This window comes from Sipha flava, unplaced genomic scaffold (assembly GCF_003268045.1).
Source record: "Sipha flava isolate LNK unplaced genomic scaffold, YSA_version1 88_pilon_pilon, whole genome shotgun sequence".
In the NCBI taxonomy this organism is placed as follows: domain Eukaryota; kingdom Metazoa; phylum Arthropoda; class Insecta; order Hemiptera; family Aphididae; genus Sipha; species Sipha flava.
Genome location: NW_020273630.1, coordinates 2,023,715 through 2,095,803, shown reverse-complemented (window position 1 = coordinate 2,095,803; position 72,089 = coordinate 2,023,715). Strand labels below are relative to the sequence as shown.

Genomic DNA, 72,089 nt, shown 5'->3' with positions numbered 1-72,089 from the left:
GACTGTGCCGGATTAGTTGGATACGATTGCTGGTTCGTATCGATTTTAATATTATTTGCCGGTAACGGACTGCCGTCAACGGGATACCTGACTATTGGTTGATTGGTTTGTGTTGAGTATACTGCACTGGAACCAGGAACAGAAGGTACTTTCGGTTGGGATGTTTGAGTTACAAATGTAAATGATATAGGATTTTTATTAGTTAGTTTTTGTCTATTATAATCGTTATTAATCCATTTCATGCGTTGTCCTAGATTGATCGAACTTAACGGTTGGCTCATATTGATTTTTTCAGTGGACAAAACACTGTCGTTGGTGGGGTTCGCAGTTATTGGTTGATTGGTTTGTTTCGAGTGTACAGAACCGGAGCTAGAATATACGGTTTTGAATGGTATTTTTGATCCGAGTGTTTGAGGAGCATATGGGGTTCTTGAGTTATAATAAATTGGTCTTTGGTAGTCGTAACCGTAATGATTCCATTGTTTGATTGGTCCTGAATTGGTCGGGCGCGCATCGATGTTAATGTGATTTATTACTTTTGTGTGTCCCAAGTTGACTTTCTGCTTTGGGTATTCCTGCACGATGTATGGCATACTACCGAGGGTCAAAGGTCTTGTAGCAAACGTGTGAGCTGGAATCGGATTCGAAGCATATTGCTGGTTCGAAGGAAAGCAATTTCTTCGGGTCAGACATTCGTTTAGCCAAAATTGATAGGGCAAAGGAGAATAATAGTAGCTTTGTGGTGGTAAAGATATTTGATATTGAGAAGGAATAGTAATAATTGGTTCTTCACAGGTGGTATTAATATCGACATTGAACGTGTTACTGTTAGGACCTTTAGTGTTGATAGATGTTACCGGAACAATAGGTTTTGGTGAGATTGTGGATGTTTTGGAAACGGATGGTGCCGCTGTAGTGGTGGACGTTATGGGAATTTCTGTGGTAGGGGATGTATCACAGATGACAGGTTCTTCTGATATGTAAGGTTCCGTGGTGATGATGGGTTCTACCGTAGTGGTTGTTTTTATTGTGATGATTGGTTTTTCCGTAGTTATGGGTTTTTGAGTGGTAGTTGGAATCGCTGTGGTAGATTTAGTTATACATGGTTTTTCTGTAGTGATGGGTTTCAGATCGGTGGATGGAATCGCTGTAGTAGATTTAGTTATACACGGTTGTTCTGTGGTAGTTGATAGTTTTGTTGTAGTAGATTTAGTTTCACAAGGATTTTCTGTGGAGGTCGATTGTTTTTCAGTAATTGAGTTATTTGTGCATGGTTCATTTCCTAATAAGAATGATGAATCTTCTGAAATTTCTTCTACCACTGGTTTGATTATTGGTTGATTTTTTAATTTTATGTTAGATTTAATTGAGTTGATTTTTTGAATAATAAGTTCTTTGAATAAAGGTACGTTATTCTTGACATCCACGATTTCTGGTTGTTTCTCACTCGTAGTCTCGCTCAATAACCATTCTGTGTTTTTATCCTTTACTAATGTTTGTTGAGGATTCGCTGCAGAATCGATTTCAGAATTTACCTCGAAATCAGTACCAGTATTAGCTTTGGAAATAATTCCAGGATTTGCTTCGTAAATTATTTCAGAATTTAAGAGAATTTTAGAATTCCCATCAGCATTTTCTTTCAAATTTGTTTTGGGGTTTTCTTCTATAACTGTTCCGAAATTTAAACCAGGGATGATATCAAGCTTATCAAACGATTGTTGATCGACAGGATTTCCATGTATTAAATACTCTTGTTTATTCCATTCAGCTACTGTATCATCTTCAACATCATCATCATCGTACACAGGTTGTAATTCGTATACAATTGATTGATCTGTAGTCGACGGTAAATGTTTTGATAACAATGACTTGAGATATTCTAAATGTTTTGTACCATGTGTGTTCTGCGCTTCATATAAAATGAACGTCAGAAGTATTAGATACCGCATTGAATTCATCCTAAAATAAAAAAAAAAACGATGTTAATAATAAATAACACATTTAATCTTCATATCGTCATATTTAAAATATTAAATCCATATTTTTATTATATTATAATACTAGTAATTTTTTTATACTATATACTAGCTAACTCATTAATGCTTTTATATTGTTGTATATTCGTCTATTATACATATATGTCCTGTTTATGAATACTTACATTAAATATAAAATATTAACTTATTTATTTAAATTAGTAAATGTAAGAACGGATGATATGTATGTAATCTAGAATCTATAAATTCAACGGAAAAAAGTGTAGAAAAATGAAAGATGGTTCATACTGACGAGATTCTGTTACTATTATTATTATTATATTTTCTTTAATTTGAATTTTATTTATGGAATAATCGAATATATTGTTGGTAACTGTACCACCAAAAAAACCATTTTTATGCTGGTTACAATACTGTCATATTAATTAATTAATTTTTACTAAAAAATTTAACCTCGTGGAATTCGATTTATGCCAAAAAAAAAGTTTAATTAATAATTAATATAATTTTTTTTTCATTCACTTTACCAAGGCACCAAAAGTACATAAAAACTGATTTTTGGTGATTGTAGCGGGTCTACCGAAAGATGGAATTTAAATATTTTCCTTACATGCGAACTATTATCCAAAAAGCTGTGTAAAAATTGGTCCAGTTATTTTTGGGTTTATTAATTGCATATATACCAACATCATTTTATATACATATACATTACACATTATATACTATGTATAATTTTTATTTTATTTTTATTTTTTTACACATTTTTATGTAGAGTATATAGATTATGAACGTAATAAATAGGATTCGAATTTGAAGGCTATATTAAAAAAAAAGCCAATTAAGGCATTTAATTTTTATAAAAAGCAATTAGAAAAATTACAACAAAATTAAATAAACTTACTAGTTTGTGTTAAAAAAAAATTCACTATCATGTACTTTGATAAGCTATCTTTAATAAAACGTTGACTGTTTGGGCTAAAATATTTTTGAACATAAAAAATGATGTTTTTACGTCCATCAAAGTTATTAGGGCGTACTTCATACATAAATAGTTATCTAAATTAAGATTGCTTATAATTTTAATCATAATATCGACAATGTACCGTCTTCAAAAGCTCTTATCGATGTGTACCGGCTAAACCTAAGCTATGTATAAAACTATGTATGAATTAGATAAATTGAAAATCAAACACAAAGAAGGTATTAATTAGTAAAAAAAGCAAAAAAAGGAAAAAAATACATCTATCGTCTTAGATATTAAATGAAATGCATTCTTATATAAAAATTGTTTTTCTATTATTATTATTAAAAAAAGGGTTTTATCCTTCGAATTCGAACTCTAGTAATAAGTATTTAAACTAAATATTATTTAATTGTATGCTAAAAACTGATCCACACGAAGACTCGAAGTAAATGTGGCCTATACATATATTATGATGATAAAAAAAGATAATAGGTTCATAGGAAATGCCGACTGAGGGTTATAGGAAATTCTAAAAACAACACACAAAAATAACACACAAGTACCGGATACTTTTAACAATGATTAAGATATATATATATATGGCAGATTATTTGTATTTTTATTTTTTATACTATTATACATGAATACTAAGAGAGGGCTGTATGAATTAAATTATTATAATTATATATTATTTTCATAATTATTTGGTTTTTTTTATTTTTATTTTTGAAATAATTAATTGTATAATAACAAAGTCCAAATATTTTATAAATGATAATATTTATAACCAATGCCCATAATGGTGTTTTATTGTTAATGTAGAGTTAAAAACATATCTATAATGGTATTTTTAAGTTATGTAATGATATTGGCAAATTAAAATAGGTATGAAGTTCACGGTCTGTAACAAATACACGAGTACACCGATTTAAACGTTTATTTATCCGTGTATTTTATTTACACGGACCTTAACACTATTTTGTTAAAAATACATATACCCGTGTTTATATATATATATATATATATATATATATATATATATATAAATGTTATAGGGATTTTTAGTATGAACTTTAGTCATTCAACTAAGATTGTATTTATTTTAGATTTCAACGCCAGCCATAGAGTGCAGTACCAATTATATACACATTATTTTTAAGGACAAAATTAGATGTTTCAAATTAAAAAAAAATTATTTAAGAAAGTATGTAGTAATTTACTAAGAAAATAAAGTTTAAATAAGTTCAAAAAAATGTCCATATTGTTTATTATTATTTAGTGTACGAAAAATGTCGAAGTAGTTTATTTATAACTTTTTTTTTAAATATATGAAAATTTATTTGTATATTTATTTATTTAAATGGAACGAGCCCAATAATAATTTGTATAGTTATTATATTTGCAACTTTTTGACTGAATTAAAGTAAAAAATAATCACATTGAGATGTAAAGCTAAATTGTATAATATTATTTTATTACAATTACAGAAAAAATGTTTTTTCATTATTTAATTGGTTAATGGAACCAAAATGAATTACTCATAGCAAGAATTATGCTATTTCTTTATTTCTAAATAACTAGATTTCACATATTTATTATTATATAACAGCATGTACTTAGTAATCTTTCAGAAACTCCTTTTAATTAAGAATTGCAGCGATAATTAACTTCATTAAACAATTTTTGTTTTTAAATTAACTGGGCGTTTCTTACGTACATATAAAATATAATGTTCGAAAGCCTGAACCATTAATAATAAAGAGTTAATGTAGTGAAAATCTTCATAAATGATTTAAAAAGTACCTTACTATTGTTAAACATTTGTTTTTTCCTGTTACGAAAACGGTAGTGAAAATTAAATCACATAATTCTATGGAACATTAAAAAGTGTGGTAAATAGCTGTAATCTATCTTATCTACAAAGGTCAAAATGTTAAAAAGTTGATCATAACAATAATAATGATTCTTATGAGATGATGTGATAATATTTGAATAATTTTTAAAATATCATAGCAAAAAAAAAAAAATTGCTTTGAATTTTAATTATTAACTGCGCTGGAGTAGATAATGTTTTAATAATTTAAAAGCATGGTATATTTTTTAAACTCTGAGCAAAAAATCAGGGTTAGGTATAGTTATGTGTATAGTATTATTTATTTTTGTAATATTTGGGAGAATTTTATTGTTTTATCAAAACATTTAAAATAATATTTTATTTTATTTTTATAAAAATGTATTTATAATGCTCAATAAAAACTTTATAATAACAACTTACAATTTATATTCAAGTTATCCATATACTATGTACCAAGTAACCCAGGTTTACGGTAAAAATATTATCTTTCAGAAAATTGTATACCTATAATAATAAATACCTATGTTAAGTGTTTCATAGATTGAAATAATGATAATATTTCCTTTTTCAGATATATTTATATCTTCATTGGTTGTAAAGTTTGAAGTTTGTTTAAGAAAATGGTTATCGATTCACAATAAAGAAATCTGTTCCCCATAAAATTTTTGTTTTTTTATTTTTTATTTTATGTTTAATATTTTATCAATCTGATTTTATGGATTATAAATTAATTTTCAAAAGATTTTTTTACCTAATCAGTTTTTATGTATTAGCTTAGTGTAAAAGTTTTATTTTTATTTCAAATTTGATTTAAAATTATTTAAATTAACTGTTCAATATGTATGAATAAAAACACATAGATATAACAGAAAAAGGAAGTATAATTTTCTTTTTAGTTAAAATGATTGTAAGATATAAGCGTGTATAATTATTACTACTTTTAAAACACAAACATCATTATTTCATGAAATAGGTAATGTGTGTACTACATTATTATCAAGCAATTCAAGACAAAATGTATTAAAAAATAGTATGATGGAATTTTATTTCAGTTCAACATCAAGCTATTCAACTAAACAGAAATAATATAATTTTTGTTCGGTCGTATAAAAACTTTCGCGTTTACTTACATTGACATGTTTCCAGTCTCATCGATTAATTAAAAATTAAAAAAAAAAAAAAAAAAAAAATGGCTATGAACAGTAAATCAATCACCTGATATTATTGTTAAACGATAACGATTCAATGGTCAGATAGCCGGGAAAATATACATTTACAATATTTCGTTTGTAAATATCCCATTTGGTGATTTAAAATATTAAATTAAAGTAGAAACTCGCAGTTGAATGTTAACGATTCTATCGTTAAATCAGTATATGATCATTGTGTAATTTTTATAATGAAATTAAAAATGTTACCATGCGTTATTAAAATATCGTATTAAGTAGATCAAGATTTTTCAATTTATCACAAGTTTAACAACACTGAAATAATAAAACATATTTTGCCATAAAAGAGTTGAGATCAATACCAAATAAAATTATTTAACTTCAAATCCACACATGTTACTGTTTCTTAATTGCTTGTATTGTAATTAATAGTAATTAATAGAATATATGTAATTTAATAAGCATAAAATATCAATTTTTACCCTATATATCTTGTTCGACATTTTTTTGTTCTATTTAAAAGTTTATAATAATTAAAACATTTATGCTTTGATGGGAAACATGCAAATATTGCACTGAAAAAACTAATATTTATTGCAATCTATTCGTCGTGGAATGCTTTAAGAAGTATTATAAACAAATATTTGATGTATTAGACATAAAATAAACATTTTATAAAATTGTAGTTTCAAACAGAATTTAATTTTAATAATATATGAGTATAATTTTTTCTAAGTAAAATTAAAATTATTATTTCATTAATACCAATATTTAAATACGCGCGTTTTCAAATAATTATAATTGCATTTGAAAATCGTAAATTGAAAATGATTGAATGAATTTATTATAAATGTCGCTTTTGCTGATTATATTGTTTCGAAAGTAAGCTTAATTTACGAAAAACAATGTTTATTTTTGATAGTGTTATAGATTAATTTTTGTCGTTCTTAAAAAAAAAAAACCAACAGTACTTTCGAGACTGTTGAAAGTACCCAATGTCATCATTCCACTTTGACTTATCGTAAGTTTAATATGTCTTTCTAATGTTAATTTATCGGTCTGTTTTAGGTGGTACTGAGATAACCGAGCGTAGTAACTCAATCAGGAGAAAAGTTTAAAACATGATTCAAAACTCCGAGTAAAACTGACTGTTCGGAAATTGACGGTCACATAAATCATAAATCATAAATCATAATGCACTCGGGTACGTGCAGTGTACGTTAGTTTAACGGATCACGTGATATCATTTTGAAAATGGGAATAAACAATATTTTGCTTACCTGAGTGACGAATTCCAAACGCGTCTGGACAGTATTACAATGTGCAGTAGTTATGTTCTGCGTATACGTCCTCGAATGTTGATCTGGAACCGTTCGACTTGATTTCACACTGGTCGTGAAACATTAACGTCGGGTATATTTATACACGAGCACAATGCGCGTCTAGGAAGAATACGGGGTGTCATACGTGTACACACGATTTTGGGTCGGAGAACCACTTAACGACAGTAATGTAATGACGTACGAACGATTAAAATCACATTTATAATTCGGCCAGACCTCAGACGCCATCGCCGTGTTTAATGGTCATCGGACATTCCTGCACCGAACAATGTCCAACACCGCGGCAATCGATCAGGTAGGTAATGGCAGCAAGGCCTATTGCTGCGCGTCTGAAAATAATGAATTTTTACCAATCGAACATATTGACGTAGTGCGATTGATCGACGAACAGTTCCAAGGATATTTATATATTTAATTTCGTTTGATTCGGATGGATTCCCACGACGGACTAATAATAATGATTTATTCCTGAGTTTCCGATCCTGAAAATTACTGTTCACACACCGGATCGCCGTAGTGATCGCATTAAACTTGCGAGTTGTTAACATCAAATTGCCTCTCGATTTGCATTCATAAATGAAAATATGAACGTTGCGACGTCTCTAAAAACCACCAATAACCATATATTGAAAATTGTTCGTGGGTATTCGGATATGATATCGTGCGTTCGTCTTGGTTTTATTTCAATTGACTTTTAGGCTGATTATATTGATTATTAATAGCCTATAAAATAATGTAAACGCGTTCGTGATAGTTGTACAGATATATTATATCGTTGCACTCAAGAATGATAATCTCTACGCGATACCATACTATTTTTTTTCACGAAAATTCTATAGTTTTCAGCAATCCCTCTGTGTACGAACTTGATGTTATTTAGCAAAACGACCAGTATTTTTTAGCTGTGGAATTGAAAAAATATTTTTGATTTCCGTCCGAAAAATTACTTTCCCGTTCGAGTAGTATTTTATGATATTACGAAGACGATAAATTTCTCTTGGAATCTGAGCATATGAAATCGATTTCTTACCGTCGTTCAAAGGTTTTATTTAATTTTTTTCATAGTTTTTCTCGGGGAGTATTTTAACTCTGTGGTTATGCATTGCAAATTTCTACAAAGCAATGACTTCGAAAAGTAAAAATAATTATGAGAAATATGTCTAATGCTTGTTTCGAAAATACAAAATTTACATCATTAGATTCTAAAGGTGTTGAAAATAGTTATAAATATTACATCTGTGTATTTCTAAATTATGGTGGCGTTAAAATACATTTTAAATCATGTATACGTCATATTAATGTGATGTACTCGTACCTATAAATTATGTTTTTCGCTATATGAACCGCAATTAAGAGTACATATTGTTACATAATACATAACACTTGTGGCTTATCATACCCATAGCACGAAATTGTATATTTCAAAAACTATATTTTAATCACCGACCAGCAAAATGATTACCGCCTTAGAGATAAACACTCCACATTGGCACATGACTCGAATAAAAGACAATTATTATTTTATACCAGAGAGTTTACATAATTGTATAGAGAAGAAAGATAAGCGACGGGAACTTTTGAAATTTATAAAATATTCACCGTGAAGTATAGATTTAAACATAATAAGTACAACAAAAATATAGAATTTATAAATGTATAAACCAAGAGGAATAAAAGTTGATAAATAGTATGCAAAATACATAAATAGAACATTATTTTATATGTTCTAAAGTTAATTATTCAATCACAGCAAATTAAATATGAAATTAATAAACATGGAAATGCACAAGTACATTAAAATTGTAGTAAAATGTCGATTAATGCAATAACTCGAACTGAGAAAAAACAATTTTATTGGTCGATATTCATATATATTTTTTAAGACGCAAAGTATGAAGAAAAATAACCATAGTACAACGTAAAGTAACATAATTATTTTGAATCTCAAAAATCTAACTTTCTATAGTCAATATATAAATATATATATATATATATATATATATATATATCAGTTTATCAAGTATTGTCATCTGTTTGAATTCTTGTGCCGAATAATACAACACAATGGTCGTTCGGGTAGGTAATAGCAGGAAGGCGTGCGTGTGAAAATAATAAATTAGCAGCAATTAAGCATATGGATGGTATACTTACATAGTGTAATTAATCGACCAACAGCCTCGTGTCTATCTATTTTTAATTTCGTTTGATTCGGATAGATTCCCACGATGGATTAATAATAACGTTTTATTTCTGTATTTCAGATTCTTTTTTTCCCCTATCGTGAACCGGGAGGAATCGCATTCGACACTAAATCCTTCAATAAGTAAATAATTAAAGTAATAGCCCGAACATCACTGTTTATACACCAAATCAGCGATCAATCAAACTCCGGAACACGAACGTATGGATAACTTGAAGCGATTGAAATTCTTGGCAGATATTTTCAAGCATAATATATTTAATTTAGATAACATTCGTACTCGTTCGGCTGCCATTTCTGCAGATAATTAATATTTCTGTAGATTCGTTGAATGAAAACGAGTACAATAGTTTATGTTTTTAATTTTTTTCGATTTATTCACTCATCGTATTGTTACACTGTTATCATACCACAAGAACGCCGTGTTTCATGATTAATTACCTAGCTATTTGTTTTCGTGTGATTGATGTGAATGATATTCAATGGCTGTGTGAAACGCTGAGATAGTATCTAGACCGGTAAGATACTGGCAGTATAGGTAGACGAAGAGACGACTCGAGTTATGCGGTAACCCGGCCAGCGGTTTTACATTTCTTTATTTTTTCGATATTAATATTTAAGATTTGTTTACTCCATATCTACAATCTTAATTTTATTTCTCTTGAACTAAATCTCGAGCTTTGTTTTCACCTATTCAAACGAGATAAAATTACATATTTAATATGCGTAAATAAATTTTATTTCGCGTTGCACCGCTCGCGGGTATTCCGAGATACTCTACAACGGTCTTCTCGTCCTGGCTGAGATGAATATATTTTATGTAAAAATCAATGGCTGCATCCAAATTTAAAATTACTACACTGGTTGGGTCTCGAATTATTTTAGGTACTACAGTAATTGGGTCTCGAATTATTTTAGGTTTACAACACTAGTTCCTGAATATTTTTTGGTAAGTACTACATTATACTAACATTTTCCTTCCCATTTTAATAGACTTAGGACTGTCTATGATCTATTTAGACCACAGAACCACATTTTTTGAAAATTATATAATTTATATAATAATATAAAGTATTATTAAGTAATAAAATTATTATACAATAATATTAATACAATTTTAATATTTTTAATATTTTTACCAATACAATTCTAATAATTTATATTTTAATGGAAAAGAAACTATAAAAACATTTTTAATCATACCTGTGGTCTAAATAGATCTTAGACTGTTATAAATCTGTTAAAATGGGAAGAAAAATGTTAGTATAATGTAGTACTTATCAAAAAATATTCAGGAACTAGTGTAATGTCTAAAATGATTCAGGACCCAACTAGTATAGTACCTCTAAAATCCGTGACCCAACTAGTGTAATACCTATAAAAATCCGGGACCCAACTAGAATATTATCTGCGATTAGCCCCTAGTACTCGGGACCCAACTAGGATACTCCGAAATCAACCACGGTAGTTTTATCTTTCGTACACCATGCTTAAGTATAAAAAATATGACACGGTGAAAATAGCAGAAGTTGAACGTTCCATAGACACAAGTCACAGATTTTTTCCGTTTCGGGTTTTTTTTTTTTGTCATACAGTTAAAAAATTGTTTAAATTACAAAATTGTTGCAAAGTGTCACACAAGTCAATCAATAGTCTAACGTTCGTACTTAAGTCGCATTATATTGTAAATATACGATTCGTTCAGAATATACTTTCATGTAGTAAACACTTCAAATTCAATAATATTGTACTTGAATAAAGAAATGATGAGGGGAAATATAAAATTCGATAACCTAAAACAAATTTAGAAAAATACATTTTTATTTATTGATACCAATGATTAACACAGCAGTATATCTATATCGTAGCAATGCTGTGCTGTATTTAGAGGGAGACTACATGGGTGATTTATCCGGGCGGCATTTTGTTAGGGGTGGCATTATATTATTATCATCTGTTTAAATAATAATTTAAAATGAATAATTTTCCTTCATAAGAAAGAAGAATATACGAAAAACTTTTAAATACTTTTCAACATTTTTTGTCAAACTAAAATTATTCCATAAAAAAAAATAGTTATGTCATGAACAATTTAAATAACCTTAAATGGTATAAGAAATGTTTTAAAAACCAACTCCAGAGAGGAATCAGTAGTATAAATATTTATTAAAAATTACAAATTTCTAAAGTTTAATTTTTTTATTTCTAAAAAATAATTAGATTTTTATTTTAACCGATGTTACGTTATATTTTACGGTTCTTTTATACATTTTTATTAGATTTTGTCAATTATTTTGAAAACTTGAACAGTATTTTTCTTTTAAACTTAATAGTATATCGAATAGATGAGTATTTCTTAAACTGTTAGGCGCAAGAGAAGTATTTATACTGTACATTACACTACCATATATTTATTTTTAGGTCGACAATAATTTGCTTATATTTAAATATGTAACAAAAAATGCTTTTTATTTTTTTATGGGACACTTGGTTTTTTTTTTGTTTTGAGAATGCGAGGTCCAAAAAATTATGGCAACCGCTAAATTTCGTTTAAATTAGATTACAACAGATTTTGTAACGTTGTAAATATGTATACAAATATTTCTGTTAATTTTATCGTGAACAACCTGTTGATTGTTTTTATGTCACACATTTTATTTTCTGATTATTTCTATTATTCTCATAATAATGCATACAGTTGTTTTAGTTATTCAATTGGTAATTTATTTAATATACTTCAATATGATAAATAGTTTTCATTGATATTAGTTGTATGTTTTCATGACTTCGATTGAATTGTAGTCAGCTTTTTATAACTATATACCATCTTTAAGCTAAAAACCATAAGTTTTTACCTTATGTATTGTTTTAATCGTGAATGATATTTTTCACGAACAGTCGGGATCAACTATCGTTTTAATTTTTGAAACTTAGTTATGGTTGAGAAAACGTAAATAATATAAACAACTATAATATTCATTTTTTTCTTAGATATTTTGAATTAAATACGAACAAATAAAATTCTTTGATTATCTAATTTATTTGGGCAATTGCGTGTTTTCAAATTTTTTGTAGAGGGAGTTAAAAATGTTCCTAAAAAGTAAGTAATTTTATAATATTATAAAAAATATATATAAGGTAAGAATTAATAACTATATTACTATTATATATTGTATACAAATATTTGTATACAAGCATTACAATCACATGACATAAATTGATACCTATAATTTTATACTATATTTCTTTGTACCTTCGTAGAAAGTCATTTATTTAACCCGAAACCACCTCTAAAAATACACCACTATCTCTAAATAGTTTTTGTGTATAATACGATATTCAATACGTTATATTTAATTCCGAATTTTAATTGGTGTTACTACCTTTTTGATATATATATATTTCAATTATTTCAAATGTATACAAATATCTAATACGACTAACGTGGTAAAATTCGTTAACGTTTTTCTGGTAATCTAATATTGTATTTTCGAAAAGCACTAAAGGCGTAATAATATAAGACCAATATTTTAAAATTGAATACGATTTATAAGCCTACTCATAAAGAATAGATTGCATGACGGAGTTATAAATAATCAATTTATTTGAACGTCATAGCTATTATACATTTATATAAGACGAGAAAAAGCGCTTAGGAAAAATAATAATAATACTGTGAAACATTATTTTAATTTTTAATGTAATTAATTTTTCTTAGCTATAATAATTTACTATTGTGTGTATTACATACATAATACATAAATACATTATGTTGTTTTAATTTTTTACAGGCAATAGTTTCAATTAGTTTAATTAATATTTTAAATTGAATGATACAACTATACCACAGTAATATTAACTTGAAATAAATACATATTATTTATTGTGATTCAAATTGTAAACTAAATATTCATGTGGGCATATCAGGTAACAAAATAATCAATGCAATGGTCTTCCTATCAAGGTATAATAATATGTTATAAAACCTTCATGTGCAGCTTTTCCGTCTGGTAACCACGTTTATTCCATTATTACTATAAATAGTATACAACAGTTATATAACTCATCGTTATTTTCAAATAATCCTAAAAAATGAATTTATCTTTGTTTCCTTTTAAATTATATTTTCTCGTAACAAAATCATTTATATTATCAATACTACACTGTTCATTAGATTATTATATACAATTATAATCAAAAATGTATTATATAAAATCTAAATTTCTAATATTTTTGAGTACATCATTTTAAATTTTAAAAATTATAGCTCGATCAATTTTTCTTCAAATACCATAGTATGTCACTATAAGTTTCGCATTGATATTGATCCGACAGCTTTGAATCATAAGAATAGTTACTGGCGTCGCAAAATTTACTTGCGTAGATTGTGCACATACATGAATTTGACGTTTTGTACTTTCCGTATAATCAGATCTCGACCATTAGCCAGTTTTACGTCATTTCTGAACGTTACGCCTTGACCCTCCGCATTCTCTTGTGCCCAACCCTAATCCATTGTATAATACAATATTAACATCAAAAATATCTTTTGTTAAACTCGACGTACCGGAGATCAACATCATTTTTATTTCCTCTTGAACATAACCATCAATTTTCAACATACCTTGTATTGATATTTACCTATTTACCTAATATTTGTAATGATTCTTCTCACCAACACAATCATGTTCAGTAGAGCTCATTATCTTTTATGAAGAATGAAAAATAACACCTATCTTAATCTAAGTCTTTTTATACACGTACAACTGATTTTCACACTTTGCATCGGAAATATACTTATAATATGTTTACACACACACACACACACACACATACACACATTATGTATAAATATATATATATATATATATATATATATATATATAAAGTTTAATTTCTAGCAGAAAAGCTTCATTAAAAAAAAAAAAAAAAAAAAATAATTTTCAAATTATTATACATAATTGTTCGACTTTAATGAAATTAGTTACATTAAAATAAATTCACGTGACATTAATATCATGATATATCGAGAAGAAGCTATAATTATATTTATACTAATTTGTATCAATAGATATAAAATGTTCTAAGTATATAACTAAGCTTAGGGACTTCTAGAATTTCCATACTTTTTTTAATTATTGTTAAATATAGTAGAGTGCGAAATAAGTTCGTTTCTCGATGCCATGATATCAGATCTAAAATTTGAATGTGCATATTTTTGCATATTTGATACATTTTGCAGGAGAGTGCATATTTTAAAATTTTTATGCTTATTTTGCATATTTTGACAATTTTTTTAAATTTAAAATTAAAAACTATAGATACATATAACTATATATACATGTTTCAAACGATCGTAAAAAAATGTACTTTATACTTCCAGTAATATGCTATCTGCATACTACCTCACATATCTCGTTATAATTTTTGTGTAAGTATAAACAATACTATAAATCCGTACCGATCGTATCTGGATATCGACCGGATGTTGATAAAGATAATAGTTGATATAGAATAACAGATAATTTATTTAGTGTTCAGTTCAGTCGATTATTATCCGACGTCATTTTTGCGTCTCACAACCACGCAACGTCGAATCATACCTAAAACGTTGTACGTATTTTGTAACATTGTGTAAAGCCGAAAGTACAACAGTCTACGAGTAGCCGACTATAAAGTTTTGTTTCGGAGTTTAAAGATACATTTACATCCGGTGGACACGTTTTATTTTGTGTATTATGTGGTCATTTTTTTTTTTTAATGCATATAAATGCATATTATAATGCATATTTTAATGATTTTAAAAGCATATTTGCATGCATATTTGTGTATTTTTTAGAGTTATAACTCCCTAAGCCTATATATAACGTATACACGCCCCGAGACAGAGTTTATTTATTTTGACGTAATATCAATCAGCAGTATTCGATAAAACATTTTTAAACACAGAGATTTCCGAGTTGAATAAATTAGAGCTCATCATACGTATATTACATACCATAAAAACAAACGAGTTCTAATTGAAATCGCTTATAAATTACAGTTAGTGGCCACTTGTCACACGTAAAACGGATATCGGATAAACAAACAATTATCCAGTAACTTAAATTTTAAGACTTGACAATCTGAAATCTTATCAAAATGTATGGCCCTGGCTTTATTTCAGTTTAAAATGTCGCGTTATTCTTGTATTTTTATCTTTTTTCCTTTCTGATAATACTCATAGTCGTCAATCACTGGATAGATTATGTACCTTTATAAACTCGTATATTTGTTACAGTTCAATAATTATCACCAAGCACTATCGTCTTTTAGGCAGTGTTTATTCGAACAAAATGACTTAACGAAATTGAATACGTTTCAATTTATAGCAGTACTTATTTATCACATTGTAAGTTACAGTTTTACTATAAAAGAAAATCATCGATCCGGAAAGTTAAGTGATTATTCAATTAATATTAAAATTATTTAAACGCTATTCTTTGAAAATTTAGTGTTAGTATACGCAAGTAAAATAATTATGATGACATTTTTGCATATTATACAAATATTTGCTGAACTTGCATTATAAACGAGAAAATGTATATAAAAGAATATTTTAGACACAAATAATTTCGTGTTTTTAGGAAACCGGAGCAAATATATGAGTAATTTTTTTGATTTTATAGATTTGATTTATAATTGGATTATAGTTCGTAAACGAAGAAAAATTAAATAATATTATGATCGATTTGGTTAGTGACAAAAAATAATTTAATTTTAAATATCTGGTAATAAATAAATATTTTGTACCATCAAATGTTGAATATATCTAGGTATAATAAATGAGTTTATGTGGTATAAAGATAATTTTGTTCGATGTTAAAATGTTTGAGTTATTCAGTTACATTTTATCAAATGTGATAAGTTGAAAATATTTTAAATAATGTATTAGTGTAGATTGAAGTTTTATAAAAATATCTTAGTTAAAAAATTGAAGTTATAGAAAATCTCTTAAAATATATTAACTATTATTTTTATTTATTAGAGAATTATACAAAACAAATCGAATAATAATGAATTCATTTAAATTATTTAAAATTTAGTTTTAATGATAATCAATATGTGTCTCTGTTTACATAATATAAAAATGAGTATACGTTTTCAGAGCAATGATTCTTACTTGTTTAAAAATAGAATACATTTTCCAAAAAGAAATTCCGGAAAGAGAACCTAAAATTTTTGGAGGAAATATGCTGGAGCGTTAACGGACCATATTCACAGGATTTGATTTTCAAACGTTACTTAATCGACGGCCATTTCGAACATAAAAATACATAATCCAAATGTATATATCACAATCCAATCGTTTAAAACCATTGTTGTATTATTTTCGTGAAAGCAGACCTGACGGACGAAATGGTGGTAACTGCCATTCTAACAGAGAACGGATGTTAAAATTATATGTTTTCAGCATTTTGATCTGTTTATTTCTCGCTTTCTATTTATTTTGTCGGGTGTGAAATTAACGGGGAAATCCGCAGTGATTGAATAATAATGTAATAATGCCCATGTATGGTTTCTGGGATATGAAAAATCTTCTGAACTTTACACCGGGAGAAGATTGTACAGAGCTTTCGAATGGTTACTATCATTATATAATGACATTCAGACAGCTTTTCACCATGTTGCTGTGACGATTAGTGGGCAATGAATTATCTAAATAGCATAATTTTGTGTTCAAAAATGTATTTTAATTGTTCACAAGACGTAGTAGTAGGTATTGATAGTCGTGAGCTCTTAAAAAATTACTTAACACCATTATTTTAGCGAACGTTTATTTATTTGTCATTAACACGTAATGGAACAGTTCAAACATATATGTATTTTAAGATTTTAAGTAAACACATTTTGACACTTTGAAGAGAAAAATAGATTGTTCGCACAATAATCAAGTAAACCTACGGACTACGCAAAATTATTAATTAGTGACGAAAAACGTTGTGATGTAATACTCGTATAATTATTATTATTATTATTTATTCGGCTTTGAAAAGCGAGAAAAATCTCAAATCGAAAAAAACAAACGGACTCAAACGACATTTTGTTATTAATATATATATTTATATATAATGTATTGTAATTTAATTAACTTTAAAATTAAAATTCACGTTTCGCGCGTGATCTTAAGACCTAGGCCTCTGATGGTGCTGCGCTGTTGGGTTGAATAGTTCCATTATTGACTTCTCGGGTATGCTGTACTCCCGTGGTCTTAGCCGGTTATAGTCACCAACCGAATCCACGTACGGTCTTTCCATCTCTAAGTTGGGCTGTACGCCAGAGTCCAATAACTGGAAAAAATAAAAATAAAAAATAAAATGTATTTTATTCGTACGAATTTGTTTTATTATCATATACTGGGATGGTATTTTAATTTCACACAGGTGGACAACAAGTATAAAATGTACCAACTTAGGAGAATCATATAATACCATAAAATGAACTGTATCATAAGAATTAAAATTAGCAAATGTTTGTCTTATAGCGATTTAAACGGTAACTATATACATAAGCCATCATAATTAATAATAATTAATCATAATTAACATAAATGTTACATAAACAATTGATAAATAAAATTATGAAAAATAAAAATATAATATCGAGTATACGAGTTTATAAAATATAAATAAGAAAACGAATAAAAATTATTAGCATGAATTTTTGAATCTTATGTGTCGATTTACCGACAAATGTGTTTATTTTAAGCTGTGCACCTAATGTTTGAATAAAATAAACGAAATTAAGTTACGTACTTTAAACTACAGTATACTCGTATATTCATAACTGAAAAGGATGATTACTGAAATAGTATTACCGTGAAATGGATAAATGTATTTCGGAATTTAGTTTCAGTTATTTTTATATTTAAACATTTATGCATAATATTTTATAATCCGTTTAGTTATAATTTATTTATTTAGTTTTTCATCGAACTATATAAATATTGTTATTTATAATGGCATATCGAAATCATTGTTAGCAACAGGTACTTTTTTATGTTTACATTATTTAAAGAATGATTTTTTAATTTTTTTGTTCATAAAATAAGACGAAGAAATCGTGTTCTATAGACGAGGAAGTCTTGTGTTATCATGAAATGTAAAGGTAAAATTTGATACGAAATAATCGAACCGAACCAAATCGAAGAACACATTTTCTATTTCTCTAGCTGGATGAAAAGTAAAATACTTATCAGAATAATGATTTTACGTATGTAAATTTCAATGTTTCGATTTCTCTTTGCAAACAGACTCTTAAATACTTTATCGATAATATTCAAATCAAATCCTTACTATGAATTGGATATAAACATGTAATATGGTTAACTATTTGCTGATGATACGATTTTTTACGCACTACTTCCGATATCATAACGACAACAGATAAGTCATTTTTTTGTTGCATTGTCCACAGTGGTAATGCATACTACATATCGTTTGCGTAACTTAATTATAATGTCGTTTGTCACACCCAGAACATAAAACGATACGATAATAATAATCTCAGTTATTATTATTTTTGAGATTTCTTTAATGATTTCTTCAATAATTATCTTTCACTGTGGATTTAAATTAAGAACTTGTAAATATTGTTTAATTTCTAAGATACGTATATACGTACGCATGTATGTTAATAAAATAACTGGTGTTAACTTTTACTCAATTAAAAATTAGAAAATTTTTTTTAGGTTTTGTTAAACAGTTATGAAATTGAGTATTTCGTAAAAATGAGATATGATATAAAGTATAAATGCTATTTAAAAGAAACTTTTGTTTTTTATGTAAAATAGTTAATACAGTATAAATTCTCTAATTCCTTTGCTTATGTCATGCGAACACTTAGAATTGAACGTGTTTATGTAAACAAAATAAATTACTTGCCTAATGTTCAACGTGTAATAAAAATAAAAAATAGTTTTATACTACCAGATGTACTTTTACTATACAAATTATGATTTAACATAACAACGGTTGTAAAAAAAACTTGAAAGTTTGAAATTGGTATTATAATTAATTTTGAAGTTTCATATTATTACACAACAATAGAAGGAAATAAATAATTTTATTTATATTCGTATGTATTATAACAATTAACATTGCTGATAAATTACATAATATTCAAATGCCATGTTATTTTTATTATTGGTTATAATTGCAACGTTCGTTACACATACATTTTCATAAATAATAACCGTAAGTAGTAACAGTGACTTTTTTTTTTTATATTTAGCTTTGCAATAATAATAATGATTTATAACCGATTGTGTGCTCACTATACAGAACATACTTTATACCCTATGCTATTCTTTTTACGTTTATATATTTAATTTATTAAAAATATTCGATGAAGTAAAACTGTTCGAAAACCCATTTGTACTCGGATATTAATTTTATTAAAATATAGGCCTCAATATATATAATTTATTAAATAAGAAAATATGAGAAAATTCCTAATAATAAATGTATATGTTTGCCCTTTCAATGTTATTTGAGTGTATCTTTTGTTTTTTTTTTCACTTTGAAATCAACGACGGCCTCGGAACTGTTTTTCACAATGCTTCGAGGCATATCTTATGTATTATGTAAAATTGTTTACAAGTGCTGTGATATTATAACGCATGTAAATCTTAATTAAGATTAGGGTAGTTTTCGTATTGTAAAAAATAAATTGAATGAAAAATATTTTTGCACGGTGAGTACTCGAAATTAAAAAAGGGATTTTAACTAATTGTGCACAACATTTGTGAAACAATAGGTTATAATATTTTTTAAATATTTCCTAGCACTGCGAATTGTTTTCTTTAGTATACAATGAGTGGCTAAATTACTCCATATAATATATAGCTCAAATTAATGATAGAAAAAAAAAGAATTAACAATGTTTTTAAAATTAAAACTGCCCTATCAAAATAATTGATTCTGTCACATATACCGTTAGATAGTACGGTGCGAGTACTTCGTTTTGAGGTATATGCTAATCAACTGGTCACGAATATTCGAAGGGCGCGAAAAAACTAAACGTCGCTTCACGGTAAAAAAAAAAAAAGTGTACCAATAATCTGATCAATAAATCCTAGCAGTTCTTGTCTATTGGCTCATAAATATTATCTCGATTTTAATACTGTTATTAGGCGTAGTAGCGGTCGTTAAGTTGTAATAAAAACATCTCCCGATTTGACTGTAGACAAATACGAAATTGTATGACTTCATTGCGTTAATAAACGTATTTAAGGGGAAACAAATTATAATTTTATTTAATTAATTAATTTAATTTTACTATTCTCGTGGGAATTTCGCACAAAGAATTTCACTCGGTTACAAGTGTGTGTATGGCATGCGATGGCCAATCGGATAAAGGTAAATGGAGAGCAACGGGGAGGTCCACCAGGTTCCTTAATTATTTACATATTTTCTCTAATCTATATGACGCCAATGATCTCCTCGTTTGGACTGGATTGCACATCCGTCGGGACGATGATGAATAAATTGCACTAATGCAATTCCAGTTGAGCGTTTGCGTGTCCACGAGTGTATACAGCGTATTATATTGTATTGTAATGCGAAAAGAGAAAACTCGTGTGGAACGCATTACGTAAATCGTGTCGACGAAAAGCGTGCGGTAATACAATATACGAATAGATGACCGCCGTCGCTCGGGAATACATCGGTCATATCCATCCGTTTGGTGTTCGCGATAGCTTTTGAATTCGTCGTGTACGGGGACGAAGAAAGGCTGTTGCGAAGACCGAGAGTGCCTATCATATTATATAATAATATTTCTATGTGACGAAACGGTTTAGGCCAGCGGTGTTTAATCTTCCGTGGCTTCATGTGGATCCTTCTAAAAATAATAATTCAAGTCCAAAACCCCCCTCACCCGAGTTTATCAACAATACAATTAGTTGTTTCGACAGCTAATTTTATTGTGTACACTTCGATACCAGTCGCGCATAATGTTACTGATATAGGCTGTACGTAAGGGAAGCGTCATGTCAATGCTAATGGAGTGTGAAAGGTGGAAATATTGAATAAACGAGGTCCGGAGAAAAATGATTCTGTTATATTATGTTTTCTAGTTATTATTTTTGATGAAGCGTTACTACATTTTTCCAAACCTTGTGCAGTTCGATCATCGCATGTTTTCCGTGCGATCGTTGCCTTTTTATTTTAATTCAAATGTAATTATACTGTTATATTATTAGTATTAGGTACGTATCCGCACTGCTGTATGTGTATCCGAGACGGAATCGCGTGTACTCAGGGCCGAGAAAAATTAATGTTTTTCGTCTTGTGCGGATTTCACCGTTTGTTAAAAAATATTATTATTTCCAGACCGTTCCCCGACGCGCAACAATCGCAATATCAGCCTACTCCTTAACAGCCTACTCTGTTAACCATCGTTATTCACCGTGCTATTATTATTAAAATATTTTTTTTATAATTACAATAATTATCGTTATCATCGCGATGCACCCGCGTTGCCTTCTCATTAGTTCGGCCACAAAAATGTGCCGTAGCAGCACGGGTGAAAAGGTACGGTAAAAACGAAATAATGGCCGAATTTCCCGTAGCAATCGCATTCGGCCATCGCATCCGTTATGGTGTTATATTTTTTAATAATAATACTGCGATCACAGTAATCTCAAAATTCATCTCCGACACCATGCGTCGGTTACATAGAAAATAACTTAGTATAATAAACGATTTTTATGATAAAATCCTGTAAACGTCGTCTCGCGCGATATGTACAATGTTCATCTCATTCTTGTACTATCGTTATGATGTTGTTGTTATGCAACCCACACGCGACTAGTGCTTACTCCGTCACACAAGCGTATACATAACTAAATATATATATGTTACGAGCAAAGTAGACTATCGGGCAATGGTTTACGGCCCATATGAAGTAATGTTTGATTGTAGTGCAAAAATTGGATTAAAATCATTGGTACTTCTAATATCAATAATTAATAGATTAAAAACCGAAGAAGATTTAGAAGCTACATCCATGAATACTGGAAATCGATGTGAAGTTGATAAAACATTGATTAATGAAAAAATTTAAGAAGTAAAAATAGATTATAGAATAAATAAATAAAGAACTACCGTAAGAACAGTCAGGTGCAAATTTAAAAATGTAAGCGAATCAAATGAAAGAAGCATCTTAAAAGATCAAAAAGCATAAAAAAAAAAAAAATTTGTAAGGAAAAAGTTGGTGAAACCGTCAAAATCAAAATATCTGATGTAGATAGATCTTTGCAGTGACCGTCGTTGTATTTTCGGAACTATCCAATAAGGTAAAAACGAATTTTACTATACATTTATGTACAATACATATCATTTTAATATTTTTATCTATTATTTTATTTAGCGAACCACTGAAGAAAAGCTGGAACACACATATAGCCGTAACCGGTTTACTAAGTGTAAAAAAAAATTAGTTATTGTAAAGGATGTACGTGATCTAACAGTTACATTAAGAGAAGCAGCAAGAAAATATTGAAATTTTGGAGGACAGGGTTACAATAATTGTAATTGTATTAAAAAATTTTCAAATAACAAATTTTAATGTAAGGTGGTCAGGAATAAATATAACTCAAAATGTTATTGTTAAAGTAAAATAATGTTCAACTAATAAAATGTTTAACAAGATTAGTAATGTTTATAATTGCATAAAAAAAAAAACTTTTCATTTACATTGCTCGACCTAGACTGAGCAATTCTATACAGCCCGAGGCAAAGTATAGTTTTGTCTACATTGTCCATCATAATCCGGCAGTACCATAATGCTTGGGCAATGTTAACATTGCCCGATAATCCGTAACGTATTTGACGACGTCATATTATGAAGTAAATGAGATTCGCGTTCTATAGCATTCACACGTTCGATTCCCACGACTTAGGACACGCGTAAACGCAATGTTTTGTTTGATTTCAATTTTGTTTCAATTTATCGCGTACCGCGTAATATTATCGTACTGGAGTATGTACATATACTCTGTATACTCTGTTAATAAATCTGTAACAGCTTAACTTTGTTATAGTATTCGAGTAATAGGCGAAATCCGGGTGTCCCCGAGTCCGAGACGGTGTAATCTGATAATATAATTTCACGCAAATCCTATTTCGCACATCGCCGGATTTTTCGGTGAACGATAAACGGATCGCGAGATCATCTCACATTCATCTGCACGAGTGGCGAACTGATGTGTATCGTTTTTGTTTCCCGGTCATCGTCACTAGCCGCTATCCACTGGTAGGCCGCCCGGACGACCTGCTCATTATTTTTATTTTACTATTTCATATTATTATCCGAGTTGTGCGATACGAGTGTTTCCATTTTTATTCGACGGGTAAATTTTACATTTCGATCGATAGTGCATTTTTGAAAAATCTAAAATTGTGTATGCACGTATAATATAATGAGGTATTCTGTTTACTCTCAGTTCGAAAACAATGTTTTAATGTTAAAACTACACATCGGTAATCCTTTTCAAAATATGCCAACTACGCTACTACAGGTTTCGCAGGATTGCTCGAACTTGAAAGAAATATATTATAACACGCTGTGCAACGTATATTTATTATTAATGTACGATGACCGCGAAATCGTTATGTCTTACACTATTGATTTTCGTATCGGTACCGTCTGAATTGCGTCGTTGTTTGTTTGCAGCATTCAAATGTCGCATCTCGAGAACCTATCTAGTGGTCAAGCAGTATAATAATGTGTAGGAGTAGACAGAGAAAATGATATATCGGTGTACAATATCGTTCCGCTTGATATTAGGATATGTTCCGGTCTACGATTGTTCAGATTAAAAGGACCTCCGACTGACACGATATCGCTGTACCGTCGATTGTGTCCCGTTCTCTATCCGTAGTGTACAGGAAGTACGCAGATCCAGAGAGACCGAGATGGAGGGTTTGCAGAAAAACGGAAACGATTAGTTTTTTCGAATAATACTATATGTTCTTCTATCGTACGTAATTCGGTTTCGAGTTTATTGTTTGTACGACGTGTAATATTCAACAGTTTTTGTTTAATGGCAAAATCGGTAATTGTATTACGGTTCAAATGGCACCTCTTTTTTGTCTCGACCACGGTAACAACTACGAACCGTATTGTTGTAGCTACAACATATGCGGGGAATGGATTAATACCGACCGAAAATCTCAAAATGTCCTCTCTTAAAAATACTTTAATAAAAAGTAATATTCCTAATTAAAAAAAAATAATCTTATAAGATATTATTTTTAGGCCCATAAAAATCTTAATTGTTTTATAAAAAAATATATTTCTTGTTGTTATTTTTAATAGTATCTATTAAAGTAGTAATTAATATTCTTAATTTTTATTAATAGTTTGAGTCAATCTAAAAAAGACTCATCCAATTTTGAAAAAATTAAAATAAAAATATTTTATTCGTCATCTGTAGCATATTTATCAATTTATTTTATTGCGCTGTTTGACTGGTATATTATTTTAATAAATGTATGAATTTACATGAATATATATAAGTTTCTTCGTTAAAACTTAATAGTACCAAGAGTGAATATCACGATACAACCGTATAAGGATACCGCCACACACAATTCGAAATGTCTATGGCACACGGTATAATAACAAATTTTATTAGATACTCGTAATTTATTTGATAAGTTTAGGGAAAATTTCTACATTTTGAAAAATTTGTAATAATATTTGTATTATACACTACAAGAATATCATTTAGTGTTTTATGTAACGTAATAAATATTGTTATATAATGATTATATATTTAAAGATTCGATACCACGTGCGAGCTAAACAAATCATAGCCAAAAGCAATATTTGGCTGAATAATAAAGAACTATATTATTTATGATAATTATATTTTTTAATTTTCGTTGTGGAATGATTTACGACATATACCGAACGTTGTAATAATAATACATATTTTCTAATGTGTCACAACGTATTTCGCCGGTAGACTGCAGTTAACATTAATTGCGTTGCACCAGCGAAATATCTAATATAAAATTATTGTATTGACATATTATTGTACTGAATTTGAGATGGTTTTTACGTGCCTTTCATAAATATTGCGATGTGACGCATTCGATACGAGTGTATGGCGTGGCGCGTACGTATTGCTGCGGTATTTTCGAAAGTCCTAGTGCAAAAACCGATTGATTAATAGCGGACGATAACAAAGCACCTAATGTCGTTTTAATTTATAATTTTGGTATCCGCGTTACACGAACAAACCGAATTACAACAACTACGTTATACCGGTGTGATCGGTTTTATTTATTATTTAAAATATGCTATGTTTGCCGAGAAGAAAGATATTGCGTTTTAAATGTACGTACTAGCTACGTTGTCGTAACGTGGCAGATGGTTAAGCAACTCAAAAAAAAAAAGGTCGCTCGTACGGAAACGAATAAGTCTTATATACGGCTTTACCTTGCACCATTGATTCAAAGAGGACACAGTTGCGAATACAATACGTCGTAAATGCGCTTTTCATGTGCTCCGAGACAACAGGAAGTACTTATAATATAGTCGTATGTATTATTATGCATATATAGTTAAACGATTAAAAAGAAACATTGTAGTTCGCACTTTTTGCTCGGCTTTGAACTCGATACGCAATCAACAAAGCGATATTCGATTATTCACCGCTCATTGAACTTCAACACGGTAATTAATTCTCAGGAGTTCAATTATATTCAGTGAATTAAATATTATTACACAATCGACAAACCTACGAGTGAAAAATCCCTTTGAAAAAAAAATAATAATAATAATTAAAATACGACAGTAAGTCGGACATGTTGCAAAATCATATAATTTTATAATTAAAAAAACTGTAATAATTTCATGTACAAAACATATTTTACTACGATATATCTATTATGTACTACGCTCCCGTGGATTTTTGTAAGTTACCGAAATTTCTGCAAAAATAACAATTATTTAATTAATGAGTATTTCAAATGAACACTTTATTGCGTAGTATGGATTGTTTTCAAAGTACGCGGAGAACGAGTACAAAACAATCGCGCACATGTTACATAATATTCGCAACATAATTGTAATAGTTTTTGTCCACTTATTGAGTGCAAATGGATCATAATGTCAAATTATAAATTACGCCATTGCCGTGTTAATTGTCCATTCCCGTTGCGTTTAGTTCACACATTATGTAAACCAGAAAATGTACGGTCTTGCAATAATCATATGGATATTGAACGAAACACATATTGTATCTGATCTGAAATGTGTACGATTGCCTGTAAAATATCGCGTTATCCATGTTTTCTGGTCAACGGTTTCTATTTTCTACATTTTCGACAATGTACACTTTGTTATGCTGATAAAAAATATTTGTTTAATTGTGTCACGGTACAAAAATAAGACATCGGAAAAATCCCACCGGCACGAGCTTTTGTTATATTTTTATTTTCGTTAGATTGATATCATTGTAATGGCCGTCTGGGTTTCTCGGCAAAATTAATTTTCCACCTTAGATGCGTGTGGCACGGAGAAGACAACGTCGCTCTTTCTCTCTCTCTCTGATTAGCGTCTAGTGTATGAACCGTCAAATTTAAATGGTTATTAAACAAGGCAATCGTGGCAGCTCGGAGGATCGTGTTATCACTTAATCTTTTTTTTCATCTTTTATCACTATCTACCTGATAACTCATCATTCGATACAAATATATGTACAACGAACACTATAAAAAAAATATTAAAAAAATATATATATATATAATATTATTCAGCATAAAGCAAATATTAACATTCTATAAACTATAACATTTTCAAAGTTTATTGACTTATTTTGACTATATTTGTTGGGTAAAAAAGCTTGAATATTTCTTACTAAGCTTCTGTTATATTGTTACAATATCAGTTGAAAAATATTAAAAATACATGGGCACGATTTTTTTTTTATAAGCCTTTAAAATTTGAATTTTAACAAAATTTATCAAAATTTCGAAAATTATCAACCATTGTACTTAAAAAATTATTAAATGTTCAGTTCTTATAATCAAAGATTGAAAATTTAAAACAAAGATTCTCATAAGTAGTTCATACTGTAACCAAAAAATCTAAAAATATATGAACACAGTTATTCTTTACAGACATTTTAAATTCAAATTTGGTCAAAATTGCATATTAAAACCAAGAATAATGATTTTAGTTATTTTATTCTCCTATCCTTTTCAACATCTTCATAGCCGATCAACCCACTTCTCCCTACACGTTCGTTGCTGAATACGCCGATGATAAAGCTATCCTTTCAACTCACGAAAATCCTATCATTGCCTCTATGCAACTTCAATCTCATCTCTCTCGTTTGGAATCCTGGTGTCAAAATTGGAAAGTCAAAATAAACGAAACCAAATCCTGCCACATCACTTTTACCCTTAAACATCAAATTTGCCCCCAAATTTCTTTCAACAACATCACAATTCCAACCTCTCCAAACACAAAATACCTTGGTATATATTTTGACCAAAAACTAAACTGGGCCCATCATACTAATAACATCAAAATTAAACTAAACTCTCGTCTTCGTTCTCTTATTTTTTTTTTTTTAACGCTAAATCAAAACTTACACTTCACACTAAACTAAACATATACAAAACTCTCCTTAAACCCATATGGATGTACGGTATCCAAATATGGGGCTCTGCAAAAAAGTCACATATAAACAAAATTCAAATAACCCAAAATAAATTGTTTCGTTTAATAACAAAGGCTCCTTTCTATGTATCCAACCAAACCTTACACTCAGACCTTAAAATGAACACTGTTTTCGAAACCGCTACCAAATCATACACTCGTTACCACAACTCTCTTTTCGACCATCCTAACATCCTAGCTAAAAATCTAACCAATCCAATGCCTGGTAACCCTCCCAAAAGATTGAAAAGAAAATGGTGCCGCGACCTACTTCAATAATTTAACCTTATGACTCTGACCTGGAGTGTCGCCAGTGGGCGGCTTCTCCTTTCATGTTTTCTGACTGTAACCTTAATTGTTAACACTTAAGCTTATTATACACAATTTGTATAGATTGTTTAAATTCAAATAAAGAACAAAAAAAAAAAAAAAGTTATTTTATTGTAATTTAAAAATATTATTCATGGATATATGAAACTTTTAGAGTATATTGTTATATTTTAAACACACAATGACTTTTTCAAATGTTATTTTTTTTGGCAACTACCTGCTGTAGTAGTTACTAATGCTTAATACCAAAATTAATTACTTTAGTCACAATAATATCATAAAATATGCCTACCTATAGTAATATTATAGGTTGACATATAGTCTTCGCTCAGAATCATTTTTTGTGTACAATGATATTAAATCATTGAATTCAAATTTAATATCATCCATTACAATAACCCACTTGTAACCTATTGTACAGCAAAGTGACATCCACTTGCCCACCTTTATAATTTTTCTATTTTATATAAAACCTGTATTTTTTGTAAAATCATTATTTATTTTACCTACTAGATATTTCATCTTTTAAATTAACTACTGCATGGGGGGCAGTTCGCTTAATACAGTTGTTATATATATGTCAAACACTATATTCAAACTAAATCATAATATATTTTAAAGATGTTAAAAAAATATATAAATTTAATACAATAAGAATAAACTATCCATAATAAAACTAACTTTTTTGAATGAATGTGAACTATAAAAAAATATTGGCTTACCAATTTACCATTGGCAAACATTAAAAGTTTGTGAAAATTGGAGATGTTGAAATGTTATTAATAATATACATAACAAATGTAATAAATTATAAAACAATACTTGAAAACTTGTCTAAATGAGTGATTTTTATTGTGTACTTCAGTAGTCAGTTATATAGTGATAAGAGATGAAAAAAGATTTAGTGATAACACGATCCTCCGAGCTGCCGCGATTGCCTTGTGTTATTAACGTTTTGTTTTCTATAGATTCGTCAACAATCGCAACACGTATTACTTTAATCTGATTATTTCGCCCGAAATAGTTGCGTAAAATCCATTTAAACGCGAATCGATTACGTTAAGTCTTGAAACCCCGTAAACACGATCTCTCGAAATGTTTGAAAACCGCCACTGGGGTTCTCGATGTACATCAACGTGGAACTGCGGAAAAATCGAATTATATATCATCGGTTGGGCGGGACGCAATTTCGTCTTGTGCTCGACGTCGACAAAGCGCAATTAATATATTAGTGTTTCGGAATCGTTAGCGTTTCGACGAGGTGTTAACGTGTAATCAACTGCACGCGAAATCTTTAATCGTTTTTCCGCTTCGCGGGACAATCGCAACCGAGAAAACGTCGTTGAAATATATACGCAATATTCCTTACCCCGGTGCAAGTGTTCCTGGTGCAATAAACGCGTTGACGTACAGAGAGACCTAGCGCCAAATCTTTCGGCGTGTCCGGGTGTGTTGTTTCGAGGGTTTTTTTCACCGAGCTAGGGGACCGCGGAGGGCGTTCGACTACTTTGTTGGAACTGTCCCGACGATATTTTAGATAGACAGTTTTTCGCAGTCGATGTAGCCCACTCGGACGGTAATAAATTGTGACAAAAGGAAACACGAAAGAGCACAACTGCGAGACATTCCGAGTACGTGTAATGTAGAGAACAGGGAAGTATGACTACGTAGTATTGTAACGGTTTCGATTGCGGACCATTTACAATACTTCATCGATTACATAAACACAAGCGTATTAATATATGCACTGGAAATCGGTTGTAACAATGTCGGCTTAAAGTGTTATGACAACATTTCGCTTATGACAGTTAACTGCGAATTTAATGAATAGTCCTGGCGGAATCTCTATGTTTTACTCTCATCACGCCATAATCGCGAGTTGGAATAAAATATTGCATTGTAAAAACGAGTTTCAAGATTCTGCCGTAAATTTATTATCGGTCATAAAACTTATAGTACTAATTTTATAGATACAGTTTGATTTCAGTTATTAGAGACATACAGTAGTATATTACGTACATTATTCAGTTTAGTAATTGATGTGCGATTAGTATTGTATAATTTCATAATGTATATGAATAAATTATAAATATATATAAGTCGTTCGGTTCTAGGACATTTCGGCAACAAACCATTTCGTATACATGTAATAATATACATAAAATTTAGAATTTTATCTCGAAATCATCTACATTCATCCATATACGAATTGAATACTTCTTTTTATGTCGGCATTGTCAAAATCATCTAATACCGTCAACACTAATATTATCCAAGACATACATGAGACCATTATATGAAAAAATTTCTTTATTTTTATTTGTCTTAAGACTTATTTTACAGAACATTTTGAAATAAAAAGTTTAAAAATAAAAAGTTCGAATGATAATCATGATGTAATAATAGATAATATTCGATGGTTCAAGATTTATTTTAATACAATTTTATAAACGACCGTTTATAAGACACATCATACATGTTTACAGCCAATAATAGATAAATATCGGTACATAGTTGTATCTTATTATTTACCTGGTAAAATTTTACCTCTCGTTTTCAAATTATTCGCCATACTCGATGTAGACGGCTGCACATTTAACCACGGTCCTCTGATTGTGATATAGTTGGTATATAGTGTTTGAGGAAGGGGATGAGATGGTTAAGAATTAACGATTCAAAGGGTCAATGTTAAGGACTTGGTGGCGCCGAAATCTGGGACAAAGTACCCGTAAGACAACTGAAAATATATGACAACAGCCTTTGTCTTCCGGCCATTATTAACTGTTATAACTGTTGCGTATTGTGACCCGGTATGTTTTTTCAAAAGAGTGGTCTGAACTCGGAATACGGTTCAGTGACATTGAATTCAGCGTGGTTGTTTCAGAAGAGGGCACTGATTTCAACGATTTGGCATCGATTAGGCACTGCGTCAATTAAGTTATTTTGTTATTGTTATTAGACCGCACTTATTCTTCGTATAAATCTTATATGAGAGTGAGAAATAGAGTAAAATAGAGTGACTATTCGGCATATGGGTTGTCGTCAAATGAAACAAATTTTTGATGCGTCAAATTGTTTGTTCTAGAGCGAATATCATGTACATTTTAAACCGTTACATTATTGTTTATTACGTTTTGAGAGTTATCAAACTTTCTTTAACCCAATGATTTTGCACGTACACATTTGAACATACCTATATATATATCATCATCGTAACCAATGCATTCAAAAAAGCAAATTTTTTTTTTACCTAAAATACATTATTGCCTAAAAGTGCTCATTAATAATAAATTATAAAATACAGTACTGTATGTATAATAGTAAAATTAAATAGTAAATATCTAAATTAGTTTTAAAAAATAAAAAATCATGTAATAATACACTTATGGGTATTAACACGTTGATTGAGAAACTATACAACTACAATTACACCTTCATGCTTTTTTAAACTATTATTTTAAAAGGAAATACAATTTATTAAAGAGGCATTTTTTGATCTATTTCGGGTAACGGTCTTTGTAATGCGATCGTTATTATTTTGCTCATGTTAACATGATAATATTGATAATTTTTACTGCATTATTCGTAGTTGTTGAAAAATGCACAAACACATTTAAACGTATTTCTAACGTCGTTAATTATTATTATACTACTTTTCGCGTCGTTTATGTAACACTTAAATATACTTATTAATTACAAGTAATATAAGTTACGCAACCAAGTGGAATGTTTTGGTATGTAAACATATCATAATATGTTACGTTTCCTTTTCTCACCCCTTTTCTGGTGATCGTCAATTGCTGTTTTTCTCCTATTTTTTTAACCGCAACATGCACCTCCTCTAAAATATCCTGTAGTCGCAGAGCGGTCGATCGTACAGACACTATTACGGTCGGCTAAATATGTTCGCTTTTGCAGGAACTGCGTAACATTTAAGATCCGGGACCTTAGATAAAACGGAAATTGCATTTGGTTTTGTTACGATTAAATTATTCTACTCGACAAGCCTATAAGTCTGAAACGGAATATACTTCTGGTCTCGTGTGACCCCGTCCTTAACCATTTTCGACGATATAAGAAAATCACGACCTATTTTTTTTTCGGAAAACTCATCAAACATATTATATTGTATTTGGATACGCGTCGTTAGGCCAATGGGTTGAATTCTTCGTAGATCTCGTACAGTAGTATAATACAGATTAGAAATAACACAAACCATGCATTCATTTGGTTATATTATATTTCCTACACAATTCAACATAGATATAAACATGTACAAAAACTTATGTCCATTTGTTAAATTATTATATTGTAAAGATACAATAACCGCAAAGACTTGAGGAGAACTATAAAAGACTAGCTTGTTGATTTATTACCAGTAAGAAATGTATTTGTATAGTTTTGTTATAATGATATTGTAAAATAACAGTTTATAATAGTTTTATAATCGACAATGTGTGTGTGCGCGTGTATAATAATATGTGTCATAATGGATGATTGTAATAAAATGGACGTTCGTGGGAATTGAATTGCACACAATAATATAATAATACAAATTATTTTAATACGTAGCTGCTACCGTAATAATAATAAATATATGTGCAGTACATCGTTCTATATAATCGTCGAGTTTGTAACACTTTTAATTTTTTCGAACGTCCAAAGAACTGTTAACAAATCCAAAGAAGACGATTAAAAGCGAAACATGTAAACAAACGCGTTATATTATATTTATCAGTTGTACATACACATACATATGCATGTAAATAATAATGTGTCCGTTCCAGTTCTTGTCGATTTTTCGACGTGTATTCTTATTTTTCTCTCTTAAAATCGCGTCATGGTCGGCCTGCTGTGTTTGAGACAATACTTTATCAAACGTAACAACAAGTTTCGTGTTCGTTTTTCCTTTCACTAGGATCTTCAAAAATTATGTGTCTCCTATTGTTCGACGGGCGAACATACGCACGTCAGACTAAAAGGAAATTGCATGATATTACACGGATTTTCTTCTATTCATTTTATTTATCTTGAATGTGTATGTGCGTGTATATATTTATAATATTATATCGATAGTCAAATAAAAATCACATGTGTTTCTTCGATTTTTATTTTTACGTAAGAGACTGATACATTTTTTGTACTAATCGATTTTGTGTAACTCGGCATTACTACAGAAATTTCAACTAGTACGGGAAACGGTCAAATAATGCGAGGTTTTGATTTTCAATATTGATTTGTATTTTTATTATTTAGAACTATCATCTTTGACCGAAAGTCAGAAATTGAATTAAATAATGTAATAATATAACTGTCTGGATGTAACTAATCAGTATTTAGTGCTTACACACGATAAGACTAGCAGCGGTCTAAAAGATAAAAAAAAATGAAGCATTGTTTCTAGATGATTAAAAATACTTTCTCGGGGAATGATAAATTCTGAAAATATTTACGAATCCTTTTAGCGTAACGAGTCTTGCACACGTTTCGTAATATTTCTTAATAAATGCTATTTCAAAAATTTATTTTTATGTTCAGTACAATACGTACATTTAAATATTTTTATCTTGATAGATATATATATATTTTTTTAGGAATTTCCATGACTCTATTACAATCTACAGGGTGATTAAACGTTCAGTCATATACAGAAAGTTCGTGTTGGTACCTTTACATCACGCAATACAGACACCATATTGTTTATATGTGTTTATATAAAAACTGTTTTGTGGCTCTATTTATTCAAACCATGCTGAAAAAAGCTCTGTTTTGTCCCACCTAACATCACACATATCATTTTTCGTCAATTTCTGTGAGAGAAACTTAATCGTTTGCCAAATGCAAGCGAATAATAATGTATTAAAATTCTATACGACTTGATACAAATGTATTACGAATATTAAAAGGAAATTTTATATGTACATAATATATTTTAAGTAGAAATTATAGAAATTTTCTGAATAATTTACGTTTTTGCATAGTGACGTTTGTATTATAAAAATTGTTTTCCAAATCAAACCTTCAAAAAAAAATTAATGTTTTTTAAATCGTTCTTTAACGATTATTATAATATACATGGATGAAAGATATTTCTATAATGTGAATAATCCATCCTAGTGTCTGAAAAAAAAAAGATTTACTAGTTTATTTTCTCTTTCCTAATTGTTTTGAACTTTTGACGTATGTTTCAACGTTCAATAGCTAACTTAATAGAAACTCATAGAGTTCTACGATTGTTTAATGAGCTAAATTAATATTAAGATTATTCACGGTTTTAAAACGAATTTTATAAATTATTAAATATACTAAAATATACTATAACACAATATTTTATAAATATAAATTTCATTTTCCACTCACTCATACACTGATCGCCTTATAGCCAAAGCTACCTAAACAATCCATTTGCCATTTTGAGGAATAGTTCTTATTTGTTACTACTGTGTATAGTAGTGAATGATTCTTTACCTTTTTAAGGGTAGAAACAGTTTTGGGCTCCACGCTAGATGTAAAACATTTTTAAATTTCTTGTTGCCTTGAAAATATTTTATTTTGTTTAATATGTTGATTTTAATAATTACCTATAAAGGTGTTTGTAACCTAATATAAATAAAAAGAAATATCATTAGAATATATGAAAATTGTACACTTTTTTCTACCTATTTTTTTTTTTTTTTTTAATCGGAATATTACTTGCTGTATTCTAAAATAGTAAAATATTTCCTCAGTGAGAAAGACAATTCAGTTAGTATAGAATATAATATATAACGCAGTACCTTGATACATGTATATTATGTAACGCAAATCGATGTACCTATTGTATATTAATTTAATAGTATTAATATTTAAATATTCTTATAAAGTTAATTAACATAATTTTATAATAATTATAGCACTACAAAAAACATAATTATACGATTTAACATAAATTATTAGCTTTTTGTTGCCAATACATGTAGGTTGAAAAATATTAATATTTTAATTTTACAATACCAATATTTTGTGTGTAGGATTTTATTATGTTTATAAGTAATTTATATTTATAAAATAATTATGTTTACGTTACATTATAATTTTATATAGTGTTTTTTGTGATTTAAAAAATGGATTAGCAATATTATTTTTAGCTTAAAACTAAATAATATGTCTGCTTTCTCTTTTATTTAATCATTTTTGACATTTTAATAAAATACATTTTCAAACATAGTTACTAGAAGAAATTATTTCATCATTATTATTTGTATACTTATCTAATGTTTAATTTAAAAATAATTTAATATATTTATAATACATTTATATATCGCGACCGAGTGTTTGTTTTTCATCGTAGAACTTGTATAATCTTTATATACATTTTGTACACATATATTGAATACCTATATTTTATAGTTATGTAATTTTTTCATCACGTAATAAATATATTTTTTTTACTTTTTTTATTAAAACATGAAATTAGATTAAAAAATAAATACAAACGCTTACTTAATGCATTTTTAAGTTATTTACAATATTTTTAAAATTTTTATTTAATACAAAAAAAAAATACTGAAAGATCTAAAAGCGTTATCAACAAAGCACCACGTATTTAATTTTTGATATCAGTCCAGTAGTAGGGTTTAAAGATAATCATTTTATCGGAGGTATAGTATGTAAAAATTCGGAATAGAAAATTAACAATAATTTCATCACAAAACCATTGGCTTCAAACCTAACCTTGCGAACAAAAAATAAAAATAAAAAATACAAAAAAATTGAGTATAACTGATATTAAAATATTTGGTTTTTTATTGAAATATACAGTGAATATTATAAGACAAATAATTGGTCATACTTATTTCATATAAATATAATTTTTTGTATCTATTCAATTTTAATTCAGTTATTGTTATGGACCATAAAAATATTAAATCAATAAATCAATACGTATATTCTAAGAATGAACTACGTGTTTGAATAAAAAAAGAAAAATAGAAATTTATAAATTCGAAGAATTTTTTTGTATTGTGTTTTAATATAATTTTCAATGCTATCAAGAACATTCAATGTTTTCGAAAACATAGACCCACTGAATATGTATAAGCTGCGTGACTTGTAATTTTAGATATACTATTTATAGAAATGGAAATAAAAAATTATAATAATGTGGAAAAATTCAGAAATATTTCTTCGCGTGCAAATCGGAACGTAATTTTTTACGGTTTACGATCGGTTTCAGTGTTATATTTTGTCATCGTAAATCATCAGTATCATGGTGACTGTATGATTTATCATAATTTAACTAAACCCATCCCGGTGTCGATGTCGATTTCTACGTATATTTCATAGGCCTATAAACAATAGGTATGTGTCAACATTGTGTTTGTGTTATTATATTGTTTCAGGAGAAATGTATGTATGCGTGAATGCAAATAATAACATTTAAAAACAGTTACTGATAATGTTAATTTAAACGTGCTTAGATTTGATATGCTTGATAGAATATTGCAATTTGCTTTGTAAGTTTGCGACTTATAAAATACTTCTTCGATACTCATTGTAATAGTGTGCGATGGATCTCTGAGAAGACAATGCTGAATAATTATACTGTCCATCTAATTTTTGCTCACAATAAATCTAGATGATACTAGCAGATTATTGACACGGTAAAAGTGATTGACTAGAAAGTATCATAATCTTATCAAGACTATTGATCCGAAATTGAATATTACCCTTAATACATTATTGACGATTTGGAAATTCGAAATGTCATTTCCTACATTGGTACACGTGTAAGTATTTGTAAATATTATCAAATAATTATTAAACGATTCAGTGTTGTATACCATTTTATGTTACTACTACTACTACTACTACTATTGCTCATACTGATATTACTAATACAGCTATCACTGTACACACAAAGCCGAAACACAATAATCAAATTCAATTATAATTGCGATACTGCAAAAAAAAAAAAAAACGAATGAAAATAAAGCGCAATATTGCTTGTTGTTACAAGAGAAATTTTGCTGTTATATTCAACTGTCGGCGATATACCGTATCAAGGCGAACATGACAGGCGAGGAAACTTATTTATACTATGTAATGTATGTATATAACAATGTGTTATAGTCCGCAGATTTGATAGTTCGTACACTGAATGTTATATACATTTATATATATTTAATACAACACTTTTGTAATCTATCATTACAGATGTGAACTCATATACTTCTACGATTTATTGAGATTTATTGTTACTTGACATTATTATATCACATACGTATATAAACAACACGTTTTTGCGCTTACTGCGTATATCAATATACAATGCACATGCGATCGTACAGAGTGAAAACTCTGTATACAATATAAAAGCCTGCATGTACATATTATTCTAATAGGCAACGAAGCAACTGTTCGCGTCGTGGCGGGAGAATTTCAACGAATCAGCTATGCATTTTGTATGGATGTTGATTTTTAAACGTTTAACGTGTGTGCATCACTCGTCTGCAGTGGCGAATGCTGACTCTGATGTATGATCATGCTCATTTATCATAATGTTTTATAATTATATTTAATTAATAATTAATAAATAATACAAACATTTGTATTAATTTATTAATAAGACTTTAATTTAATATATATATATATATATATATATATATATGTACAACAACATTTACTTAAATAATATTTAACCAACTAAACAATATTAAAAAATAGTACAATAAAACAAAATGAAGAAAAATTGTCATATACTCGTACATGTAAATTTTATAAATTACGACATTGACGAAGCGCAACAGAATGAGCATGCCCTGGGTATTCTTAAGCATGCCTGGAGAATTCGCCACTGCTCATCTCGTTTTTCCATATCCCTCTGAACCAAATAATATTATTGTATTATTAAAATTTTAAATTCAGTATTGTCTTATTGTACCTACTTCTTTATAAAGTTATTTGCTGGGCTAACCAGGCTATTGATTTATTTTATCATATGTATTTATTTATTTGGTTTTTTTTTTTTTTAGTTATTTTAATTATATATTTATTGTACCACTATGGACAACTAAAATTAGTATTTATCAATTTTATTATATTCTTGTTGTAATTAAAAAAAAAAAAAATACATTTATGTCACTACTGCGACTGGTCCCTCAGTGCCATCGTTGTCGCCCAAACAGCACTCTTAAAAATTGTGTTCTGTAAGATATGTCACATGTACATATACTATTCTAAAGTATTTATCGCATTGTAGGTGTGAATAAGTGGCTAGAGCGAGCTAGAAATCTAGCTAAAATCAAAGATTTCCTTGTTGTAACACATAATATCAGATTAATTATGTTTAATAATAAAATAATTTATAAATTAACTCGATGCTTTTAATCCTTTAGGTTTATTTTTTTTTTTATAAAATTTTTGCTCTAATCGCTCTCTTGAGCTGGTCCTTTGAAGAGCGTTTTAATGGAGTTTCATTATAGTTGCGGGGTAGAGAAGTGTCTGTTAACAAAACAGTACTACAATAACACGCGGATGTATGTTTTATAAACGGCACATCGAAACCCTTGTTATACGTCGGTGTACAAGTAACGATATCGCCCGAATCGAAATTTCGAAAAACGGAACCGACTCGGCCCACGGTTTTCTTACGACTCGACGAATCGCCCGTGTCTCGAAGCGGCCTGTCCGAAGACAGGATGCCGGACATACGTGCGCTTGGGTGGGCGCACCCGGGCAACATCCGACGTCGACCGTTTGTGTCGCTCGTACAATATATAACAAACGGTCATATCGTGCTTATGTTGCGAAAACCGCGGCGTGAGAACTTTTATTGTTTACGCGCGAACAGACGAACAGAACAACAGTAACAGTAACGATAATTACATTACGGACATCTCCGGGCCAACGCACGGGTATAAAAATGATATGTTCGTTTTCTGCGATTGGGCAACATTTTCGTACGGACGCGTCTCGGTCATGGCTCGGTCGACGCTCGCTGTGACATAATGACGCGTGTGCTACACGTATAATGATAATACGCAAAGAAGATGGACGGGGGGAAAAAAATGTAAAGCGGTCCTTATAAAACGTCGCACACGTAATGTTTGTAACGATAACGTCCCGTGGACGCGCGCGTGTTCGACGCGCTGTAAAATATTACGCGTACACTGCCGCGCGCGCTCGTTCGGAAAACGAAAGAAAAAACCGACCCATTGTGTTTGTCCGACGAACCGCGGCCGTGCGAAATCGCGTGTGCCCCGTCGCTGCCGACTGTCGGTGCGCGCCCAAAACGTACCGGATTATCGCACGCACAGGATTAGCGTGAAACTTTTCGCGTTCTCCGTCCGAACGTGTTCTCGATAACTGTTAAACGATATCGCTGACGGTTGTTTGACCGTCGGCATTTTCGTGCGTCGAATGCACCCCGTACACACACACACACACACATGTTTATTCGTTCAAATCGCACGGGGTGTGAACCTCAGGGGTTAAAATCGTAACGGTATCATCATTTCGACCGAACCACGTGTTGTATTTGCGTCTAAACCGCATCTTAAACGTTTTCATCGTAAGAATCGAAAACGCGATATTATGCGCTCGTCGCAGGCACGTTAACCTGAGTGACCAAGCTTTTCTCCCGAATCGAATGCGCGTTTACAACCGATAGTAATTATTTACTTCGTTTCCGGATGGATGCGATTTTGCAACGATGACCTAATACGAACAATGCTCACCAGAGATATACCGCGGTTAGGTTTTGTCAGCGAACGTAACGCGCTATTATGCGACAAAAGAACTCGCCGACGTAACACTATATTATAGTGTATATACCATGTATACAGTGTAATATGATACCACGTGTGTGTGTGCTCATAGGCTGTAGAGACGACCGAGTGGTTAGAGAGTGGATCTAATGGCGTCTGCGTTTGTTTGGCCGACGACGCCACCCGGTTAGTTGCTCGGCGAGTTTAAACGACGGGAAATCCTGTCGATTGTTATCAGTGAACGTCACGCACGTCTCTACGGTCCTTCGCCGAGTCGCACTCCTTTGTATCAATCGACTTTTCTCCCTTAATCTTTAACCATGCCCCTTTGCCGACCACATACACAAATATGCCACTCTGTCCTTCCGGATACTAGTTAACTAGGGCGCGCGTGTACGTCTACAATATTACCATCGGATGTCTAGTCAGTGGTGTGAAGGATTTGGATTTTTTTTTTGGTCGGTCTTTAGTTTATACATTTCAAACCGTTCTTTCAAAGTCCGAAACGTGATAAAACGTATGCATAATCATATAAGAATATCGGTTTTATAATTATTATAAGTTTCTATTTTATTTTTATTGTTTGTTTTATCAACGTTTAAGTATCGATCGGAATTGATAAAAAAAAAAAAAAAAAAAAAAAATGCCACCTTATCATGTGATATTAATAAATTCAAATTGAATAAGTTATTTAAGTAAATTACGTTTTAAAATATTATCAAACATTGACTGAATTTCATACATATATTATATTCATATTTATATATTTTTTAGTGTGATATAAATGATAAATAACATTCATTTAAAGAAAAAAAGGCCAGGGGTAACTGCCCCATTCCCCCTTCCACTGAAGAAACCCCTAGTGTGGCCGCTCTATCTTGTGCACCTATTACATAGGTTACATACTTTGTTTAATATATTACATGTACGCACTGCAAATGATACTGTTATGAGAAATTCGAAAAATAGTCTTTTTAAGCCATCCATTAAATTAGTCATCTAAAAAGTTGATATTTAAGTATATTGTTGGAACGAATTATTGTTTTTTAAGAAGTATGTATTTTTAGTAAAAATACAATATTTAATACATCAACGTGTCCATATCACCCAGAGAAAAGTAATTATAATCAAAGAAATATTTCAGTTTATTTAAATTCCAAATAAAACGGTTGACTTTCTATTGATCCATTCACGAGCATTTCCTACTGTAATGTAATAAGATGAAATTACACAACACTATTCATCCTTTATAAATTAAAACACAAAACTTTCGTTTTGAAACAATGTAAATTTGTTGGTTTCCGGATACAGAGATCAAGAAATCATGATATTTAGTATTGTCGCTCTTTGCATCTGAATTCAATAATCGTATAATATATTACATCATTGTAATAGTTTTTTATGTGTGCTTAATATGTAATAAAGTACGGTAAAATATTTTAATTGTGTCAAACCAATCGACTTTTGTCTTAGCGCATCTATTAAGCATTTTTTTCGTTACTGTTTTTCACGTACCCGGATTGCCACGTAGCATTTAGCTACAATTACAATGTAGCTACATTTTACTAAACATCATTGTACCCGTCTCGGGTAAAAGACGAATGATCGAAGTGGCTGTCGACGGTAACGCGTGAGCCACGTGTATGTTAATATTCGTAATACTTACGTAGATTACACGCTGTTGGACTGTATCATAAGTCGAATATTATTACGACGAATATTATTATGCAGTGTCGTAACATTTTGGCGAAATGGTCGGTTGCTAAGAGCAAAAAAAAGTGAGGAGGAGCATTTGATTTGAGTTGAAATCGGGGGTTTTTCATATGTATATAAAATAAGTGTCAAATAAAAAATTCACCAAGGGCGCCACGGATGTTGGTGTGACATTGCTCGAACGTCGGTTAACGACTTGTTTACTCGAAATCGCTGAAATTCAGAAATATTATTTATACGGTCGGATGGATTGAAACGTCCGTGTTTAACCGTTTGTTCGCGTTGCGTCAAGTCACCAATGCACCGGAACATGGGGGCGACTAGTAAACAAAAACTATTTGAAAACGTTCGGTAAAATAATTCAACTGTTCACAAACGTTCAATGTAGTTATTTTTTATTAAATTATTGTATGTGTTACAAAAGTTCATATTTATTTCGTACGCAGACGGTATCATAACAGTATTATAAATATTCGTCGGATTTATATAAAAAGCACCGAAAACGAATAACCAAATACAGTATGATTTTGTATAAAGCCTTTTCGAAAATATAAAACGTTTTCAATTGTCACGCCAAAACGTATTGAAAATAATTTAACGTTTTTACGACCCCGTACTTCAATTAAGTTAGATTCATTTTAATCAGTTAGTAGCGGGCAATTTAAAATGTCAATGATTTAAATATTATTATTATGTCACGCAAAATTCATATTTATTCATTAGTATAAAAAAAAAAATGTGCAAGCAACCCCATCATTTAAAAAAATTAATTCAGTATTGTCAAAAATTAACTAAAAGTTTAAAGTATTACAGCTTAATAGAAGCACTGAAGGTAAATGCACTAATTGTAATTGGAAATGTCTGAATACTATATGTGATTGTTCTTTTGAGTTTTATTTGTCCAGACACTAATTAAATATAATTGTTAAAAGTTCTCGCTGGGAATTTGTATCGTCTGAACATGTATAAAGGAACGTTTTATTAATGTTGCTATAGATTAATATATTTGTTCAGTGGCGTAGCCAGAATTTTTAAATGGGGGGGGGGGGCTAACCACTTTTTTTGGATAAGTAAGGTAAGAGAGGATATGAGAATTCACTCTTAACCCCCCCCCCCCACCATCTACAACCAAGTTTCTAAACGTGATTCAAGCATTTTAGTATAGTTTTAAAAATATTTATTAATATATAATTTATAATAATAATAATAATTTTGGTTTCAGTGTTCAGTCACTTGATCCATTCTGACAGCTGCATTCTCTTAGGCGAATTTCTGGCAAATTCAGTTATTATTTCACTTTCATCGAATTGCTCTTTTTTATTTATATTAGCCATAGCTAACCCATTCAGTCTGTTTTCCGACATGGTGCTTCTTAAAAAAAAATTTAAGCGATTAAGTGCTGAAAACGTTCTTTCCGGAGTGAAAGAGGTAATTGGTAACGTGGTGAATAATTGTAAAAGTATTTTAATGTTAGGTCGAAGATTGGTGTGATGAGAGAGTGAATCAAGAGCAGAATTCGGTTTTGGAATAGTATTTTGACTCCATTGTTGCCCCCATATGAACAGGTCAGCTCTGATTGTAGATGAGGTATCATCATGGAGATCTTGGATATATATTTTAGCAGCTTTTATAATATTTTTATCGTCATACATATTTAAATTTGAATAAATCCTTCAAGTGGCATAACATCAATAAGCCTTTGATTAAAACGAGCATTGATTCTATTAAATAGTCAAGATACATTATACATTTAAACACGGCCCATGGGGGAGGCTATAGCCACCTTAGCCCCCCCCCCCTTGGCTACGCCACTGTATTTGTTCAACGCGATTGCTTTAATTGTGCGATAAAGAAAATAAAATAAATACATTTTAGTAGGTTCAGTGTTAACATGTGTTTTATAAAAGGTTTACACGATATATTGCAATATTTTAGAGCTATAAATAAATAAATAAAATAGTACAATATCGTTTAATATTAAATATATTATAGTATTCATAAGTACAAATGAATGTTTCAATGTAAACGTCAAGCATTGCGAAACTCGATGTCTGAATCTTGTTGTGTACGTAATACAGTTATCAAACACATAACGTGTGAGCGTGGGATTAAGTAGGCACATTATGTTAGAACTTATATTTTATTAACTGCTGGAAAAAAGAATGAAACATTGTTATTTATCGGCTATTGAAATATTTGAAAAACTCTTTTGGCTGTCGAGCCAAGTACACAATAGGTAAGGCAAAGACATGTATTTTTTTCATACAACAATATTTTGAATGTCATTGGCCCGGTTAAATCATCAAACGAACATTATTTTCATTCTCGTTTTCCGTACGTACACTTTCTTTGATATTGTTCGCCATACACATACTATTACGTTACGTTTACGATATAGATAATTCATCTCTCTACTGTCAAACTATCTACTTCCGCTGTAGTTCATCCTACATTTTCGAGTTGCTTATTCACAAGGGTGTGCCTATGTCCCAATAGTGGAAAAAATAAAAATCACATACTCCCATGTTATTTTGTGTGCTAGCACATATATTTTTTGAAGTGCACTTGAGAAATCACTTCGAAAAATCGCTTCTAATTTAAAACGTGAACATCTCATTCGGTGTTAAAATAATTGGTAGAACTACGTTACGAACTAAGAAAAGTTTTTTGTTTGTATTCTGTTATTCGTTGATAAAACTTGTACTTTATTAGTGTAATTTCTTAAATATTTTAATTTCTAATGATACACTTACATACAATTATTGTATTATTCGTCTGTGCGTGTTTATTTGGTTCCAAATGTCTATGCATAGTTATTTATTTTAACGGTATTAGATAGTTAACAATATACATAATCGAAGACATAGTTAAAGTTGCAAATATTATAGATCTCATGGTCTTTAACTATTCATGTAGTATTATAACTATATAGTTATTATAATTTACAAATTATAATTATGATAAATTAATTTTACCTATTTGATTCTTTAAATGTAATAGAATTTAACTTTTCAAACCGTTCAGATAATATCAATCAAACACTTCGACCGTTGGTTGTGAATTTATGATACTTTTGAATAATTTGTTCGAGTTGAATTATAATTATAACTTATAAGTTAAGTTATACTTTAATGGTAATCTTAGTTTGAAATAATAGAAATTAACTTTTGTGTAATTTTTAGGGTTAAGTTTTAGTCACGTTTTCAAGAAAATGTTCCAAACTATTTTTAGTTTCAAAATTGTATAATATTTAAGGTCTGCATGGTTAACTCATAATGTTAATAATTATACATTTAATATTTTATATTATATTTAATTGTGACAGATTTGATGTAAATTATTGTTATGGATTTACAGAAATTGCCTATAATTAATCTCTAATTTTCATTCATTAGAAATAGATTATATTTTATAAGAATTATTTGGCATTTTTTATTTTTTACCTTTCATAGTTTAGAATTTGCATCGCATTATTATATGATATAATTTCGAAATTTAAATCACATTATTAGTTTATTATTTTGTTTTATCAAAATTAAACAAAAGTAAAAACTGAATTAAAAATTATGTTATTACATAAAATAATTAAAATAATTACATAAAATAGAATACATTGATATTAAGCAATTGTATTTATATAGAAAGTTTTTTTCATATATTTTCTGTTCAAGTCTCCGGCTAATGTTTCCTAGAAACATTGCAATATTTATTATTATCTTAAAAGTTATTCACAATTTGATTGAAATTATTTTCAAGCTCATAGAATCATGTAAAAAAGTGTTTGTGACAGTGAAGATGGATCCAGAAATTTTTCTTTGAGAGGGATGCATAGCCATTTGTATAGAAAAAAGGTATATGTATGGTAAGCTTTAGGAACAAAGTTAAATTGTATACAATTAAAGGAATAAAATAAAATAATATTATGATATTACAAATTAGTAGTAAACTTTATTTTATAATCAAAGTCCAAATTCAAATTTTCGTTGTTTTTCTTTAGAAAATCTGTTAATAATATTTTTATATTATTTTCACAGTCAATAATTATATTATAATGGAAATTACATTAGAGTTAACCTTGACAATCTTTCTTCTCACATTTTTGTCTTTAATCAAGTTTTAAGCAACCTTAAAAGCAGAAAAACTTATTTCTGTTGTTTGGACAGAAATTGACAATGTAACTAAAATGTTAAGAAACTATGTATGTACTGGATAGTAATTTTAATTTAAATGATCTAGTTAAATTAGCAACATTTACATATTTAAACTCAGTATTTTTTAACAAAATACTATTGTTTTATTTTTTACGGAAATGACCGAGACGACGTTTGATGCCCGATAGTCGACTGCATACTAGTTGTGTTCTAAAGATATTAACGAAAAAAGGTCTAATCCGAATTGCGGCCCGAATTTATTTTGGGTACAGACGAGTTGTGGACCGGGTTTTCTAATTCTAGATAATTTAATCTTGACTGATAAAATATTTTGTGAGGCTTTTCATTCGAAATTCAACGCTTTGTTCTACAGTGCACATACTAATATTTTTGTATTCATCGATGTTCTGAAAAATGTACAGAAAGAAACCTATATAAAATTAAGAAGTATTCACTTAAATACTCGCAGAACAATTATAATTGAAAAAGAAACATTTATTAGAAATGCTATTAAATGGTTAGAAGAAAACCAAATTGACAAATTTAAATGTATACATCATACAAGTTTTTACCAGTACAATAATACCTAAGAATTTTACTAAATTATACTAACATTTTTAACTTCAATAAATATCATAAACATTTTTACCAGTGCTGATTTTTTAAATAAAAACAAAACATTTTAATATCAAATTTTAATGCCAAAAAAACTTTTTAACCTTAAAAAATATCATATACGTATGTTAGTTTTCGTATGTTTTTACCAGTGCCAAAATGTCTAAATAAAAATAATTTTTAATCTACCTACAGTATCTAATAAATGCAAAGGAAAATTAAGCTTTTTAAATTTAAATTTACATACTTTAATTAATTTAATTTTAAATTTAGGGCCGCAATTCGTATATAATCAAAAAAAACTCGGACCGCAATTCGGAAGAAATTTTAACCGCGGGACGCAACTAGTAGCCACCCCGACAGTCAACGCTTTTTTGCCGTAACGAAGATAACGTTTCAATAATTTTTATTACAGTACACTGCATAATATTATCGATTGATAAAAGATGATACAACGCGATAAAAAAGATACAATATAATTAATAGTATGTGACTTTTATGTACAAATAATTATATGTAAATTGTTCATATTATTCTATTGGTAGACGAAAAGTTTTGAATTCTTAAATGATTAATATAAAATTATAGAGCAGATTTTTTACCATGTATGAAATATATGTAAAAAAATACATTTTTGGAAGATTTGAGGGCATCCCATCCCCTCCATCTTGGATACAAGCCTATATGACATCCACATTAAAAAAATTAATTATTAATAAACACAACCTGCATGAAATTGATATATATTATAAAAATTTATAAAACATTCATTTCAAATCATTTGAAAAGCAAATAAAAATATAACTCAACAATTGATACCAAGACGTAATTTTCTGATAAAAAAAAATAATTATCAAATTACCTACCTATTCCGTGATAATTTTGTGTTGGACATATTTATTGAAAAAATGTATATTTTGCACTGGTAAAATCTGTATTGCTTTATGAGAATTGTACAAGAGTCGAAAGTTGATACAATTACTTAACGACAGATTTCTTATTACTGTTATTGCATCGCATTTTAAAAGTGGGATTCAGATCGATAATATTACCCAAAGTTTTTATAAAATCTAATCATCTTTCCAATGGAACGATAATTATGAAAGCTTTTACGCTACAAATAAATGTTTAAATTCTGATAATTTTTCGTCATGAGAAACTTTAAGAAATAATTAAACTTTTGAACTGATTTTTTTTTAATGGTATGGTTTTTATTATTGGATCACCTGAACTTTTTTAATTAGTTGAGAAAGACAAAAGCTTAATGATCTACACACATTTATATTTATTTATTTAAAATATATCACACTTGATGTATTTGTATAATAAATATTCATTGTACATAAATAAAACCAACATTAATAAAATATTTCAAATGATAATAATAATATTTATTTAATTAGATTTCTTTTAAGAATATTGGATCCATCATTAAAAAGACTTGTGTGGAGGCCCAGGGAAAATAATATTTTATTGCCTTATTTGTTGAATTTTGAAATAGTTTTTAATATACATCATAGATCTAGCGTTTTATACAATCAATTGATAATTATTTTATAGATTTAGATGATCGTATTATATTCATTAGCATATTATTAGTTATTTAGTTATTAACATATTATCAGGTATTTAATGTATTATACTCTATTTATATTATTATTCACAGTGATTATAAATTCATTTTTATTATTACGAACAACAACCGTAAACATTGAACGGTAAATATCCAAATACGCGTGTGCAAGTTGTTAAAAATTCAACACACGGATAGCATAAAAGTAAGTTTTCGAAATTCCTTAAATAGTTTTTATTGAAACCTGTTGAGCACGGTCGGTATGAATACTAATGAACGACAATTTGGTAAAAATTGTTTTCTTTAATTTCAAACAAACCATACACATTTTAACGTGTATGTGTATTTATACCAAGAAGATGTCATGAACGTAAAAACGTAAAATGCTGATTTGGATTTGTAAAGCGTTTGGTGAAAGTAAAAACGTGCTACACATAGTCCATCGGTCAGTCGTTTTATTAAGTGTCTAGTATAAGCATGTATGTATAACGCCAACGAAGAAAATAATATAATGTAATTATATTAGCGTAGCTACACAGCGGTAGACACTTAATTTATTTAAACGCACATGAGTTATTTTTGAGTTTATCACGAACACACAGATTTCTAAACGCTTACAGTTTATGTCTGACAGTAGTTACTCAGGGATATAAGAATAAATCACTATTGGTACACTGTAAAAAACCCAAGCTGTAAACATTGTGACATTGATCATCAATAAAATTTCGATTTCCACTCTGGTTACTAATAAAATAAATCAAATCAATATCAGTTGCATATGTGTTATACAAGAACTAATTTTTTCTGCTTTTCAGTAAATTATAATCAATAATTGTAATATAACACAGTTGTTAATCAATAGGATAAGTAATTATTTTTATGTCGGTTCGTCTCAAAACTAAATTATCACCGCGATGACATGCACTTTTTAAAAATAGTTTAAATTAATCATGTAAATTCATTATTTCATTAAATTCATTCTCAATAATAGTTAATTTTCTCGTAGGTTTGTAAAAACTCTTTTAACAGAAGTAAACGATTAATAGTTTTAGAAAAGGAACCGGTAGGAGGTATTAAGCAATTTCCAAATTTGTTTTCTAATTTAAATTACCATATAATTTAACTCGAAAGATTCCGAAGAAGTTCTAAAAGCGAAAAGATCACTCAGAAAACCTTAAATGTATTTTTTTAAAGATGTATAATTGTTGAATTATTGTTATCAAAGTAAAAGCAATTGTGGTATTAGAATAACTTTATGGAATACTCAATAACCCTAATATATTTAAATATTAGTAAGTACTCAATTAATGATTTACAATATATTACTTAGTATTAAACCAAACTATCGTGTTGTTTGATATTAAAACATATTGTTCAAGGATGACGTGTTTGTAACTTAGTACATTTATAAAATAATATAGTACATAATATTCATTGATGTCGACGAATTTCGAGAAATGTTTCATAAATATTACGCATTGTTAATCGATAAAATAATCACGTCCTATTATGTATATATCTATGTATTATTATTGGTATGTGTATTATTTAATTTTTATGGCACACAAGGGAGACAATGGTATGTGGACGGACGGAAGGGCGGTGGAGAAAAGAATCTAAATCACATTCTCTTCGTAGACTTTGAACACAGCGAAGGTGACAGCTACCGTAATATCATTATATTATTATGGAGTGTTGTCGAAATCGATTTATTGGGTTTCTCTCTCTCTCTCTCACTCTATTTCTCTTTATCTTGTTTTGTTGTGATTGAAATAATCAATTCGCTATTAAAAAGGATATGTTATAAGATTATTTCATAGTAGTATAGCGTGAAGTATTGTGATTTTTGAGTACTCGACTAATAATATGATAATAATATATATGTGCGTGGTTTTAATCAATTGTTTATTCGCTCTTGTTCACGATCGAACCCCGTCATGGCGATCCGATCCAGATACATTCCGAAAATTTAATGGAAACACGGTGCATTTCGGTTTAAATATATTTATAATATAATTATTATATATTACTATCCTGTATTTGGGGTAAACACGTTATTTTTTTTTTTAGAAATTATCAGAAATAACGAAAATCTCAAAATTTGAATTTCGGAAAAAATTATCGAAAATTATTGTCCTTTTTTTGAATACTATTTTTGTGTGTAAATTATTTCAAGTCTTATCGTTATTTTATAATAATTACTAAACCTACCCAATACAATACATATAGAGAGTTATTATGACCATAGACAATTTCACAATACAATGTTGATATTTTATATTATATAAATGTATTAATTTTAGTTTGCCAAATTATGTACAAATTATGGAAAGTCATTGAATTGGTACAGTTACCACAGAAAACTAACACAAAAACAAAATATAAGTTTAAAAGTGGCAACAATAGGAGCTTAAAGAAACCCGCATGAAAACACTATTTTGAGAAAACTAAAAAAAAACTGTCTAGAATATTGAAAAGTTAATTATTAATTTATTAATTACACGCAGGGATATCACGTTAATTGTTACCATCTATTACAGGTAAACAGCGACGAAAAGTTATCTACTCGATTCGACATTGGAAATAACCCGAAGACGGACGAGTCAAGTTGGTGAAAAAAAAACATTACCAATACTGATTTACATTTATACACGTAGTAAATTCATACATACGTGTTTGTTGGGAGTCGAGTATATCTTCGGGCCGCAGTTGAAAAATACACGTACCAGGTATACCCAGTTATACTCAAACTGCCGAATTGTTCCTGGATAAAAAAAAAAAGTTTACCCGTTTCTCAACACTTGGGGATCGCCGATACAGTGCGTGTGCACATACAGGAAATATTATTTTTTTGCCGCCGAAAAATATACTATACAGTCGTATGTGGTTCTGTATTGTACATGTACGTATTACATTATATATTCTAATTGTAAAGAAATAATAACAACTGCGATATCATATCGTTGGCACAAGCGTGTAACATAAGAGTACAAATCGCACATGGATGTGTTGCATAATATTAACATCAACGTTATAGGATGTGACGCAGGGCCGTTTAGATCGAACGTGTTACGAACGCGATGGTGGTGGAGATTTTAATTACCGTTAACAGGAATGGATCTAGGGGGATTCAGGGGTCAGCTGACCCACCATTATATTTTTTGACAAAATTTGTTAACATTTTACGCGGACCCCTTTTACACCGTACATCCGGTCCGAGCAGAGATTTGACTAATTCGAATACAAACGTTTTTTAGCATTTCGCCATAAAGAGTACTCGACTTGTAAAAATATGTATCGATATGTAATAATATATCGCATAAAACCGTATTAGTCTTACATTATTTCACTGTTATATCTCGGCAATACGGACCTTTTATTCGTCTTATGTATGCGTAAAATGTAAATTAGTGTACGCGTGTTAAAATTATAAGATTATTGTGTTAGAACCGTTGCGTATTAACAAACATTACAATACTATTAGCATAATTTCATCAACATACTAAATCGGCCTTATCTCGTTTGTAATTGAAAACGGAATAATTATAAATTAATATCAGTGGTGCTGAACGATGGTAATAGTGGTCTTGACGAGTGAAAATCCAACGTGCACATCATAAGATGGTTTTCCGGCGTCTATAGATCCATAGATTGTATCCACGGATTGTATAATGTTATTCAATTCTGTACACAATCTCGGTGCATTGATCAACAGTGTGTGGCCACATATACATCATAATTACTACATTTTCGCATTGCGAATTCTGATCATTACGGTTGGCACGAACAACAACCCATAACTAATGCGTCATAATAACATACTTTTGCAAGTCGTATTATTATCATCGCTCGGAACAATATACTTATAAAACAACATATATATATATATATTTAAATAATTCGTACTGGACCAGTTAACGATGTCAACAACACATTTATAATACTTGTAATTGTGGCTTTGAAAATATTATTTTTTTTTACACCGCGCAAATATTGTTTTAAAACAAATTATTTGTGATTACGTATCATTATACTATTATTCCGTCCGATTATTGAAATTTGTCTAGGTTAAATGACAAATAAAAAAATTTAATAAAATTATTTTTCATAGTATTCTGAGAACAAATTTACTAGTAAATATTAAAAATGCTCATTTCACGTATACGCTATGTATAATAATTCGCATAATTCTGGCTGGCAAGTAATAATTGATTACCTGTTACATGTGTACGAACAGTTTCAAAACGTTACGTTTAACTATTAAATTATAATATGATTAACACCTAATATTGTGTAACTATGTAAGTTATTATATAAAAATTTAATATTTCATATTATACAATCGGTTGTTTTTCAATAACTTATAGTTTGCATTATTTATTTAAACAAAACAGGTACCATCGTAGTTTTTAAAAAGTACGCGCAAAACATGCCTCCGTATCTGTATTCGTATTTAATCGATAAATTAATAACTTTTTATTGAACTTTTCTGACAACATTTTTTATATTGCATCATGCTCATATTTATAAAAGTTAATAAATCATGCTCACTAAATCTACATAATTTCAAATTTCGTTTACTTGAGTTCGAACAATAATACTAGTTTACATAACACGTTGGGCAGTCTAATTATTAAAACAGAACGTCTACAGTGAACTTCCTGTAGACGCATTTACGAGCTATATACGCTTATAAGCGTGAGAAATCAAATCTAGCGTGTAAGGTTTAATTGTTGCGTGGATCACAGTGCGCGCATAGGTTATGAATAATAGTTATGAACGGAAGTATAAAGTGAAAACGTTGCACTGGACACATTACTACACGCCTAGCGGTTTAAGAAGATTTCTGCAATAAATATATATTAGACATCGTGCGATGTTGTGTCCACCAGCAGCTGTGTTTTGAATGGCGACATCAACTCAGCATCTCGCATTACTTGTTTGACTCTCATAATACCACGTCTCACTCGTATTCAAAACATACGGGATTGACAATCTGTTTCTCGCGTCCACGTGTCCCAGCATGTGTTCAATGTACACAAATGCATGTTATTTGTACATTTTGACCGCGTATTAATAATTATTAATGTCTCGTCTTGGTAAGTATTTTCGATGTACATCATCACGCTAACAATAAAAAATGAATTCACGTTTTACGTGAGACAATCACGTTGCGTGTAATTGTATAAGATTAAACAGAAAATATTTCACTAACAAAAATATATTCAAATATAATTTTTTTTTTATGAAAAATATAAAAAATGAGCTTCTTGTGAACTGTATATCCAAGATGTCTGCGAAAAAAAACAAAAAAAAAAAACTGTATAAGAACAGTTTTATTTCTGTTACTGAGAATTGTTTTCTGATAAAGTGAGATGTGATGATTATGATACGATGAACAATATTTACTATTCTCGAGTGTTTACATCTTTTGATGTTACAAAACGTTTCGAGTTTTCAAACAAATACAAAAAAAGCGTTTTGTTTTATTTTTGAAATAATAATAATTTGAAACGTTTCACCCAAGAATTTGAAAATGCGACAAGACCGAGGGACACGAATAAATGTATATTTTCTTTACGGCACGCGCACAATTGGATTTTTGGCTGTCTGTAGCCCTAGGATTTCTGACCAGTGTGTGAGACAGTTTTCTCATTATCTTCTACCGTAGTTTTGTGTACTTTTTGATGAAAATTATTACTCTATTATTATTACACAACGTAACGCGTGTGTCGTGAATAAATTAGTACATTTATTATCAACATTAACCTCGATGTCATCTATAAACGTTCTATTTAGTCCAAGTACAATAAAATAAAACGAAAAATACATAATACTACTATGTTTAAATACCTAAATACAATATAATATGTCTGATGGATGAATTAAAACAGACTCAAAGTTTATCATTTTCTTTCTTTTTTAATTACACAATCATAACATAACGCCATGTATATTTATTGCGTTCATAATATTTAGATAAATCAATTATTGTCCACCGTTCAAATATTTCTGGTCCTTTCGATTTTTATGAAAGACTTCATGAATCAATTATAATAGTGTCATTGATATAAAAGTAATCCCGATAAATGTAATTTTTTAGAATTTATCGTTCAAATTCAGTGAGATGTATATCACTTACAGTTTTAAAATAAAGACTTGATTGACTTTTTATCTCATAAGTTAAATATGTGTAAGTATGTAACGTATTTAAATCAATATTAAAAAATAAATCGGGTCACATGTATTTTCTAAAGTTCTTTGTTATAAACAGGGCTCGGAAGTTGTAGTATTAAAAATGTTACTTTTTAGCTCTTAAATATGTGCTATAAATAGAACGAAAAATAAAAAAATATGCATTTAACTTGAAAAAATTACAAATTTTTGAGCTCATAGACACAGTCTGAACTGATTGAATTATAAACTGTTAGCAAAAATGTTAAATTATTTAAATATATTAGTAAAAATGTACACATTATTAAATTATTTAATATATTTATCTTGGAAATCATCCCGGATTATTAAAATGTTTGATAATCTAATGCAATAATATAATGAGGGAATAACAACGACTAACTAACTATTATTACATCAAATTATCGATGAAAACATAAAATAATACTCTATGAGGTCTATTTATTTCCAATAATTTAAATATTTTTAAAAATATAATCAAGTAAATACAATTATTATCAACAAAATTTGATGATTTCCTGTAATAAGTGAAAATATACCCGAAAATTGCACTATAAACCCTAAATTAGCAAATTACCATTAAAACCCGTAATTATGCAAAAAATAGCAAAATTAAATTTTGTGTTTGATATACGATTAGTGTGAAACATATTTTTATCTTACTTTGGATATTCTAGGATGAACCAAGAAAAATATGCATTTGCTAGAACTTCCGAGCCCTGGTTATAACATTTGTAGATTTTTATTTTATCAACTTATTGAATGAAAAAGAAAAATATATAATTTTAGGATACAAGGAATTTTATATGACAATATACCTAATCTTGTATACGTCCGTTTTATGAGTCATTAAATAAAAATGATATGGTCACACACTCGAGTTTTCTATCCGATTCATGGTTTAACTAATAATAATTTATTTTATCACTATTAAAATCAGTGGGTCCCATTTGCAAAGTTGTTTTTGTTTTCTGTGATCAAAAAAAAGTACACGATTTAATTTTTTTTTTAATTGTCTTGTGTAAGGTGTTGTCCCATTAACAATTGTTTACTCACGTGGCCGTGTAACCTCACAACGTAATTTTTACTCGGATATCGTTTGCCCAATTACCCGAGTATTTAACTGAAGAAATTTAATTAAACGATTTGAATAAAACGGATACAACTTTCTCATAAAACAGGCTACTAAATTAAAGAGAGAAAATTAACTTTATTTTAATTTTGTTTATTTTGTTGGTATTGTGAATAATGCATTATCAAAAACCATTACAATGCTATAATATGAATTTTAAGAACTCAATTATGGTGTTTTTCCTACTCGATATTACATGGAAGCAAAATCGCATGCGATATTTTATAAAAATACGGCTTATTAAGTATTATTATTGCATTAGAGATCGTATGTGTGGTATTATCAAATTCTATGCATTTCGTTTGACATTTCTAAAAAAAGTTCTTATTATAATAGTTATAGCCGCAAACGCATCAGTTCTTATGTCGTACACGGCCAATGGTCCATATAAAACGTATTATATATGTGTTGTGTTCATGGTTCCACAAATAATTCTATATGCAAATCATGAAAGTGCATGTTTAAATGTTATAAAAAAGTAAAACCGTTAGAATATAATATTGTACATATATTCGAGTACTAAGTTTGTTAAAGAGAAATATAGGCACATATATTATATATTTAACTGCATCACAGCGTAAAAAAAAGAAACGAATGTATGCATTTTATTACCCTGAAACTGGTGTTTAGAAACAATCCGGATACACAATAATATTACGTAATTCATTTGGTACGAGGAATGAATCTCAGGGTCGTCGTCGCAGGGAAATAAAACTGGTCAACATTTTTGTCTACGATTTTATTACATGTGTTGTAGTTGTTATAATACAATAGGATTTATTAAGCCAGGGGACCAATGCAGTAATATTTACCATTAACTATAAAAATAGTTGAAACATACTTAAATTTACTTTATGAAACGTACTATACACATATGAGTCACGGTCATACATTTTCTGTAAGTGCTGAATTCAGTTGTTGGATGAGATATACAGAAATGAATAACTGATTTAAATGAATTCTTATATATTTGAAACCGATGTACCATTGAAATCGAAAACTGATTTCGAGTAAAATAAGACTCTAGAAGATGCCTTCTACGATGAGTTCATAATATTATATTTGTGTAAGAATCTAATAATTTAGTCACTCGATTGGTTAGAAAATAAGTAATTTCGTTTGTTAAATTATGCATAGAATTATTTGGAATTATAACGAATTTCTTTGAAATATCTTACATGTTTAAAGTTCCTATTCGTCAAAATACTTGATTTTATCAACATTTTATTTTATTTTCAAATTTAAAAGTTGTATACATTTTTATTTCAGATAGGTATGTTGCAAATTGTTGTGATTTTTTAAGTTTTTTCGATGTTCGAAATTCAAACGCTTATAGCTATGAATATATTTATTCCTTATTTTCTCTACGAGTAAATAACTAAACAAAGAACTTTAAATTTAATTTTATAACATTTGGTCAAACTATAATATTTAATCTATATTTTATGGAAAACAGTTAAGAAAAAGAAAAATGTCAATGATCTATAATTTGCACTATAAAAGTAAAAATCTATTGAAAAAGGTTGTATTATTATTTCAAGAAAGCAGGGTCGACAGAAAATAAAAATAAAATTAAAAAACATATGATTGTAAAATCAAAAGGGTTCAGTTAGAATGTAAATATGAAATACATCTTTGTATTAATTGTATGCAGTTCTTATAAAATTATACATAGTTTAAAAATCACTATAGTTGCTGAAACTCTGAAGTGCAATTTTATTTCTTTTAAATAGAATTTCATGACATTAAAATAGAGATCATTTTGAATGTCATTCAAGCATATTTTAAATAACTTATTTTTTGTTCAATAGGTATTTTTGAAACCTTATAAGTACTTATTTCTATATTGAGTAAGAATTAGAAACAATGCTCGAATTCATAAGAAAAAAAAGAGTTGTATTCATTTTTTTTTTTTTTTTTTACTTACGTTCTAAAATATTATAACATATATTCATATATAGTATATGTTCAGAAAATTCTTTATATTTTTGTAGACCTGTACAACTTTAATTCTTATATTAAAAAATTTAGTGAATAATGTGTAAATAAAAAATTATTTTCTGAACTTATATAAAAAGAAGACGTTTTTAAAATAATAAAATTATAGAACTCTTATGATTTTTTTTCTTTCGTAATTAAACAGGTTACAATTATTTCATGTAAAGTTAAGACTTATCTAATAATTTAAGTTATTTTTCATAAAACATCGTTCGTTACAATTGTTTTTACAAATATTAATCTTTTTTTTTATATTATAATGATTGGATATTTTAATTAAAATACTAAGTTAAAATACTACGAGCTAAAAATATTTGTAGAAATATAGAAAAATTATAGACATTTTTCAGTTACTTAATAATATATAAAATTATTGTTCTACATATTCAAAATATAAAATTCCACATAAATACAATTTTAATTTTTTTTTAATCGGCCTAAATTGAACTGATTAAATAATTAATTATGAATACATTTTAGTTAAATTAAGATGTCTATAAAACCTTAGCGAATATCATTAAACTAACAACGAATTAAATTACAATATTTGAACACTTCAATTCATAATTATTCATGTTTTTTTGAATTACATAAAAGAAACACTGTTAATATTTATTTTTTTGCTGGTTAATAAACTAAGATTTTTCGGTCATTTTAAAAAAATGTTTGGTAAAGCATTGACAAATTTCAATGTGAATAATTTAAAATATATTATGTATTCAATAACAATGTTGATACACACAAAAATTATCACCTATATTTTAATTATTTTATCCAGAAAGTAATTTTTGAAAATCCATATTTATTAATCGATCAAGTATAGCTGTCTCTAGCATTAGTGAAACGGAAACAAACGAAATAAAAAATCCTACATGCATTACTGTTCCGTGGATTTCATGATATCATGAACTTTTATTGTACAGGTTATGTATCGGTTACACAGTTTATGATAGAATTATTAAATGGATAACCTAAATAATCGTCCTTAAAAAAAAAAAAATAAATAAATAAATAAATAAAAGATGCAATTTAAAGCACAAAATATTAACAACTTTTCTTTTATGTTCCATAATACGAGTAAATTTTCTTGCATTAAACAAAATATCATCTTTGCATTAACCATCCTGGGTATTCTATTATAATAAAACATAGTGGTTGAAATATCTATGAATATATGTATATATATGTATGTACAATTTTCAAAAACAACCTTTTTAAAATTCGACCTGTGTTAAATTTCCAGTTAATTTATATGTAAGACTACAACATATATTATATTTCCACTAATATAGCATTTATTCATTTATATATATATATATATATATATATATATATATATATATATGTATACTTTTTATATGGTTATATTGAGTATATTATGAAACAAAAGTATGCAACATAAGCTACACAAATGATATTGGTATCACCGATCATAGTATATAAATATGAATTACATTCTAGTTTTGGATTAGACTAAATATTTTTAGTTTATTCAAAAGAATGTGGAATAAAATAAAAATAATAAATATTTTTACTACGCAAAAAAATGTTTATAACCATTTAAGCGATTATAAAAGCCGTAAACATTGTTTTTAGATTGGATATCATCGTTATAATTTTACGTATTGAAGGCAGTAGACTTTTTGAAATTAATTTCTTTCCACAGTATATCCTATTGATATTGCGAAGCCATCAATATACTATCATAACAAATTTGAATTAAGCATCATGTTTACTTATAATCGATTAATTTTTTAAATTTTTAATTGTTCACTTTTTCCTAGACGATAAGTGTAGAAAATGAATGAAGGAAATTCAAAAAATGCTCGTATCGTTCTCCAGTCGATTTACTTTTATTATTTCATAATATCAATCGATTGTAAGATAAGAAAATTAGTTTTTGATCCGATAACTTTAATTAACTTTGTTAGTATGATTGAATAATTGTCCGTATTCAAATAATATGTTCTTTGACATTTATTTCTAATTTGCGGATGAGTGTTATCGGAATATCTATATTAAATAACTATTTATTTCAGCGTATAATGTAAGTAACTGGTTAAAATTATTACATCTCTTTTTCATAAACTTATTTATATAATCGAATTGAAACGAGTTACGTGTCACATGTTTTTGTCTATGTAGGAATATTATTTTCATAATTTGTATTGATAATTTGTTATACATTTTAGTTAAATTATTGTATGTTTAATTTCTATAGAAAAATGTGATTTTAAAATTGCCTGTATGCATGCAACTTATTATACATAAATGTAATTTCGTTTATAATAGTATATATGTAAGAATTAAGGATTAAAATAACGGTTCGGTGTTTTGTTAGTTAAGTTAGTGTATCATTATTTTTGACCGTACAATATTAAAAAAACTTACTGTCATGTAATTTTTTGAAATAAAAGATTAGGTAACAATTTGTCTACATAAATAATTGCAATTACTATTTTATAGTATATTATACCTACGTACCATTATGTTAATTTATATGGTCACTAATTATGAAAAAAGAAAAATTATGGTAAATTATCCGTAAGGTAAAAATATGAAAAATGTACCTCATACAGTAATTAAGTCGTTAGAATATGCTTTTTAGTGTTTTCGTAAAAACATTGTTGTTAACACAATGCATGTCCAATGTGAGGATAAACTGATATATTAGTTTATCCTCACATTGGCTTTATAAAGCACAGTTTTAGATAAAAACAATTTTAATTTTTTTTTTTTTTTGAACAATTTGATTAATTGGTACAGTTCAGCATCAGTACTCTATTTACACGCTCATAAAGTAATTCCAATATTTATATTTTATAACGTTAGTACAATTTTTTTCGAATTAACAAGAGATAAATTATTATTTTATTATTTTATGAATGTACATTAATTGTGATTTGAATTGAAAAAAAACTGGAAAAAATAGTTACCTTATTTATTGTGACAGATTAATGTTTATTTTTATGTGTTTGGTTTCTTATTTTAATTAATGAAAGTGAATGACTTGCAATAGTTTTTATTATATTTAGTTTCAATCTTAATATAGTTTTAAACAGAAAACTATAAGCTGAAAATAAACATTTTATGCTACCGTCTATCATTATCAGTTTGATAAATGTATATTTTTATACTAGTGATTTATGTTACTGTCGTTTCTAAAAACAAAACAATTTTGTTTGTTTCTCGTTTCACTTAAACACTTAAACATAGTAAATAATAAATAATTTAAATTGTTAAATATTCTTTGAAAAAAAAGTCTCGTGAAATGTCAATAACCTGCCAATATGAGTAGAATGAGTAATAAAATATGTCAAGTACATAATTTGTTTAAAATATTTGGATACCATTAAAGAAAAGGATTATAATATTTTATGAAAACATTTTTTGGTTTTTGATTTAAACATAGTATATCAAGAGTAAAATGTAAATTTAACAATTTATCAAATTATTCATTAAATGTACAAATTATAATATATTATAAATATTTAAAAAAATCCATTTTTAATTTTGTTTTTTTGTTTTTTATTTGATTTATAGTGTGCAAATTGTAAGAATTATTTTATATCTCCCAAATTTGTATACTAGAATATTTTATCGTATTAAGTTAAAAAGTACTAACGTCAGCAGTAAAAAGAAAAAATATATAATACTTTGTCACAGAAAGTACAAAATGTTCCTATCGGTTATATCATCATATAAAACGTATTGCTTTTATTATTACAATTACGAATTAACATTCTGGCCAAAAGCGTAAATGCTATAATAATTACAATTACTCATATTGTAGTTCAGCTAATTAGCTTAAAATCTGAATACTAATAAACCTTTGTAGACAATTATAATATTTAAGACTATAATAATATTATGATTATAAAGAGTATAATAGATTTAAAATAATATAATACAAATTTGGTTGTAAAAAATAATTGATATTTTTGTTTTATAATTTTATTACCATGTAAATTCTATAAAAGAAATAAATTAAATAAATTATGCTTAATAACTGTTTAAAATACAAATAAATATTTCAACATATAAGTATATGGCGTGTTTATGTACATTAAAAAAAATGCTTGACGAATGCAAAATATTTAATTGTAAATAAAAGCATTGGTAATAATATTGTTGTATTTAATTCAATACGGCGATACATTTAGTAATTTGAATAGATTAAGTGAATTTTAGCATTTGTGAAAGTTGATTTTTAATTAATATTGATGGTATAATAAATGGTCGTATACACGAGAAAAATCAAAAAAACATTAATTACGAAACGCTTACATTTGATTAAAATTTCTGTAGCGATTTGAGTTAACCTATTAACTCTAACTAGTAACTCATGTCATGCGCATTTTGATTTTGTATATATATATATATATATATATATAGATTAAATGTATATGTTTTTAAACTGTTTATAGTAAAATCACTTACGTCTGTGAGCAGCTCTTTCAATCTAGTCAGTCGATCTTCGTTACCCCTCGTCGGTAAGTACCGGGCTTCGGCCATCATGTACGGGACGACCACCATAGTGGCAACGAACCCGACGAACAACAACCCGGAGAATTTAACTGCCATTTTCTAAAGGAGAACAAAAAAACCATAAGATAAATAAATAAATAAAAAGCCTATAACATACAAAATTCATAAACCGGTTTTCGGTTGCCGCCGAAATAAATGCGGTTCGAACTGAACGAGGTATAAGGTGTTATTTTTTAGTTCAACGTTGCGCATATGTTGTAATATTATCATTTACGATGAATAAATATATAATTCGATAGCTTCTGAGAGCACTGAGTTTATTCTAAACCGTAAATATTCAATACGTTTAAATCAGAGCTCAATGATGCACCGTAGCACGAGCTAAGTTTTTTTTCTTGACGTTTGTTACGTATTATGTTACGATGCAGTTGTACTATTTAGTTTAAGAAAAAAATAAAAACAAAATAAATGTTAGTTTAAATAATTGTTTGACCGAAAAACCCGTTTTGTTTTTTATTTATTGAAATAATATACGAGTTAGGACCAAATTACATGAATTAAATTTAAATAGTATTCGATAATATTATTAAACAAATACAGAATTAAATTAAAATTTAAATACAAAAAAAAAAAATAAATAAAAAAATACAATTAATATTAAATAAACATATCAAATTATATTTACAGCTAGTTTAGCGGAAACGTGATTTTTATAAGAGTAGAAGAAAGTAGAAAAAACGGATCAATGTTATAATTATTTACAGAGTTCATGGTTATCAAGAGTGGTGTGTTAGTTGCATAATTTATAGTTTGAGAGATTTTAAATAGAATGATTCTACGCTGTTCAAAGGATTCCAGATTCAGATAAGTAAGTAAAGGATGGTAAGGTGTATAGGGAATCCTGGATGTATTCAACTTGAAAACTAAAATCCGTAAGAACTTGTTTTGAACTTTTTCGAGAGTATTTATTAATCCAATATTATATGGTGACCAGATAATTGTACAATATTCAAAAATTAAGCGTACCTGTGAATAATAAATTGAAATAAATGCATTTTTATCATTGAAATCGATACAACTTCTGTGTATGAAACCAAGCAGTTTTAAGGCTTTATCCTTTATGTAATGGATATGAGCATTAAAATGTCAATTTAGGTTCAAAAATTATGCCAAGATTCTTTATAACGTCATTTATTCTGGGTAGAGGTATTGTATTTATTTTCGTTGCAAAAATAAATACAATATTATAATTGTATTACAACCTACCATAACAATCGGTGAACGTACCTGTGCGAATGCGAGCGATTAGCAGCGGGTGTTGCGTGCGGTCTCGTGATCTTCGGAAGGACTACGAGCGCAGGTTGACTGTGCGACCGGTGGAGTTCAAGCCGCAAGAGCTTCGGGTGCGGAGTTTTATAGTGACCGCCGTCGCTGGGTAACTCTACAGGGCGCGCGTGGGTGCACCAGGGTCTGCTGAACGAAAACAGTGCTCCGATGTCACGTGCGATGACGGCCAATGCGGGCCGTGAGTCATCCCCACGGGCGCCACACCCCTTAGCCGCGCGTTTACGGCACAGCTAGCGCCGGCCCTATATCGTTGTGTGCACTTATACGGATAAATGGTACGTATGCGAGCGCTGCTCCACTGTGCCCAACACACACTGTATAGCGGCCACATGCACCCGTCGCCGTTACCCACACGCACTCGGTTCGGTGCCCCCATCATCACCCCACCCCGGGGGCAACAATCGTCGTGTTCGTGTCCCGCCGAATGCCCCGAAGTCGTCGTCTACTCGCCCTCTCACCACCGCCGTACCGTATCGCCGATGTAGATATGACGCGCAATTGATACAAGCCGACCAAGCACCTGAAACGGTGCATACTCGAGATGCTTTGGCGAGGTAAAGCAGAAGATAAAAAAAAACAGTAAAAAATTGTGCACTGAAAAATTCGAATCCGTTCAAGTCACGAAAACAGAGATTTAGACAGACAACAAATATCGTAGGATTATAATTGATTATTACACCGAGTACAGAAAAAATACAACTTTTCTATGATACATTTAAATCGATTTTCGGTAAGTATCTTTAACTACATCTTACGTCACCGACTAAAAACATGAGTTCAACATTTAGCGTGTGGCCTACTGAAAATTTACAAATATTTAGGCCCTGGTCACAACACGAGTTGATCGCGAAACCGTTTAAAGTCGATCGGCGGCGAAAACGGAAAACGTTTAAACTTTTGACGTGAACCTTTATTACCATAGTATTGTAACTTTGATCGTAGTTTCGCTTATAGAAATATCTCATGCATTCCATTCGGTTTTGAAAGTTCGTAAACATATTTTTGTGGTTAATTTGTAATCACTCAAACATCTGAGCCATGTCGAAACTTTTTCAAATAAATTTACTCCCGATACTTGATCTTATGAATAGTCACTCTCCGGTTTTACGTTCGATACTTGAATATAGAATATTATAATAGTTATGAGTGTTAAAGGTTCAACGGATATTGATGTCTGTATTTATCATTTTCTGAAACTTTCTAAATAATAATAATATAATCTTCGGTAAGTGAATGCGATAGAGTTATTATCATGTTTGCCACGAGTACTGTGTGTACAGTATCACGAAAATAGTTATTAATTCACAAATATATAATTTTGATATTTAAATACACTATGAGATTTGATCATTATTTCATAAATATTGCAACGTAATAAAATTTATTTGTCAAACGGCTAAAACGATGGCATCTGAATAAATAGTATTTTTTTTTTTATTTTTTTTTTGTTATCACAAAGAAATTAACGTTTTCATTGCTAAAATAAAAAACTAAAAATTATATTCAATGACCTTTGAAGTTTGTCATTTTTTTGATAATTCTGAATTGAGATTTTGGTCACAAATTGATTCTTAAAAACGATGGTTGTTTACTTATAAAATTATTATTTCATTACCTAGTTGGGTTTAAATGTAACTATATAATTATAGTATTTACGACAAGTATGTCCATAAATATATTTTAATAGGTTCAAAACTAAATCAACACAGATCAAAATATTACTGAAAATAAAAATATAATATTTAATCCAATACATGGAACATCGATATAATTATTCAAGAACGAAATAACATTATTTTATTATGTTAGCTCAAATAAAGTTATTAATTGGCACAATAAAATTCACTTTTATAAATAATATAATTTTAATTATACCAATGATGTACTCAAGAATACTAAATATAAAATAAATATTTAATAAATTAAACACTTATAATTTTGTGTACAAGTGTATACATTTGAAAAGGTAAAATTAATCCAAAGCTTTAAAAATAAAATATTTAATTAAACATATTTTCAACGTAAAAAATATAGATAATATTTTAAAATATTTTTAGGGTGGAATACAAATGTAGAATTGTTCTCAACTAGGAATCCACGCAACGATCCTGTATTATTACATAACCATAATTAATTAAATTGCTCATTTTTCTTTTCTTTTCATCTTTGCTTTGGTCTTAAAATATGAAATTGTATTTATTTTATAAACGTAGGAAACATGTTTCATATTATTGTTATAATCTTACACCTCTTGTGTGATGAACGAATCACTAACAGAAATAAGTCATAATTGAGGTTAGGCTGTTTTTTAAGTTTTTAGGTCATAGGAGACCACGCCTTGCATAAAAGGACAAAATAATATTATGTTTATATTTACGCTACGTGCATTGTAATAATCATCTTTTTGATTCGGTGAATGACGCAAAATCTGCGTCGGACGTGACGCACTCAGATTATAATATAGCCAGGTAGATCCATGAAATTTGGCTTCTCCGCCAACCAATACTAACCGTCCCCGAAGGTTAACAGTTAATGATTATTTTTATTTGTATTTTTTTATAAAAGTATATGTATATTTTTATGCATAGAGTACTTTAATAGCATGTTATACAATTTAATTAATTTACTTGAACTCATTAATATTCCGTACAGTATTCGTGTAGCTTTGAAACGAGTCGGTCCAAATCGACCGATCCATCGTTACTATCTGAAAATCTCGTTGGTTAAGTTGGATTACATCTGACCATGCGTATATAGTCTAGTATAATTTGTGTATACTTATATATGATCATTGCGATCAATTTTAGAAAATCGACAACGGTCGTACAGATTTCTGAACCTAATCAAAGTAATATAATAATTATCGAATCGTTGTTTGGCTTGCAATTCTGACGAAAAATAATTGTACAACAAACAATAACGATCCTGTTCAAGTACAACTTGCCAGAGTGCCAATCTGCTGTATGCGTGTGGATTAAAAATGCGCAATAAAAATATGAAACTTTTCCGAACAAATATCCGTGTAAAATATTTTGTAATAAATTACATTTTCGAACTAAAACTCAGTCTGGCGTTGTGTTTGTGGTTTTATTTATAAATATATATTTATATATTCCATTCAGTAAGAAGAGTACTGTATATTATATTCACTTGTGTATATATCGTAAACACGTTTACCAAACAAAACAAAACGAAAAAAAAAAATCATTAATAAGAAAAGTTGTAATATGCGATAAAAAACGATAAAATTCCAAACATAATAATTCATGACGGTTTTGTTTTTATTTTTAAGTAAACTTAAGAATTTGTGACAGAAATAAACTTTTAAAAACATCGAAAAAAACCATAAAAAAATTACGAAAAAACGGGAATTTTTACGCAAAACCACGTTTTGGCCAACTACATTTTTTTTGATAGGTTCTAACTCAAAAACGAAAAACGAAAAACCACATATACTTGAAATTTTCACTAAAAATTTTTTTTTTCTTTAAATTAGCTTTTTCTATTTATGGTAACGTTTTCGAAGTATTTTGAAATTTTTTGACTTATTTATAGAAAATTTAAACTTTCAATTTTTCTAAGTTTTTTTTTTTTTGAAATATTTATAAAAAAAATTTGGTTGTCCAAAAACTCTTGAAAATTTAATACAAGTTTCATTATAAGTTATACTTACTGCAACTAAAAGAAATCGGAAATTGTTCACAAAATTTTTTTTTATAAGCCCATAAATTTCAAATTTGTATGAAATATGTCAAAACCACGATAATTTGCAAGTTATTTTGTAGATAAAAATTCATAAAATTTATTCTGTTTATACTTAAGGTTCAAAATATTGACACTAGGTTATCTATAAGTTATTCTTCAAAAACTATAAAAATATTTTTACCGGACTTTAAGAAAAAATATTATGACCGTTTGAAATTTATATTCTTACAAAATTGCATAAAATAATGATTTATCCTCAACCGAATTTAAATATTTGTCATTATTCAAAAAGTGAAAGTCGTAGAAACTCAGAACTTTTATTAGTTATTAAGTTTGGCATTTTCTTTAAGAGTATTTTTTGCAAAATATTATACTGATTTTTAAACAACTTATAGATATTTGAAATATTCGATTTTTCCTAATAAAATAATAAGAACCGTTTTGACTCATTTTTTGTTAATTAAATATAGTTTATATGATATTTATATAGAAAGTTTATCCAAATAGAAAATTGACTGCTTTCTATTTATAAGATTATTGTAAAATAATTATATATATATATATATAATAATATTTTTTCTATATATAACTAACAAATCATCTCCGTTCAGAATTGTTATTTGTATACAATGATACCTATCATTGTTTCAAATTTAAAAAATCCATCGTAATGACGTATCCTATAAACGAGGTGTACTCCACCCCCTACTGTATAGCAGAGCATGGCCCATCTGGTTCTTTTTAAGTTTGCATACAAATTCACATAACGCAAGTAATAATTTAAGCACATTAGTATTCTAACAGATATATTAAACATTTATAAAACATGTAAGATATTTTTAGGAATTTGATTACGTTGCTAGATAGGTGGAGGTGTGTGAAAGATAATTCGTTATAAACTTTACGGTGAATTTAGTAAATTTTTAACGAAACAACAAATTATGGTTACATGGGAAAATGGGTAATAGTACACAGATTATTATTATTATAAATTTTTGTTACCATATTTTTTAAATAATTATATTTTTCAATAATATGAACCTTTAAACAGTGATATTTTTTAAGTGGTATTTTTATTTTGCTTTGTTGAAAATAAGAATGCATTTTTCCCATGCAGCCTTCAAATATTTTCGATAAAATTTTATAAATCACAATTAGTGGTTAATAAAAACTACTCAACCTATGCTTGCATAGTTTTATTTGAAAAAATGACTAAAATATTTAAACATAAACATGATTAATATTTTTAAATTTACAGTTTTCATAATATTTCATTAAAATGTATTACATAAATCCATTGTTTAACTTTTCTTTAAATATAATTATATTTTGGTACAAAATGTATAGTGTGTAAGTACTCAAAGTTGCATGTATTGGTTAGGTAGATTATTTATATAGAAAATTATCGGAACTACTATCTATAATGTTTGGTTTATGCTCTTTTATAATCAGTTTTTAATCACTGTTATAACTTACCATTGTGAGCAAACGGTTGACGTGATTATGATTAGTATTCAGTATAATTCCCAGCTTGGCTAATGGAATGTATTTAATAACTGCAAATTCTACTTTTTTCTTTATTCTTAATATTTTCGAGATTATAAGTTTCCAAAAATGCTTCAAAAGTCGAAAATATCCTCGAAAACGTAATTTATGATGTAAATTACATTGTGAAAAATAACTAGTGTCATCTGGGCCACATTTTCCATTTAAAAAGCATCTCTTTAGGCTTCATCAAAATCCCATCCACGATTAAACTTTTCGCTTAATATGCGTAAATATTGTGATTATTTCAGAACAGTGGCATAGACAGGAATTTTCATTGGGGGGATATGTTGCCCCAAAAAACTAGCAAATTTTTGTATAAAAAAAATTATTTCTATTTTTCTACAAAATGTGTTATAGTTTACAATATAATATATATTTTTCTTGATTGACGTGACATGATATCAAGAATTTCGTCGGGCATAATAGGAATTTCTCGTTGAATTGATAATAATGTTAATCCATTTAATCGAGTCTGAAAAGTAAATACATAAATACTAAATAGATTTATATTTTATACTAACCTTAAATACGAAAAATAACTATTTATTCAGAAGAAATTTAGAATATTCCAGTATTAAAAAATGTAGTTGTTATTATTTGACCATTCATCGTTGACTTTGGTTTCAACGGTTATTAAAGTTGGATTATATATTTTTTTCAAGATATTAAAAATATTTATTTTATTATTAAATATTAATATATATATATTGTATTTTTATATTAATAAAATATTATTAAACGTGGAGAAATGCTATGTAATTGTACCTGTTCATTGTTAGAAAGGAAAATTGAACGTGATCATTTTTACGAAATCATTTACTCAAACAATTTTTTCGAAATGTAAAATAATCCCAATATTTGAAACTAGAATTCTGCCATTTTTTGAATTGAATTAAAAAATAAATGAAAGTAATGTGGAATACAACTGATTTTATTATAGACACATCGCAGTATGCAAATATTCTGAATGAAAAAGCTATTATAAAAAAAAAAAAAAATTTTACAGAATTTAAATCGTCATTTTACCAAATTAGATTATTTATTATATTTTATATACTTATTTTATTTTTGAAGAAAGTTCAGTTTGAAATAGTTGAGTTGTCCAGAATCCTATTGTTTAAAAAGATGGATAGATATAGAGGTATAGAGGTATTAAAGACACCGACGTAAATTATATTTATAAATAATTTTTTTTAGCATAGTAATCAATACTAATTCACTTAATATAATAATACTATATGTATAAAAAATGAAGTTGTTTACATACTTAAATAATAAAATTATTTTACCAAGTTATACTTAGTTTTTAAGAATGTTACACGATTACTAAAATATCAATTTCATAAAATAGGTAATACAATTATTTATTTGTATATTTACAATTTTCGTCATGAATGCAAATAGACAATTGGACATAAATGACCAAACATTATATTTAAGTACCTATTTTATTGTAACCATTGAAAATATGTTAGTAATATATTCATATCATTAAGTGTTGTATAAGACTTAGACAATATAAGCTGATCTACTTTCATATTCTCTTTCACTCCGAATGATTTTTTAATGGTATATGGGTTTCAAGTTCATAGGACCATGAGAATAGTACAATTCATCCATACTTGTATCTCATCGGGCCGAGATGTCTCGACCAATCATGGAGTCTCGTTTATTTTTATATTATAATTTCCGAGTTTTATGCTGAAAGCAATTCTATTTTATATTGGAAATTAATAAATTTAGTTAAGTATAACAACATGAAAACGAGTATTCTGTGATTCTAAAATCGTTTGACAATTAAAGTTATGTATTATAAAATGAATAGTAAGTTACCATTGAAAAATAATACTTTATTAAGAAGGACGTAAATTAGATACGTGCATAAGTGACCTTAATATACCATTGGGGAAGGTGGTTATACATTTTAGACTTAATTATAAATTTAATTAGAAAACGCTTAAAAAAACTAAGTTCAGGGATTGAGCTTTTTGTGCTGACTGATTGAGAATTTTAATTTTGATAATTTAAACGTTTATCTCTTCTCTGTTCCGGAATTATAAATTATGTATAAATATTTAAAATAACTTATTTTAACATTTACTTTAGTTATGGTAATACCAACTATGCTAGAAACCCCTGAGGACACAGGTCTGTACAATATAACTTTACAGTACACTCAAAGGTATTATTTAATCTGATACAGTACACTACAGTATTTAGTATCATCTATGACCTGTTCAAAATTAAGTACAAATGACTCCAACAATTATCACAGGATCCTCGCGTTTAACCGATTGTGAGTTTGTGAAATATAATATTTATTCAAAATAAATAATTGAACGCACCGTTATTTTTAAAACAAATTTGTACGACTCTATCAATTATTATAACAATAATCAAAAATATTAATCAATAATAATGATTATTACCAACACTTGGGATAAATACTTGTTATGAATCTTTATTGAATTTTAATTAATAAGTATATTTTCGTAGGCAATAAACAAGTATATGTGTAATTAATGAAATGTTATTGCATATTTTAAGGAGTTTTTTTTCTTGTTTAAAAATATATGAAATGCAATGAATTATTATGGTATATTTATAACATGCCAGGTAACAAGTTGATAACAATAAAATACAATGAATATACTTTGTTATTATTTGATAATATTTTACAGTTTGAACTCCCCGTTTTCATTCATGTAAAGTGGTCTTAATCGTTTTCCAAACCTATAGATGAAACGATCCGTATGCTGCATAATATTTTTCACAAAAACCTTATAACATATTGACAGGTTTTAAATAATTATCGAGTCCAAATATTGAACGTATGTAAAAGAGTTCATGTAAAATTCTGTCCAACAAAACGTGCATAGATAATCAGACAATGATAATGCATAGACAAGTAAATCGAATGCATTCGATTAATCACCATAATCGAATTATATATCGATTTATATTACTACAAACAGCGGCCCATTATTGATGATTTATATTTTGACCTTTACTATTATAATATTCCAGGATAAGTCAAAAGTTTTTTTCCCGATGCCGGCACAAACAAATGAAAATATAAAATTCAAGCTAATCATTAAAGAACATTAATAATTATAATAAGATTATTCAATAACATAAAAAAATTTCACGTATGTCAAATTTAACAAAAATATCAATATTTTTTTACGGCAGGGGAGAAGTTGTGAAAAAATCATTTCTTATCTGTAGTTTGTATGAATCATTTTTTCAATAGCTAATCTATGGTTATTAGACAAAGCAACTTCTTAAACGTTCGTTTA

General features: G+C 28.6%; 2 protein-coding genes across 3 annotated transcripts in view; both read right to left on the bottom strand.

Annotated features, from left to right (window-relative positions):
• Positions 1-7,395, bottom strand: part of LOC112693581 (mucin-5AC-like) — a 9,918-nt gene extending 2,523 nt beyond the window's left edge. The window contains exons 1-2 of the mRNA XM_025568705.1: positions 7,266-7,395; positions 1-1,959 (exon numbers count right to left, since the gene is read on the bottom strand). The exon at positions 1-1,959 is cut by the window's left edge and continues 2,523 nt beyond it. Of these exons, the coding sequence (XP_025424490.1) occupies positions 1-1,958 (1,958 nt within the window). The 5' untranslated portion in view covers position 1,959; positions 7,266-7,395. The remainder of the gene's footprint in view (positions 1,960-7,265) is intronic.
• A 9,976-nt stretch (positions 7,396-17,371) lies between these two features.
• LOC112693554 lies at positions 17,372-63,790 on the bottom strand. 2 transcript variants are annotated; one of them, XM_025568670.1, is made up of 3 exons: positions 63,478-63,790; positions 62,143-62,289; positions 17,694-17,858 (listed from the first exon to the last, which is right to left on the bottom strand). In XM_025568670.1, the coding sequence occupies exons 2-3, from the start codon at positions 62,284-62,286 to the stop codon at positions 17,694-17,696; spliced, it is 309 nt and encodes a 102-aa protein (XP_025424455.1). In that variant the 5' UTR covers positions 62,287-62,289; positions 63,478-63,790. The 2 variants fall into 2 exon arrangements, with proteins under 2 accessions (XP_025424456.1, XP_025424455.1); XM_025568671.1 differs by lacking the exon at positions 63,478-63,790 and having other exon boundaries at positions 17,372-17,858; positions 62,143-62,286.
• Positions 63,791-72,089: the final 8,299 nt, after the last annotated feature.

Coding starts and splice junctions, on each gene's coding strand:
- LOC112693554 (XM_025568670.1), bottom strand. CDS start 62,286: ATGGCAGTTAAATTCTCCGGGTTGTTGTTCGTCGGGTTCGTTGCCACT. Junction 17,859..62,142: donor TGAAAGAGCTGCTCACAGAC/GTAAGTGATTTT, acceptor TATTTTTTCCAG/TTATTGGACTCTGGCGTACA.